Here is a 71,606-nt window from a genome sequence, read left to right as displayed (position 1 = left end):
ACTGTTTTCTTCACATATATTGCCATCCACCAGGACTTGCCTGTTGGACCACAGCAAGTGAGACCCGCTCGGAATTTTTCTTTACATCTTTGAAAGCTCCAGGTTTCTTCCTCCCTGGTGGCCTGTGCCTACGCTGTTCTCACCTGTTTGCATGGTGTCCAGACATTTTACACAATTTTTCTTTTCCTTTAGTGTGGGGGCTCCCCGCTAGAAGCCGCACAAGGGCAGAGCCGTCTGCCCTTGCTGTCCTCACAGCGTCTAGTACATTGTTGACCAGATTTGAGTATTAGCTGACTTAAGTAGCTTAATGCACAGGGACAAGCACACGTGTTTTTCATATTAAATTCCTATAAGTAGAACTGTGGAACACAACTTGCCTATACTCAAGGCTTTAGATTGAAGTTGCCTCAGTTCCCTTGGGAAAGGTTGGGCTGGTATGGGGAGGGGTCTTTCCCAGGGGAGAAAATGCCTGCGTCTCTAGGGAGGCAGAGAATGCAAGCCCAGAGGCAGCGGGTGTTTGCAGTGATGGGCTCCTGGGGACGCTCTTGGGCGGCCTACAATCCAGAATTGTCTTCTTGTCCCTTGACCCGGTTGGGGACCACTGAGCAGCTGTTCTGCCTTGCTCTGGTACCACCACAGGCACCTTTGATCAGGCCCGGCCCTCGCATTCACCAAGTCTTTTTGCCCGGTAATGCCCCTACCTGTGGTGCACGTTGTGCCACACTTAAATTTTGGTGGGGTCACCTCCCCTCCGTTGTGCGCCTCCGGTCCCGCGCGCCTCCCCTCCCCTGTGCGCCTCCCCTCCTACGCTCGCCCCCAAGCAGAGAGCCCCAGGGACTGTTGGCAGGCCCCCTGCTACACCTAGGGCTAGTGGGAGTTCCTCCCTCAGTTTGGCAACCAGGAGAAGGCCTTTGCAGACTCACGGACCCCCTCTGTTCCCCACCCAAGAGGTTTGACTGAAGGATCCTTATAGGGGTTTCAGAAGAGCGAACCATCCGGAGCGAGCACCTCCCTCTGGGAGAGAAGCAACCCAGGCACAGAAAGAGGAGCCCAAACTTGAACCTTTTAAGGGAGAGAAACTGAGCTAAGGGGAAACTACTGAGCTAGACCTATGGTGGAAGCCGAGACATCAGCAGTGGTGATGGTGGTGGCGTAGTGAGGGAGTAGGGGGATTCAACTCGACATTTGGTCAATCCTCATTTTCCAGTTTACCGTAAAGAACACAGATTACTTAATGTAAAATAAAACCAACACCAAATCCTTCCTGCTGTGGGTAGGAAAGGGACAAGCCCCACACCAGCACCAACTGAGGGTCTTTTAAAAACTTCAACTTCCTCCCCTGACCCATCCCAGACAGCTGAATCAGAATCACTGGGTGGTGCGCAGGAACCTGCATTTTTAAAGAACACTAGTATGACTATTTCATATTTCCTCTCCTCAAACATTCTCCCAAACTGATTTATCTGCCTTTTATTTCATGCAATGAATTTATGTAAACCTGAGAGTCTCCTCACCTTCCCACCATCAAAGCCAATATCTTTGCCACAATGGTTCTAGGCTCTCTGCCTGCCTTCTCACCATTTCTAGTGGAGGGGTAGGGGCATCACTACAGGAGACGCCTCCTGCAACTCCAGATCCCAGCCCCTAACCCAAGTTTGTCCCACCTGTGGCCCACAGGCCATACCTGGCCCAGGACGGCTTTGAATGCAGGCCAACACGGATTCATACGCTTGCTTAAAACATTATGAGATTTTTCTTTTCTTTTTTTTTTTTTTTTTTTTTGCGATTTTTTAAAAGCTCATCGGGTATCATTAGTGCTAGTGTATTTTACGTGTGGCGCAAGATAATTCTCCTTCTTCCAATGTGGCCCAGGGAAGCCAAAAGATTGAACACCCCTGCCTAACCTCTCACACCACCAGCTCCCCAGCTCTACCAAAATATTCCCATCAACCTTCAAACTCGCCTTAATATGGTCCCCCTCACAGCAAAAACAAAACGAAGTAAAACACAAACAAAACTCCCCTAACCCATGTCCCTTCCTGACAACATCTATTTCTTTGTCCCCTTTATGGCAAAGCCTGTCTGTCCCTACCTGACTCATGTATTGACTATCTCTTCATTGGCCTCTGCTCCGTGCCAGCAAGTTCTCATCACAGGGGAGTGAGAAAAACAAGAGAGGGATGGAGAAGACAGCTTGGACACACTGGTCCAGTTCTCAGAATAGGTGAGATCCCACAGCATGGTCTTCCTTCTCTACGGTGAAGAGATCCATCCCACCAGTCCACACCTACTCCAGGGGTCAGGTGCCGGGATCCCTTCCCTCATAAGATCACCACATTCCCTTTTCAGGGACATATATTCCTTTACCCTGGTGACTACTGGCTTCTAGACAAGAGGTCTTTGGGAGGGGAGGATGGGTCCTGTTGGTTCTACTTGTAAAATACATCCTGAATTCAATCACTTATCATTGCCACCGCAACCTGGTCCAAATAAATTCTGACTCCATTCCTTTTCACCTGGACTACTTAACAGCCATTTATCTGGGCTCCCTGCTTTCTGTGAGCACCCTTTGGCCCATTCCTCACACAGTAGAGTGGACTGATGATCCATTTTGATCCTCCTTTCCTTCTAATTTTCTTTTATGAAAAAGGCAAGGAAATGCTCAAAGCTCCTGGGGTCATATTGGGATATAGAAGCTAGCTGGCCTAGAGGGATGTGGGGGGATGCTCTGAGTCTATTTAAATCCCTACATCTGAACCTTGTGAGATTGGCTGGAGACACACCCCATCTTAATTCAAAAGAGCCTCAGGCAGGAAACCAGTGGATGATGAAAAACGCATGTATTTGGCAGAAGATGAAATGGAGACAGCACTCTCCTCTTCCTGCTCAAAGGGAACTCTAACTGGCTGCCTTCTGAAGCTGTTGATGTATGGTTCTTAATGCTCCCTTTGTTTCAGACTTGAAACAGCATTACGGCAACACAACTTCTTAGTGCGGAACTCATCCCTCAGCTATAAGAGACTTCTCGGTGGGGTTGTGCCCTGCTGCCTGTTTGGCTCCTCTTGTAGGTGTCCTGGATTTTGAAAGCTTCCATTTCAGGGCCAGGCAGAGCAGCTGAGCTTTAAATGGGACACTCATGTGATCTCCCCAGAGCCCATGGGTGGGAAACTGGAGGACAGGAACCATTTTCCGAGAAAGCAGAAGGAACCACTTCTGACCCCCATCCTGAGGTCCAGCTCTCTTGCTCCTTCCACATTCAACTGTAACTGAGCACGCTGTCTTCAGAGGGCCAGGGCTCCAACTCAGAGAGGCACAGCCATTCTTGGTTCTGCTTTTTAAGGGAGCTTATTTAGATTTCTTGCCCAGGCCAAAGACCCCTGAAAAGGGTACCTGATGACCTTTGGGGGAGGGGATCCTGGCACCTGAACCCTGGAGGGGGTGTGGGCTTGGTGGGATGGATCTCTTCAGAGTAGAGAAGGAAGAGGATGCTGTGGGATCCCACCTATCCTGAGAAGTGGACCAGTGAGTCTAACCTGTCTTCTCCATCCCTCTCTTGTTTTTCTCACTCCCCTGTGATGAGAAACTGCTGGCATGAAGTAGGGGCCAATGAAGAGACAGTGAATAAATGGACAAATTAGAGACAGCTTACCAAATGGCGGTTGTCCCAGGAGGACATTCAGAGTCAATAGCTCTTCTTTTCTCTAGCTCTCCTGGGGATGGTATAGACCTGTATGGAGCAGTGGCACAGGGAGTCACTGTGTGCCAACCTAGCAGACACAAGCTGGCTAATTCTGCACAAGTAGCCATTTGCTTTAGGATCTTTAACAAGTGCCTCAATCCACAGTTTTGCAGGCCCACAGGTAATGGATAAAGCCACCCTACTTCCCACTTTCCTCCCTGCCTCATGGCCCCACAATCAACCTGTGACTGGGTGCATGTGATGATTTCTCTGAGCCCCAACTCCTTGATCTACAAAATCGAGGGGAGGTTAATAATATTGTCTACCTCATAGAAGTGAGATGTGAAAATGATAAAGATATGACTAACACAATAAAGGGTATTATTATTTCTCCCTAGCATAGTGCTTGGCATACAACAGGCATTCAATACATGATTACTGAAAGAATGAATAAATCAATACATGTTCAGAATGATAATCTTACTCCTCCTTTCAAGAAGGTATTAACTTTCTGTATGTCCCCAGGCCATGGAAATCCCACAGCTTTCCAGGTATGGGTATTTAGGCTCCAGAAACTGATGCATTAAATTGAGAGAAAACAAAAAAAACAACCCTGCATTGCATCTCCCTGGCAGCTATTGGTAAGCCAGTAAATAGACATCTGGAGAGAGGACTGAGCCAGATCTCATTAAAATCAAAGTCAAGCGCTTTCCTTCAAGAATGTTGCTTTTTGCATATTTACATAATGATACCAACATGGCTGCCCCTGACCTTGTCGGGAAACTGGAGAATTCATGCTGAGTTCCAGATGTGGCTGATAGGACGCTAATCTTCTTACTACTCAACCTGACTGGGCCCCCTGGGGAAACAGAGTTTTGCCTTTGAGCAAAGAAGAGACCTGTAAGACCCTTACACTCTGCTTGCCCTGAGTGGCTGTCAGCAGATGTGGTCCCTTCCCCTGGTGGTGGTTCCCAAACTGTACCCTGTATCACCTGGGGTGGGGACTTTCTCAAACAGCTGGGCACCACTCCTTGAATTGTTGATCCAGTAGGGCTGAGGGGGGTCTCCCAATTTCCATTTCTAACAAGTTCCCAGGTGATGCTGCCAGTCCCAGGACTACTCTTTTAGAAACTTTAGCCTAGGGAAGCTCTTCCACACCTGTTGAAGTATTTGCCACTCAGAGTGTGGCCCCTAGACCAGTAGCAGTGTGAACTGAAAACTGGTTTGAAATGCAGAGTCTGAAGCTCTATCCCAGATCTCTTGAGTCAGAATCTTCATCTGAACAAGTCTGAGAAACACGGAGCTGGGAGGTATGGTAAAGAAGCTAATTCCTGGGGTCCTCCCTACATAACTGAAACAGGATGACAAGGTACAGCCTAGAAATCTGTACATGTAACAAGGTTCTGAGGGGGTTCTGATGCATGGTAATATTGGAGAGCCTTTGCTCTACATGTTGAAATCACCTGGGGGAGGTTTTAAAACTGCTGAGGACTGGGTTTCCTTAAGGTCAATTAAAATCAGAATCTCTGGTCTAGGGATCAGAATTTTAATGAGCTCCTTGGAGTATTCTAACATGCAGTCAGGATTGAGAACCACTTCTCTGTGTGTTCTTGCTGAATGCACACCCTGTCATTGGCCACCCAAGGTAGTGGTTAAAAGAACCTAGAGTCAGAGTTGAGTTAGAATCCTGACTTCATCACTTATATAACAATGCTTCCTTGGGTAAATTCCTGCCTTAGTTCAGGCCTCTATAACAAAAATATCATAGGCTGGGTGGCTTAAACAACAGAAATGTATTTCTCACAGTTCTGCAGGCTAGGAAGTCCGAGATCAAGGTGCTGGCCAATTCGGTTACTGGTAAGGGCCCTCTTCCTGATGTGGGGATTGCTGCCTTCTTGCTGTAGTCTCACTTGGTGGAGGGAGGAAGCAAGCTCTCTCCACTCTTCTTATAAGGACACTAATCCTATCATGAAGGCTCCACCTTCATCACCTATGTACCTCCCAGATGCCCCATCTCCAAACACCATCGCAGTGAGGATTACATTTTCAACATAAGAATTTTAGAAAGACACAGATATTCAGTCCATAGCAATTACTCAATCTCTCTGAGCCTCAGTTTTCTCCTCTGTAAACTGGAAAAAAAAAATTATAACAAATGAGAACGTGAGTGTAAACTACTGAGAATGAGACTTTGTGCAAACCAGGCCTTCAATAAGAGATGGCTTTGATTGGAGGGTGTGAGGAGCTCCAGGGCCCTTTGTTACACAGTCTCTCTCTCTCTCTCCAGCCAGCCCTAGAGTCACCCTTGACTGCTTTGGAGCAGAAATTTGAAGCCTTCAGTGTGTTAAAATGCAAAAGTGGACACTTATTCCCAGAAGACCCTGTGGAATCTCACAGGCCCAGCTGATGGGGATGACGGTTTGTCAGTCAATGTCATCCTGATGTGTGTGGATGTCCTCAGGCTGTCAGCTAGCTTACCAGGGCAGAAGCCCAGGAACACATGTGGTAGAAGGTGCAGCCAGAGCCCCAGGGGAGTTCTGTACCCTAGCTCTCGGCAGGTCCCTGTGGATCTGAGGGCTGGGGAATCACCCTGATTCCTAAGGGTCTTTTTCTTCACAGTAATGCCTCCCAGGGCCTGGCCCTGATGCCTAGGCCCAGGACTCAGACTTTCCATATACTCAGAGGTCTCTGCAGAGGCAGAGTGAGGAAAATGAAACAAAATTCACAGGTTTTTTCTCAAATATGATTTTTCTTAGGAATATAGTAAGAAACATGACAAAGGGCATTTCTTTCTATCATCCACTGGTTTAAAGGCCTATATTAGTTTTGTGTTGTTGCCTAACAAGTTATCATAAATTTAGTGGCTTAAAACAATACCCATCAATGATTTCCTAATTTTTAAAAGTCAGAATTCTGGGTGGACTCAACCAGATTCTCTACTCAGGGTCTCACAGGCATAGTGACAGCAGGGCTCTTCTCTGGAGGTGCGAGAGGAGACTCCCTCTCCAAACTAATTTAGGTTAGTGGAGAACGCAGTTCCTTGCAGCTGAAGGTCCAAGGTCTTGATTCCCTCACTGGCTGTCGGCCTAAAGCTGCCTGCATTCTTTTTTCTCATGCTCCTCTTTCTTCAAACAAGCAACCTTGCACCAAGTCCTTCTCAGGCTTCAAATCTCTCTGATTTCTACCTCAGCCACCAGCGGGAGAGAAAAGGCTTTGCTTAAAAGGCTGTTTTTTGATTGAGCCCACCTGGATAATCTCCTTTTGGCTATCAAGGGAGTAACATTGTGGGGCAAAAGTCATGGCAGCCATCTTAAAATTCTGCTTACCACAATACCTGTTTTCTTTTTATTCTGAAACTTATAGCACAATAGGGGAAGACTGCAATATATTATATACGCTCATGTTTTCCTCAAACACAGTATCTGAAAGAATCTGCTCTAGTGATTTGATAATGGTTTACTTTTTTCTTTCTGCTTGCCTATACTTTCTAAAACTTCCACAAGGAAAAAGTGTCAATTTTGTAAAAAGAAAAAAGTTATCTTCAAAAGCAAAGAGTTCTGACTGTATGAGATATTAAAAGATACTAAATTAACACCAATTTATGTGGTGTGATCCAGGTGCAAGCACAGTTATGTAGATCAAAGGAACAGATATTGTAGCCCAGAGACACAAGCTGATACGAATAATGAAACATATCTCCAAGAAGGCAGAACAATACAATGAATAAGGAAATAATTGATACATTTCTGATAGTGGAATAAAAATTTCGAGGTGAAATTAATTCATTAAGACCCCGAATTTCCATATTAGAGGAAATGAAATTCAAATTGAATTTAAAAGTTAAAAATAACACAATAGACACATTCGGAAATAAAACTAAATTCACAAATACAATTTTTCTAAAAATCTGGTTAGAAAGATGACAAAAGGGCTTTTATTTTTAATCATTCACCTGTGTAAATTCTATGATCTTCAAACAAAGAGCTAGGTTACTGAAAAATGTGTTTGAAGATTTCCTTCCTGGTTGAGTTCTCTCGAGTATGTAAATACTAAACCATAAAGAAGGTGCTTCCATGTTACTTAAGCTCTCAGGGTTTCCCAGCCCGTGAATTCTCCAATATTGAAACAGTTTTGCCTGTGGAGTAAAGGTCGTCTACATTCCTGACATCACAGGGTTTCTCCTCTGCAGCATGATTTACTAAGCAGAGCAGTGCCGTGAGCTCTGAGGGCCTCTCCACAGCCCACCTGGCTATGGCTCTTCTCTTTTCTATCTTGCTTTTAGGCTGCCACTGCGCCACTGGGGGATAGCCTCTATGCCCTGCTGCAGGCAAAGAAACTGGGCTGCAGTTGGATAGCCTACTTCTTCTATGCTTATGCATGACCTACTGTGTGCAATGTCTAACGTTGATGCTTTGCGGGTAGAGGACTTGTTGACTGCAAGCAAGAAGCGCATGGTGCTGTGGAATTCAGGTCTGTATGAAATGTATTTTGAGTAGGGGCTTGATATGGTTTGGCTGTGTCCCCACCCAAATCTCATCTTTAATTGTTGTTCCCATTATCCCCACGTGTCACGGGAGGGAGCCAGTGGGAGGTAATTGAATCATGTGGGTGGGTTTTTCCTGTTATGTTCTCCTGATAGTTAACAGGTGTCACTTGATCTGTTGGTTTTATAAAGGGCAGTTCCACTGCACACGCTATCTTTGTCTGCTGCCATGTAAGACTTACCTTTGTTCCTCCTTTACCTTCTGCCATGATTATGAGGCCTCCTCAGCCATGTGGAACTGTGAGTCCGTTAAACCTCTTTTTCTTCATAAATTACCCAGTCTTGGATATTTCTTCACAGCAATATGAAAATGCAGTAATACAGGGTTCAAGGGGGAGTGGTCATCAAAATTGTGTTTATTGTACCTGTGCATTTTCCTGAGGGGAGGATCCACGGCTTTTATCAGGAGTCCCTGGCCTAAGGAAGACTAGGAATCCTGTTCTAGTCTAGAAGTGAATAGGATCTGAATGTAGGTGATTCCTCTCAAAGCAGGGCTGGGATTTGAGGCTACATCTTGGCTGTTCAAAGACCATGTTCTTCCTTAGTTCTCAGGCATCACTGAACAACTGAGGACCCAGGAGTGCTTATTCCTATACCCCTTCTTTTCTCCTCCCTCCACTATAGGGGGGACCAAGCCTTCTTCACTCCAAAGCTGGCTGAAAACAGCCCCTCTAGCAGGGCTTTTCCCCTCACTCTCTGATTCTGGGAGCCCAACAGAGAGCTGTCAGCAGGAAAAGGTCCCTGCATGCAGATGGCTTTCTTGAACTTGAATTATTCATAAGCTGTTGCCAAGAAGCCGCAGGGACTAACCCGCCCCACTGACAGGAGAAGAGAGTAGTTTTCCATCTGTTCATTCAAAAACTCATTTCCGCTCAAATGAGGATATTTAATCATAAGTCTTTCCCCTCTGTCTCTGCTACTACCAAATGTCAGAATTTCTTCTAACACAATTAGGATACTCGGAATGGGGAGAAACCCTCCAAGCATGAAACTTCCTCCCCAGAAGGGTTAGAGGGTCGAGTCACTTGCTAAAGATGAAGCAGCCCTTCTGCAGTATGACTCAGCAGTCATTTACCTGTTCTCTGGGCCCAGATGTTCTCTCTGAGCCAGGGCCTGCTGACCCAGGGGTGCCCTTTCTCAGTTAGGGCGTCTTAGCCAGAGAGGACTGGGGCACACATAGCTGGGCAGGAGGCTTCCCTGGGGATGGTGATGCCCACAAGCCACCCCGCTTTCCTGAGGAGACCCGAGGAGAGCTCCAGTTGCAGGCTTCCTCCAGCCCACATGCATGAGAGACCCCAGAAGAATACCTCAAGGGTCTGGAGAAGCCTCTTCTTCCTTTTTTTAGAGAGCAACAGGGGCCTGAATCCACCTTGTTGACTGAAGGAGCCATTTGTTCTCTGGAAACCAGGCTCTGAGATAGCACTTTTTGAATATGTACTGTGTGCCAGGCCCTGTGCTAGGCACTGGGTGGAGTCCCTACGTACCTCTGAGCAGCTCACCTCCTAGCAGGGAAGACCAAACAAGAAGTGGGGAATTAACCCAAATAAGTCCTTAGGGCTATGGCAGCACATGCATGGGGGTTTAGAAGGAGCTGCTGATTCTGATATGAAGGGTAAGACTGAACGAGTAGATTTCCACGTTTTCATATGCCTGTGGGGTTCTCAATCCCTGAAAAATGGCATCCATTCAAGCACTCACAGCAGCAAATGTATCCATCTCTCCTGCCCCCTTTCCTCCCAGCCCAGAGGCAGTCCTCTCATCTCCCCCGAGAATGCTCTTGCCATGGTTCCTGATGACATGCATATGGCTAAACCCATCAGACACATCAATAATTCACCTGAGTTGATGCTTGTCCTTAAAAGGCTGTCCTTCCTCAGCTTCTAGGATTCCATATACATATTCTCAGACCCCTTTTGCAGGTTTTTCTTCCTCTTCCAGATCTCCAAATGCTGGAACTGCCCAAGACTCTGTCTCAGGCTCTCTTCTTTCTCTACACTCTCTCCCTGGGAGATCACATCCAGTCACTCTTTTTAAATAGCACCTATATCTACTAACTCCCCAACACTCCACCTCAGCCTAGACCTCTTCCTTGACTCTAGGCTTGAATATCTAACAGCTTTTTTTAACATCCCACTTGGATTTTTAATTGGCTTTCCAAACTCAAACTGTCCAAAGTAGATTCTTAGTTTTCTTTTACCAGTAGCTTCTTCCTTGCTCTGCATTTTAGAAAAAAATTGGCATAACCCTTTAGCTGGCTGTTTAAGGCAAAAACCTTGGTACCATTCTTGAATTCTCCCTTTCTCTCATGTTCCTCCTCCCACCCATATTCAAGTCCTATCTGTTCTACCTCCAAAATGTGTCCCAAGTTCCCCTGTGTCATTCCATCTCTAGTGCCACTGCCCTGGTACTCCATCATGTCTTGCCTGGATAACTGTAACAGCCTCCTAATTGGCTTCCCAGCTGCTACTCCTACCCTCCACTTCAACCCACTTTCCACACAAAACCAAAACAATCATTTAAAAACATATTTAAAAATTAAGAAGACAGTTCTATGTATAATAGCATCAAAAAGTATAAAATACTTAAGAATCAATCTAGCAAAGGATATGAAAGATTTGTACACTGAACACTGCAAAAAAAAAAATTGTTGAAACAAATTAGGGAAGGCCCAAATAAATGGAAAGACATCCCATGTTCATGAATTGGAAGACTTACTATCATTAAAATGTCAATAGTACTCAAAGTGATCTGCAGATTCAATATAATCCATATCAAAATCCTAATGATATATTTTATAGATAGAAAAAACCTACCCTAAAATTTATACAAAATCTCAAGGAATTCCCAATAGCCAAAACAATTTTGAAAAAGAAGAACAAAGTTGAAGGACTCATACTTACTAATTTTAAAACTTACTCCAAGCCTACAATAATCAAAACGGTACTGGCATAAAGACTGACATACAGACCAATGGCATAGAGTAGAGACCCCAGAAATAAACCCTTGCCTGTATGGTCAAATAATTTTCAACAAGGGTGCTGAGATCATTCAATGGAGAAAGGACAATCTTTTCAACAAACGGTGCTGGGAAAACTGGGTAGCCACATGGAAAATAATGAAGTTGGGCCCTTTCCTTACTTCATACACAAAAATGAACTAAAAATGAATAAAAGGCCTACATGTAAGAACTAAAATTCTTAGAAGAAAACAGGAGAAAAGCTTCATGACATTAAATTTGGCAATGATTTCTTGGACATGACACCAAAAGCACAGGCAATAAAAGAATAAATAAATATAGTGAACCTCATCTAAATTAAAGATGTTTATGCATCAAAGGACACTGTCAACAGAGTAAACAGGTAACCCACAGAATGGGAGAAAATATTTGAAAATCATATATCTGATGAGGAATCAATATCAGAATACATAAAGAACTCCTAAGGTGCAATAACTAAAAAAGAAAAAACCCATTTAAAAAATGGGCAAATGAATAAAATAGACATTTCTCCAAAGAAGAAATATAAATGACCAATAAGCACATGAAAAGAGGCTCAATATCACTAATTATTAAAAAACAAAGCAAAAATCAAAACCACAATGAAATATCACTTCACACTCAATAGAATGGTTACTACCAAAAACCAAAAAATAACAAGTATTGGAGAGGATGTGGAGCAACTGGAATCCTTGTGCACTGTCAGGGGGAATGCAAAATAATGCAGCCACTATGGAAAACACTATAGCAATTCCCCTCCAAATTAAAAATAGAATTACCATATGATTTATCAAGTCCACTTCTGGGTATAACCAAACTAATTTAAAGCAGGGACTCTGACAGATATCTGTATACCCACATTCATTGCACCATTATTCACAAGACCCAGAAGGTAGAAGCAAGCCTAATGTACATTAAAAGATGAGTGGATAAACAAAGTTAGTGGTATATATATACAATGGAATATTATTCAGCCTCAAAAAGGGAGGAAATTCTGACACACACTACAGTATGGATAAGCCTTGAAGATATTATGCTAAGTAAAATAAGCCAGTCACAAAGAACAAATACTGATTCCACTTACATGAAATACCTAGAGAACTCCAATTCATAGAGACAGAAAATTGAACAGAGGTTATCAAGGGCAAAAAGGAAGAGAGAATGGGGAGTTAGTGTTTAATGGAACAGATCAGTTTTGCAAGATGAAAAGAGATTGGTTGCACAACAATGGGAAATGTACTGAATACCACTGAATTGTATGCTTAAAATAGTTGAAATGGTAAATTCTATGCCATGTTTATTTTACTACAATAAAAAAAATCTGATCATTGCACATCCCTCTCTATCTCCCTCCCCCATCTAAAACCCTCCAGTGGCTTCTCATGGTCTTAAGGATAATGTCTAAAATTCTTAACACTAACTATGATAGTACTTAGCCTACGAGGCCCAGTACAGTCTGGCTCCCAAACCTCTCACCAGAGGAATTGTCTCTCTCCTCTCTAGCCACACAAAACTCTCTCACATTGTCTCAGAGGCTTTATGACACTATTCTTCAGACTGAATTCCCCAGCCTCTTCATTCTTCAGGTCTCCGTGACCTCCATTGCCTCCACAAATGATGGCGAGCTCCAGCACTGCAGGGACTGTTAGGGCCTGCAGGAGTGATAGGGTGCAGCAGCTCTGGGGAGCCTCCCCTAACAGGCCTGAGGCCAAAGCCCCGGCTGCTGCCTTCCGCCCCAGGTCCCGTAGTCCTCTCCCCAGCCACATGTTTTCTCTGCCTAAGGCTGTGTATGCTGTGCATGTTTTCTCTGTATGCTCTGTATGCTGTGCATGTTTTCTCTGCCTAAGGCTGTGTCTTGGGTTTCCCATGCAGGGGTGTGTGTGTGTGCGTGCGTGTGTGTGTGTATGTGAATGCATGTGCGTGTGTGTAGAGGTTGTCCCAGACTTCTCTCCTCTCCACCCACCACTTATTCTCTGGACAGGCTCTCTGGCTTTCTGGAATGGATGAGTTTCTTTCCCTGCCAGATAGGGATGGCCCAAGGTGGCCTCATTTGACTTCTCTGGACAGGCCTTCAGGCCCATCCCTCATTCCATGGCTTTCTCTCCTGGCTTTGAAAAGAGTTGTGAGCATAATATTCCAGGCAGCCCTTCTAAGAGCATAACATTGAATTATGCTTTCAAGCACAGAGGTATTTTCCTCTTTTTTTCCTGACATGAGTTCTGGGGCACTCATGGCTATTGCTAGTTCTTCTTAATGCCCTGGCACCATAGAAACAAGTTATGGTCTAGGCTGTGCAAGCAGAGACCTGGCCTGCAGGGGCTTCTCAGGAGGGTAGGGAATTTTGAGCCCCTCTGACCACCCTGGCATTCATGTCTGCTTGTCCATGGCTGCCTTGGCTACCCCTCCTGGCCTCTGGTATAGTAGGGCAGAAGGGAGAAGCGTGGTTAACAATGTGGGCTTGGGAGCCAAATGGGCTGGATTTGTGTTTCAGCCTCTTCCTATTTCGTGACCTGGCAAACTACTTTAGCTCTCTACGCTTCTATTTCTGCAGCAGTAAAATGAGAATTTTAATAGTAATTACCTGTGTCAGAGTATCAATGTAAGTAATAGAAAAAACAATGCACTTAGGTGCAGAGCCCAATACAGCAGGCCTCTCTGGCCCCATGACTGAGCTGGCCTCTTAGTTGGCCAATGTGGCCACGTTTAGGCCACTCCTGTCCCTTGTGTGGGAAAGGCATACCCCATCCTGGGAGCCCTCAGGGCCCAGTGCTGAGGGTCTTTGCAGTCCTCTCTACATCCCAGAAGGCTTTGTATTCCCAGAGTGACAGCAAAGACAGAAGAGCCCATTCCCCTTCTTCCTCTCCTTCCTTTTCCTTGGTTGGGGCTCAGTGGTCAGGGCTCAGGCAAGGCCTGGGTGACCTCCTTCTAGCTTGGGCTACCCTCTGGCCTTCTGATGGGGTGAGGCACACCTCCCTCCCAAAAATCACCCACCCCTGGAAACACACAGTGCTGGCCCCTCAGCTCTAAGGGTCCATCCTCCAGATGGCAGCCATAATTAATGCTTAGCCTGAGTCTTCATGAGAAAAGAAGGGGTGTGGATGGCTAGGAACCAAAAAAGGGAATGTGACCTTTTTTTGGTGGGAGAGGAAGGCTGCGCCTGGTCCTCAACCACAAGGAGTATTGCTCTCCAGGGAGAGTTTGGAGAATAGAGTAGAGCCCACATTACTAGGGGGTGGGGCAAAGTCAGGGCAGGGAGTGGAAGGGACAAATGAAGGGGAGAAGTGGAAACACATATCTTAGTGTTTGGCATTTATAATGGATCCTGTAGTGATTTTTACTTTAAATTTAAGGGTCTTTAAAACTTATGCTGATCACTTCTTTGGTTTAGGAGGTCGTCTTGGTAAAGTGCAGTGTGTGTATTTTGGGTGCTCAAAGTGAAGCATAGCATAGGATACCCAGCATGAGCAAGGCCCTCATTAGCCGTCCAAGCCCGCATGGCTGCCGGGGAGGTGGGAACAGCAGGACAGAGCCATAGGAGAGTGACAGGGACCGAGTGCACACCCAAAGTCAAGCTTTACCTCTCAGGACACCTTCTCCCTGAGCCCCCTAGCCTGATGCCTTCCTCTCCAGGTAAGTTCCTTCCATTCCTCTCATCTCCTCTCACTTCTGGGAGCTCCTGGGCATTCCTGCTTCCAAATTCTTCATTGTCTGTCACAGAACCACAGTGCTGTCCTCAGAGTCACTAAGAACACTCAGGCTGTAGTGCCATTATCTGGTTGACAACTATCTTCCCCCCCATCAGTAGAGAAGCCTCATGAGAATGACATGTCTATTCCCTAGGGTCTAACATGGGGGTGCACATAGGTGGCCCTCAACCAATATTTGTGGAACCAATGGATGAATGATTTTAATGGATTGATGTCATATCTGTCTTTCCTCAGACTGGAAGCTACTTAAGAGAGGGCCTCTGTCTGCCACTACCATTGCTGTATTCCCAGCAGCAGTGGACTGTCCAGCAGTAGTGCTGGGGATCTATCTTTGGGTCATTGGTTCCATGAAGTGAAACGAGCTCCGCCTGCTGGAGTGAATCAGCCTTGGCAGCAGGGGATGTGGGTGGGAAGGAGGTCTGTCTCCTTCTCCAGGAAAGTGGGCCAGCCCACCTGTGGGAAAGACACAAATAAAAGCTCTCAGGTGCATTGATCCTGAGCAGTCCCAGACAGCAGGATAAAAATAAGGCCACCTAATGCCGTACCAAGCATTTTATATAGATCATCTCATTTCATCCTCACGACAGACCCATGGAGTAGATGTGACAGACATCTCCCTATTACAGAACAGGAGACTCTGGAAGGTCACATGACTGGCCCTAGGCCACACAGGTAGGCGGCAACCGCACCACAGCCACATGACACCACCTCTCAGAGTGCTGAGGATATTCTAGATGCCAGCAATTACAGGAGCCAGGGAAGGAATCCGAACGTGGGTTGGCACAGAGGGGATGGGCCTGGAAAACCTGGACTTGTTCTGTTGTCAGTGGTGGCCCCTGAGAGTCAGGAGGCGTGGCCTGCAGTCCCAGCTCAGCTAGTTTACGTATTGCCGGTGGTTCTCCCTTCCCTGGGCCTTTTCATCCGCATAATGGGATTGTGCTGGCAACCACTTCACAGGTTGGTGCTGAGGATTCAAAAGTCCAGCACACAGGCAGGGGATCACCATGCTGGAGGGAAGGTACTTCCAGGTAATAAGAGGAATAAAGTGCAGGGTGAAGAGAACACGGAAAACTTGAAACCCCAGGGCTGGAGGAGGGTGAAATAAAAACCTGTTGGGCAAAGACAGGCTCAAACCCCCATGAGTTGTCTGGGTGTCTGAGGGCTGGCTGCTGGAATCTCCCCAGAACCATCCCTCGGGGCTCTTTGCTGAGCTTCTCCAGAGCAGAATTGAGGTATGAAGGAGCATGACCTCAGGCCAGCACACTGTACCATGCACATGAGACGTACGTTTCTTTGGTTTTATTATTACAAACACACCATGGCTCTGTCACAATAGGGAAATCTGAGCTCTACGTGCTCTACGTACCATTTCTTTTCTACCTGGACAGGGCCCCATAAAAGCGTCCAAGCCATGTGTAGATGCGAGACACATTTGACAGAACAGTTCAACTCATAGCTTATAATGATGCCATTTCTCCAGCTGTGCAAGGGCTTTACAAAAACTGTGCCAGGACTTCCCATAAGGCTGGATTGCTTGATTCATGTTTTACGAGCCCCATAATACTGAAGCTCCTTTTCCAGGGACTTGGCATAGGCAATAAATTCCACATTTGGGATAGGTCCTTTCTGGAAGCGAATGTCAGGCAGTGACATCCAAGTTTCTGCATGCAGTGGGTTAACAGCCATGTTTAGAGGAACACAATTTAAAAAGTACATCTCTCTCCCTCCTCCCCCACCTGCACAAGGCTCACATCTCACTATGGTGCGGCCCATGTACATTGAAGTGTGATACTTGGTTTTGAAAACATTCAAACAGTCTCTGTGGAAATCTGAGAGAAATTGGCGGGGAGCTGCCGTGGTGCATTCCTCCTGTAGTCCTTCATGCTAATGCTTCATCCTCTCTAATAACCTCTGATAGACAGGGGCTGAAAAAGAGACGTTTGTAACATCAAATAGGTGCAGATCTCCCCATGTCTGTCTAGGACATTGTCAGAATCTCAAGGACCGGGGCCAAGCGGCCTCCTTCTGCCATGCTCTCCTGCACATAGCAGGTGCTTTGTGGTTTGTGAACCTTCACTCTTACTCAAGGCCTGATGTTCTGGTTTTCTGTACCTATCAATTTGGAACTAGATCCTCATGATGGGCTCCTGCCAAGCCCTTTGCAATATTCCCAGACTCCCTAAACTGAAAACTCACATTAATCCTAAAAGGTTGTTACTCTTATTATCCCCATCTTACGGAGAAGGAAATGGGGTGTTCTGGGTCTGACCCCAAGTCACCCTGCTGTTCTGACTCCAAAGGCCAGGCTTGCTTTACTGCACCATGATGTTCTTATCTACATACAGCAGATGGCAGGCTTGGGCTTGCTTGGGGGTAAGGCCTAAACAGGTCTGCAATGACTTCAAACCCAGACCAGACTTACCTAGTCGCACAGACCTCTGGGAAGCCTGAAAGAAAACACAAGGTGTCAGGTTTTCTAGTGAAAGTTATACCCGCACCTGCTTATGATGATGGCTTTGCCTATTGCCACCCCTACTCAGAAAAAATGCTGGGGTGAGGAAAAGAAAGGGGAAGGTGGAACTTATAGGCCCTGGGGAGTTCCTCAGGTGGCCTTGGCAGACATAAGTTGTGCAAGCCCCTATCAAGTGTGACTTCAGGTGGACATTCCTAGGAGACCCCCAAGCCAGGCTCTCCCACTGAGACTACAGCCTAGAGTTGAGGGAGCTGGGGCTGCACAGGGGTGGCCTCAGGAGTAGGAGTTCAGGGCTAAGAATCCTTGTCGAGGGCACTAAGGAGACCCCTGTGTACAAAAGTGAAGTGACACGGTAAGCTCCAGGCCTCTGGGTTCAGGACCGCTCCCTGCAGCCTCTCCTCTTGAAGTGCAATCCTTCTGTAAGGCACCTCACATTCCCACGAAGCTCCACCTGACCCAAAGCAGCAAAAGAGCCAAGCAGGGCACTGAGCACTGGGCAAGCTGGGGAGCAGGAAAGGAAGCTCAGAAAGAGCCAGAGAGGGTTTGAGAGGGAGGTGAGGCTGGGGCAAGGAAGGGATGGCTCCACACACATAGCAAGCCCAGTATCCCTGTATCCAGAATCCACACAGTGCCCAGGAGAGCCCCAGCCTCAACCACGATGGGCAATGCCATGGACAGCAGAAAAGTGACCCAGAGGCCCGGGCTCAGGGCAGACCTGGCCACTGTAAGATGAGCTTGGGATGGGCTGCCCTCTTGGGCAGATGGCTTCCAGAGTGTGTCTGTTCTCACCAGCAGTGACCTCCCCATGATCTGAGGCTCAGAGGCCTCTGTGTGAAAGCCTGTGCTTTGGCCCATGAAAGTCCAGGAGTTGCCTGGGTTCTTTACTCTGAATTTGACACAGGTTGGGGCTGAGGATGCCCCAGTGGGAGTGGGGAGAAGTTTTAAGAGAGCCCTGGGGAGCAGCCAAGGAAGACAGGGGCTGGAGAGGCTCCTCTATGGCCCAAACAGAGGACCTAAGGCTGCTCGGGCGAGGTGCAAATCTAGCAGGCATCTTACCCTGGAAAACGCTGATGCTTGTTTGAAGATCTCAAGCGCAGAATCTGCAAGTTCATCCCCTCTTTCCTGAGGCCTGTTGGCTGAAGAGGAAAGAAAAGGCAGGTTTGACCAGAGAGAAACCAATAGCATGTTATTCATAACAACCATGACTGAGGGACACTGGTGGGCTTTCTGGCTCACATTTCCAAAGACATGTTTTCTCTATAATGTTTCATAACTCATGGTAGAACTTGGCCCATGGGGAGAGAGCACCAAGAAAGGTGAATGCACACATGAGGAGAGGCAGGATGGAGGTTCAACTGCACTGGAGGCAAGAAGCACACACTGATGTGAGATGCTGTAAGAGGAGTGCTGGGAATCGTGATGACAGCATCCACATGAATACAGAAAACTGGGCTGTGTCCGAGGGGAGCTAACACAGCTGGGCAACTCCACAAAGAGCAATGCATCCTCACATTCCTTAGTGTGGTGCATTCAAAACCAACAGCTCCCAGTTCACTCTGCAATCAGTCACATAGGCACAGTTTAACTATCACAATTACGTGTTATTCTGATCATTGTTTGGAACAGTTTTTCTTCTCTCCACCAACTGCCACGTGGAGAGAAGGACTGATTGTAGAGCCAGTGGGGATGCGACACTTACCTGGAGGCTGCAGAACATTGGTGATGACATGGACCACGCCATTTGTGGCCATGATGTCAGGCTCAGCAACAGGCTCTTTGTTGACACTCACCACATTGTTTTTCTAAAGGAAAAACAGAGAGTAGTGGTTGAAAGTAGAGCACATTTATTTTATTCACTCAGCAAGTGTTTACTGAACACTTTTCATATGCCAGGTCCTGTGTAAGACTGGGGATACTCTGGTGAATGAAACAGTCCCTGCCCTTGACAGACCTTCAGTGTGGTGGATTAATTCAAATCTCCTGTGTGGATTTAGCACATTGCAATTTACATAATGCTCTTTTGTGTGATCCACTTAGTCCTCACAGCAGTGTATGATAAGGAGAGTAGATATTATTGTCCCATTCAACAGAAGAAGAGACTGAGACTGAAGACAGGAGAAGTGCCTCTTTTAAGCTAAGTAGGCGGAACAGCTGGAAATGGAAGCCAGGCTTCCTGCTCTGGGCAAAAGTCTCCTTCCATTTTGCCTGGGTGCCTGACTTAAGATTTTCTCATAGGAGGCCCACCCAGGGCAAATCTATCTCAGGCCTTCCTGAAGGGTCCATGCGACAGACTCAAGGGGGTAGGAGGCACAGAAGCCTGTGACAGACAGGACCCCAGCATCTGAAACCAGGTATGAGGAGATTGTTGAGCGACCTGCTAAAGTCAAACAAGTCATGCCCATGTCTACCTTCCTACATGCACATCTTCCTACACTCCTGGTGAGAAACTGGTGAGCAAAGGATGGCTGAAGACCAGGAGAAAGGAGCAAAGAGCAGAAACCAGCCACACACTGAAGAGTGGTCCCTCCACAGAGGGGTCAGTGGCCTCTTCAGGTGCAGCCAGGGAGATTTCTGGAGCTCGGCTGGGTATCTGCTCTAGGGACAATCTTAGCGCAGTTCCAAAGTGGAATGTATGTCATCAATGTGCAGAGCAAGTGGCTCACAGAGCAAGTGTCAGAACTCAAAAAGCCTCTTGGGATGGTCTGGTTCATGGTACAACTCAGTGAACCCCTGGGTTTAGGGGGGTGGGATGGGGTGAGTGTAGAGACTGATCTCTTCAGTCACGTTAGTTGCCTACCATCTCCTTAACAGAAGGAAGATCTAATAGCCTCTTTCAGATGCCAAATCAGATGCTCTATTCCCATGTAAATCTGGAAGTTCTTACTCATGTTAACTACGATCTCACTTGATTTCCCTGAAGACCCTCTTCACATTTCTCTTTTTCTTTGGATGAATTACACTCAGAAATTCGGGCTGCATCTTGAAGGTGTGTAATGCCATCCCGGGGGTGAGATATGTCCTGGAGCCCTGGTGGCAGGACACAGCCAGCCTTTGATTTGCAGGACACTCACCAAGCTGACTTCCAGCTTGTCGCCTTGGAGAGACTTTAGCCGCACCAGGGCCCCGATGCCTCCACTAACCAGGATTTCATCACCAACGTGGTATTTCAGGATGTTGGCAAGTTCCTTGGCATCTCCTGCAGGTTGCGGGAAAAGGAGATAGAGTTAATCCCAAGAATGGTAATTAGCCTGGTCAAGGAGGGCCCAGAGGAGAAGATGTAAGTGGTCAGCCCTGAGAAGAAGAACTCCCTGCCCAGGGAATAAGCACTTATTAAGCTCCCAGTGTTACTCAACGTTGTGACCCACAGTCTGTCTAATGGTCAGAGGATACAAAACACATGTTCATGACCACAAATCTGCCCCTGCAGTCAGTGGGCTTCTGGGTTAAATATGCTCTCTGGGATGCTGGGCTCCCTGGCTGCTGAGAAGGAGTTAATCCATACTCCTCTGTGAGTATGACTCATGTTTCCATGAGATAAATATTTGCTTGGAAAGCTAGGGACCTTTCCAGCACCGGCATCTGGGACGTTTCATCATCAGCATGGCTCCCGACGGTTATAACACAGTAGTGCAATATTTACCCATTCTGCCCTCAAATGCTCATTCTGTTTGAGACGGCTGTTTCCTGAAGGGAGAACTTAAAAGAGTAGACAGCTGTACTGTGGAGGAGCCACGGAGCCGATGAGGTCAGGGCTGAGGGGGATATTCCCTCCGCAGCATCTCTCCTCATCACGTCTCAGCATTCCTTTCAGCCCACATCAGTGTCTCCAGCAACTGGGGCAGGCACTGATTGCCCATAAAGGTGCACAGGCATTTCCCAAATTAAGTGTGGGAGGTCATTCCGAAAGTTTCCAGCTGCCCTCTCATCTCGGATACTCCCATTACCAGCCAAATGGCTAAATTTCCCCAGGGCTTATGAATAGCTATTTCCAGCATCTTGAAACTGAGAAGGGAGGAAGTTTTAATGTATTTTGGAGAGTTCACTTGGTTATTGACAAATGCACATGAGTGCCAGAGGACGGAGCCACTGGGTACCAACCAATTTTCAAACATCCACAACCCGGAGCTGACAAGGTTCCCCTTCCACAAAATACTGCCTGGAAGTGCAGAGCCACACTAACCCCTGGGGTGCATGGGATGTCCTTTCAATATCTCTAACACCTGGACCAACCTTTAACACCCTCTGTCCCCCAGGGGTGCCTCAGGCCAGGGGGAGGGTGTGTTAGGGAAGCTTTCTCCATCCCCCTCCTCAACTCCCACATAATTGAAAATGGAAAGAAAGCCAAGCCAGCTCGGGCCACCTGGGGAATATTCCATTCTTGCCGGACAGAGAGAGGTTGAGAAGTTTATGTTCAGAATGAACTTCTCCCCTCTCCTTAGGAATATACGTCAGCATCACAGACACAGGCATTCATTTAGCAATAAAGAAAATTAAACATGACACAAATTCACCTTGGAGCTGCCTGCAACCTGAACTTTCTATTCTGCTCGAGAGCAGGAAGGGAGGTGTAGACAATGTGGGCCCCAAGGTTTGTCAAGGTCCTTCCTCTTCCTCCTCCTTTTCCTCAGTCTCACCTTTCTGTGAGAGCGGAAGCATCTCTCACAGGCATGCAGCTGAGCTAACCACTGCAACTCCCAATCCCGCTCCACTCGCCCCCATCGTCATGGCTATTATTGACCAGGGCTGTGTGCCTGGCGCTGTGTGTGGCATCCTATTTAATCCTCACAACACAGGCTACAAGATACTCTTACCTTCCTCATTTTTCTTAGCCACTTGTAACCACTAGATCCCCTCCCAAACATCCTCAGCTAGATCTCTCAGAGCCATGACTAACTTCTTGGGAAAGCTTTTGTCTGGAGGGATTGTCAGTGCAGGTAAATGGCTTCATTATCACTGTGCTCATAGGTCTCCAGCGGGAAACATGCCTCAGTGACTGGACTGGTCGCAGCCACCCTCACTTCTTTTCTACTCCTCTCTGCCTGGCTTCTGCCCAGGAGACTGAGCTCTATAAACTGCATCAGTGGGCTCCCTCCTGCTCTTGCATCAGCCAACGAGAGATCCAGATGGCAACTGGAGAGAGGGAGGCTGGGGCGCTGAGTGACCCTCCTTGTATGGTTCTGACAGTGGCTGCACATGGCTTTGGCTGCTGTTCTGTGCCCTTGTCCAAGGCCCATGACCTCCCTGGTTCCTGCTCTAATCCTCCCATTCTCCCAGGCCTAGGGGTAGTAAAGGCTTCCCAGGGTTGCTAGTCCCTGGTTGGCCTCATTCTTTGCTAGTTCCTTTAATCTCGCCCACTCTTCCACAAATAGTCCTATCATTAAACCCCTTCAAGCCAATCCCTAATGTGCCAACTGTTTGCTGCTGGGGCCCTGAGGGATCATTACTTTAGAAAAGTGGAGATGTGTACTTAAGTTGGTCTTTACCCAAGAGTCTGCTCCGTTCTCTTGGTGGCAGGGCTCGGAAGGCTTCATTTGTGGGAGCGAAGACTGTGTAGACTCCTTCCCGGTTGAGGGTCTCCGTCAGTCCTGCAGACTGGATGGCAGCTACCAGCATGCTGTAGATACACACACAGAAAATGTCATCTGTCCTGGGGGCCGAGAGGTATTTTCCTTAAATACTTCACCACTGGGGATAGTAGAGCCCAGACCGCTGGAATGCTCGCACCTTGGTTTTCACACTCTCCCTATGTACAAAGAGGGAGCGATTCTAGGCTCCATCTCCTCTCCACCCAGCAAAAATGCTAAGCTCTGTTAAATGGCCAGAGGTCAGAGGCCACGGGAGAAAGGTGGTAAAGAAAGGACAGAGGTATGGCTGACCCAGAGACTAACTGAGCCTCCAGGGATATGATTCTGGGAGGGCAGAGGGGTGTGGTCTCCAGGCCCTTGTTCAGGTGGCTGAAGTCAGTGACAGGGAAACATTCAATGTGACAGCACTGCGAGGTGAATGAGCAAGTCAGAAATGGAGATAGCAGGGCAAGAAAACAAACTCACAAGGGTGCTTCAGTTGCAATAAACAGATACTGCACAGAGAGTGAGAGACTCATCATGCCCTGTAAACTATGTGCTCTCGGCTCACTTGGAGCTTTACAATGAGCGAGTGATGTTTTCCTTGCACTTCAGTCATAAAAATGTAGTCCCCCCTCCCTGCTTCCCACGCATGTGAGGATTACACTCTCAGAAGTAACCCTTCTTCCTAATGTAAGCTTTCAAGGCGACCCTTCCCTTTTCCCCATCCCAAGTCTGGAAGGTCACAGCAGTGCACCACTAGTGTTCATTGAATCCCTAAGGTAGAAGAAAGCTTGATAAGTAGCTGGGGCCCCACATCCCACTCCAGCATGACCACTGGGCAGAAGCCCCACCCGGGGATGGAACTAATTACCTAAAGCGATTGTCTCCCTTCAGGACATCCATGACAGTCCCCATTGGGGGGGTCAGCACCCGGTCCATTGTGAACAGGGTCCCGTACCTCCCTCTCTTGTCGTGGGCCGCGATGCAGCTGTTCTCAATGCACAGGCTCTGCACAGAAGAGGGACAGAGAAAGAAAGGACTGGTTATCCTCCCACAAGGGGCCTCCTGATTTGTTCAGAGCATGTAGCAGGGTCATCATCCATGAAGATGAAGGAGTATATATTGGGGTGGGTTATTAAGGCTGGGATAAAATGATGTATTTTCTCAATAAATGGTCTTCCTTAAGGAAAGAATGGCTAGAGAGGCCCCAACAAAGTTACAGAGGCCCCATAATGAGAATATCAGTTACACATGAGGTCCATTGACAATGTTCAAATAAATAGATTGAACCCATTTATTTATTTGTTTAACAGATGATAGCCATCTTTAGTCAAATGGTGCTGGTGGATCCCAGGCAAGAGCTGTGTTGAGTTGTACTTCCTATTTGATTTCCAGGGTAACTGTTGGGTTTGAAAACAAAGAAGATACAGCAGAAGAAAGAAGGCATCTTTTGGACCAAGGAGGGCTGTATTTTAGTTTAGGGGGCTTCTCTTCTCATAAGCTCAGAAGGAGTCCGAACTCCATCCCTCCTCCTAGATGTTCATTCCTAAATTCAAGAAGGACTTGTTCCTTCACAATAAAGGTTGGGTAATTGTGTGGTTTATTCTCAAAGGCCTCCAGAAAAAGAGATTCCAGTCCTTCTGCAGGATCTCATTTTGGTATCAATACTTTTCCAGAAATTATTTCCTTCCTTTTCAGCAACCAGTCCTCATGCAAACTCCTGCTTATTGAGGACATTTTTTTTACACTAATAGAAGTCCCACAATATGGAGCTTCCGAGGAGCATGACTTAGGACCCAGAACTTACATTACGATAAACAAAAACTCTCAGTTTTTTGCCGCCCAGAGTTTCTAGGGTCTGTCCATGGTACAGATACTTAGAGGCCAGCTGGTCTTTAATTATGTGGTTCCGAAGCAAATTCCTTGTATGGGCATCAATTGGAGGGGTTCCATCTGCAAGAAAGGGTGTGGTTAAGTCCAGAGAGATGTGCTCCTGCAATGAAGAGAGTGATGAGAGATAAATACAGTGAAAAAGCCTGTCTGTCCTTGAGTTTGGAAACAGGGATTGAGAAACCAAGTGGAACTGCCAATATTCCTTAACATCTGGTATCTTCTATGGAGAAATAAAGAAGATCCAGATAATCAAGGGTGTTTGGGGTTTTGCCCTAAAAGGGAAGGGCAGGCACACATACAACTTGGCCCCCTTCTCTGCCTTCCTGTGGCTGCAGCTCAGCTGTACCCTCACTCTGACCTCTTGGCTATACATTGGCAAGCGACTCTGCAAATAGAAAGGCAAGGGAATGCTCTGCTCTCCCAGATGTCAAGTCTTGAGTTCTGAGGAATGGCTCCCCAAAGGCATTCTCTGCGCTGCCTAATGAAACAACAGAGCCTCTGAAGTTTCTGCTGAAGTCACATCTGCTTTTAGTTGAGCTGAGTGGAAGTTCTAATGTCCCATGGGGTGCTGTAAATCGGAGAGTGTTGTAGAGGTGACAGGAGTGGGGAAGCTGCCTCCAGGGACAAACCAACGGGGATGTCTTCCCCATGTTACCTTTGAATACAGAATTCAGGGGAGCCAGGAGGGTCAACCGCTCACTTCCAGAGAGATGAGTGCCGAGGCCGGCTTGTCTGAAAAGGTCAATGGCTGTGGACACATCAGACTCTGCAGCCAATTCAAATAGTGTCTTGGCTACAAGGAAGGAGAAAGTGGGTTCAAAAGTTAAAAATGCTGTTTTCATTTATCATTCATCCACCCCAGGGCATGACATACATCAGCAGGAATGTCATCTCGTGAGTCAACAACCCCTCTAAACACTGCTGGGGCCCAGCGGGCTCATGTCATCAGGGGAACAGTCGCCTAGAAAATCTAACCAGTCAGGAGGAGAGGGAGGAGAGGTGAGCTCAGTTAGGCAGAGATCAGCCGCTGTCCCAGGCCCTGTGGGCTGCTTGGTCAGGGCACATTCTAACACTGGGGAGAAAGACAGTCTGCGTGATGGCTTCTGCGGTGTAGATAAGGCCAGCAACCACACCCATAGAAACATTTTATTTTTTCCTATGAGATTTCTTCACTCATGGACAGATCTCACTGGAAGACTAGAGTGGGGTTAGGATTCTGAATGAAACACAAGCCAAAGTCCATTCAGTCATTCTAACTGGGTCAGTGACCATGGGACAGCTTGGGCACTAGTGAAAAAGCACATGCTCTGAGGTCAGCAAATGGCCCTCTTTGCCCATCCACAGCAGGCAGATCTTCTGAAAGGCCTCTGCGATTGTGTCTGTCTCCAGACCCCTTCAATGCTCCCCACGGCCTCTCCACTGCACTTGCATGCCTGAAGCTCAAGATGCATCAGTCTGGTCACAACCCACACATTTGCAGTGGCCGAGAGGCTGTGAGCTGAGTCCAGGCAGGGAAGTCGCCCAAAGATCCCTGAATTTCCCCACCCCCGCCACAAGAGATGGCAGAAGGGATGGTGGGCCAGGCAGGGCCAAGACCCTGGAGGCCTGGCCTACCTGAGTCTGGAATGAGTAGCTCATCAATGTAGTGGATCACCCCGTTGGTGGCCAGGATGTCTTTATTGGAGATGATCGCCTTCCCATTGATGGTGAGCATGTCCCCACTGCAGCCCACCTCCAGTGTCGTGCCCTCTAGGGTCTCCAAGGACAGCCCCGCAACGATGGCTTCGGCACACATAGCTGACTTCAGGATGTGGTTATTCAGCAGGTCTGGGGGCCAAACAGACTCAGGTCAAGTCAGAATCCACTCCAGCATGACCTCAGGGGCTGCTTGCAGCCTGCCCACGCTGTGAGGATCCTGTTCTCTCAGATGAGGACCCTCAGATGAGGCTGGGGCACCACAGGGCCCAGATCCTCCTCGCCTCCTGCCTGCTGTCCTAGAAAACCAGCTGGGGCTCTGTGGTCAGACTGCCTGCTTTGAATCCCATGGCCACTTTCCAGCTGTGGGACCCTGGGTAAATCATTTAGCCTCTTTGAACCTCAACTTCCTCATCAGTCAAGTAGACATAAGAATTGCGTTCATCTCCTAGGGCTGCTGTAGGGTTGACATGAAATTCTGAACGTAAAGCACTCAGCACAGTGCCTGACAACAGAGTAAATGCTCAACAAATGTTAGTGATTAGCTTATTTGTAGCTGAACTTCAGGGATACAAGAAAAACTCAAGAGAGCCTACCATGGGATTTTAGAAATCCACTGACCTTTATAACAATGTAAACTGTAGTAGGAAAAAATGACAAGTGTACACATGACATGCTCTGAGGTCAGCAAATGGCCCTCTTTGCCCAAGGGTAAAAAAAAAAAAAACTTTATTTATTCAGGTTTCTGTTCATTTAGCCCAAGGGTCCACTAGCTGCCAGGATATATCTTAAGGTTTGGTGATCAGTAAGACACGGCCTTTGCCATCCCATTCACCATACCCATAAATAATAAGTATGATCATTTATTTGCTTGTCCAAGTGCTACGTTAGGGGGCAGGGCAGGGCTGAGGCCCGAGGGGGACTCCCGACCCATCATGACTTCTGCTGGCCTCCATTGCCTCGGAGAGCCCAGACAGGCTGGACAGAGGTGAATGTAAGGACCAGTCAAGGAGGAAGAGCCCCTCCCCACCCCAGGCTGAGCAGGTGGCCTGGACTGCTGCTCACCAAGGCCACCGAGGCTCTTTGTCCCACATTCTCACCACGGAGGCAAGTTTCAATCTGATCCCGAGTGTGGGAACCAAAACCACACTGTCATGGGCAGGAGGAAGCTCTGAGGCCCTGCAAGGCATCGGGCTGCTGCAGACGAGTTGATGGCCTTGAAAGCCGGTGCTGGCCACATTCAGCCAGAGGGAAAGAAAAACGGTGAGAGGGCCTATGGGAATGAGGCCTTGGGGACTGAGCTTCTCAGAGAAGGAAGGTGAAATCCGGGGTGTGGTAGAGGAACCTGCCAGGGCCACTTGGAGGGTGAGCAGGGCCAGGGCTGGAAACCAGTCTTCAAACGGGACATACCACTAGCCCTGGCTGCTTCTCGCCTGCCTGCCTGCCTGCCAACCTGCTGGTAACAGCCCGAGACTGTTGGGTGTGGGGCAAGAACCTCTTCCTTCCAGTCTGCAGCCACGGCACCAAACAGAGTGTCCTCACTCTGAACCAGCCAGTTATTGATTAGGAAAAGGCAGATTTGCAAAAGGGAGGAAGTAGGGGCTTTTTTTTCTTATAATTTATAATAAGGAGTTCTTTTTTTTTTTCTTTTGAGAGAGTCTAGCTTTGCTGCCCAGGCTGGAGTAGTGGCACGATCTGGGCTTATTGCAACTTCTGCCTCCCAGGTTCAAGTGATTCTCCTACCTCAGCCTCCTGAGTAGCTGGGATTACAAGCGCCTGCCACCACACCCAGCTAATTTTTGTATTTTTAGTAGAGACGGGATTTCACCATGTTGGTCAGGCTGGTCTTGAACTCTCGGCCTCAAGTGATTTGCCCATCTTGGCTTCCCAAAGTGCTGGGATTATAAGCATGCCCGGCCTATAGTAAGGAGTTCTGAGGTCTCCAAAGCAAAAAGTCTGCTCTGTAAAAACCATGTTTTAATAGGGAATACAGTTCTAAAAGCCTTTGGGCCCCTTGAGGCTGTGTGTGTCCCAATGCCTGCCCTCATTCCCCATTTTGTGCTGTGAGTATCTCTGTCATTGCAGTCACCAAATCAGATGCCAGCAACCTCTTTTAAAGCCTGCCGTTTCTACTGGGTCTTAAGTTCCTTGGAGGCAAAGGCTGTGTTGTATTCATTTTCATGGCCTCTGTCCCCAGTGCTGGCCAGGCACATAGAGGTACCATAATCATCTGGACACAGAACAAATCCTGTCTTCCCATCTGTGCTTTCAGAAATATACCCTTTCCCATCCCTGCACAGATAGAAGGAGAGCACTTTAAATGTATAGCGTGTCTGAAATGCATTAGACATTTTATACAGCACATTGACAAGGTGGGTTTAAATAGATTCAAAAGAAATGAAGTGATCCTGGAATATGTTTGAGAGGAAAAGTGTGATGGGGTGCACCAGAGACGTGGGGCATACCCTGCGTTTCAGGGGACTCAGGCAGCAGCTTTGTGCTCATGGCCTTTCAGAGGTCCTGGAGTAGAAAGGGGCAGGGTGGGGGAAGGCAGAGTCCTCCTTTCTCATCTCCAAAAGGAAAACATGTGAAAACACGTTAGCTCCTTCCCTCTCCTGCAGCAATAATCAAGGCATTGCCTCACTTAGCGGCTCATTGAGGAGGGCATGATGAAATCTGAACTGGAGAGTCAAAAGTTGACTATGACTGTTTTTTGTTTTGTTTTTCTTGTTGTTGTTGTTGTTTTGAGATGGAATGTTGCTCTGTCACCCAGGCTGGAGAGCAATGGTGTGAACACGGCTCACTGCAAGCTCCACCTCCTGGGTTCAAGTGATTCTTCTGCCTCAGCCTCCTGAGTAGCTGGGATTACAGGCACCCACCACCACGCCTAGCTAAGTTTTGTATTTTTAGTATAGATAGGGTTTCGCCATGTTGGCCAGGCTGGTCTCAAATTCAAGACCTCAGATGATCCGCCCGCCTCGTCCTCCCAAAGTGCTGGGATTAAAGGCGTGAGTCACTGTGCCTGGCCTATAACGGGTTTTTAACTGTAATTTTGGTTTATCCATAAGGCCCTTAGCCACAGAGAGGAATGGTGAAGAGTCAGCGTGAGGAATTCATTTCAAGGGTGCCAGTATCTGTCACCTCCACACCTGTAAGCTGTTGCTCTACCTGTTAGCCTTGCTCTGGCCTTGGCCATTCGATCCTTTCACTCTCCCTGTTTCTGGCCAGGGCCAGCTATGGGTCTCTAGCTATGTCTCTCTTCAGTCCAGCTGTCCCCAGACAAAAGCTGCTGGATTCTGTACTCAGCCCTCAGAGCAGCGTGGCTGCTGCAGAGACACAGTTAGCTGAAGCAACAGGATAGGATGACCCCAGCCCATGGCTGCAGTGGACATCCTGAGGGTCACCTCATGGCAGGTGGCATGTCCATCTTGGACTAGAGCAGGTGCTGGGCTCAGTCTAGCTGCATAAATGAGGCAGCAGCAGGAGCCAAAGGATGCTCACCTCTCAGGGCTTCTGGGTCACCCAGGATACGGTTCAAAGTCTCACTAGGGATCTTCTCGAAGGCCTCATTGGTTGGGGCCAAGAGCGTGTACTGGCCATTACCTTCAAGCATCGTGTTGAGCCCTGATGCAGCCACAGCAGCCTACGGGGAGGACAGAAGATGGAGTACTCCGTGAAGACTCTGGCATTCCCCACAGAAGATGCACACACAGCTTCGTTGGTTCCTCGCAAGAGCTCAAGGCTTTTGCAGAAGCCCAAGATGAAAACAGAAGCCAAACCCAAGCTCACCAATGACCCCCGGGGGCCTTGCTGGGCCTGAGCTCCAGCCAGCCTGGTCATCTTTCATGTCCTTAACCTGTCTTTCCTCTTCCTGCCCCCAAGTCTTTGTCCCTGCTGTCCCCTCTGCTCTTCCCTCTTTCTTTGCTTCTCTGATTGTATTCCTTCTTCCACTAAAATATCATTTCTTTGGGAGGTCAACTTGGCACACTTCCCACCTCATCCCACAGCCAGACAAAGGTGTGTCTGTCTGCTGTGCCTACACTCATGGCTTGCAGCCCTCCTCACACTGTCACTCAACAGTTATTGGTAATCACATACATGAGCCCATGCATGGAAGGATCACACCACCCATTCTCTACACAGCTGCCAGAAGGATCTTCTAAAGGCCTGAGTGCTTTCCTGCTGCTCCCAGGATGGAGACGGACTCTTTCCCAGGTCTGCAAGTCCTGGAGGATCAGGCCTGGCCACGCTGGCCTTGCCTTTGCCCGTTGTATGCCCTTCACATGTGACCTGACCCACTGGCCTCCCCCTTGCCCTTCCTGCCCTGAGCCTTCACTGGGTGTGCTCTTGCCCCAGCATTTTGTATAATGGACCCATTCTCATCCTTTAGACTGCAGATCAAAAGTCATCTCTTCCAGAGAGACCTCCCTGACTTTCCAATCCTCCCTGCACTACTGTCACTCCCTATTTACCTGCCCACTTGACAAAAATTATCACAGCCCATGGCTACCTTGTTGATTTGTTTGTTGTCTCTCTCCAGATAGAATACTAGCTCCACTGAGAATAGAACTTTGCCTGCCTTGTTCACCTCTATACTCCTGGAACATAGACCCACCTGGGAAGTAGCAGGTACCTAATAAGTATGTGTTATAAGAAGGGAAGATGGGCACAATGGAGGGTCAGAAGAGGGAAGGAAGAAATATTTACCAAATCTAAATAGTAAGAGGAGGGGACGCAAAGGGATCAATTGCTGTTCATGTGCTGCCAACTATGTGGGAACATCATTTTCTTGCAGATCCCTGCCCTTCAAGCAACCCAGAAGAAAAGCATGGGAGAGGAGCTTAGAGACCCAGGCTCCCAGCTAACAGCCACCCGCGCCTGCGAGGCCCATTAGTGCCAGCCGGCCCCAGTGTGTTTGTCTCTCTGTGTTGGAGATCTCTAGGGAGGGACCACCCCACTCCCACTTGTATCCTTTGTGGTTAGGAAGTTCTCCTTGAATCAAGGCAAAAACCCTGACAGGGCAGCCTGCCTCCACTTCCTCCTGAGCAGCCCTTGCCAAGAGGAACATGCCTTCCCCTCCAGTTGTAAGACAAATGCCTGCTGGGCATGGGGGAAGGAACCGTATTCTCGTGGCCCCAGAGCAGTCAGAAGCCAGGCTGGAAATCAGACCCTTGACTTCTGTGTCCACATTGGTGGCCTCTCTGCTGTTCCGGGCTCCAAGAGAACATGGGTATGATTGGAACCAGAGTCCTAGGGTGGGGACATGTGATCCCACAGCACACACAGCCTGATAGGCCATTTATTCTAGTCCCCCATGTGGGAACTGCCACCTCTGGAAGCTACAGTGCAGGTCCAGGGCTCAGAGGACCCTGTGCTGCTGCAGCCACACACCACTGACATTTCCAGGGGAGGCAAGGAAAGGAACACTTTATAAAGAAGACAGATGGGGAATTTCACAGGTTAGGTCAAGCTGAACGTCTGGTCAATGGATTCTCCATGTTCGAGGGCATTCAGGGGAACCTGCTCTATGTTCCCCTACAGGAGCCATCCTCTACCCCTCCTGCAGAAGAGTTCCTGCTAGGCCCCTCTTGGGAGGCAATGTGTCCCAAGCCTAGGCCTCCATGCAGAGCAGTCCCTTACCCGAAGTGTCTCAAAGGTGTCCTCGATCTCAATGATCTGCTGGATGTTGTTGGTGACGGTGGAGATGACCTTATCGATGAGGTGCACCACCCCGTTGGTTGCATGGTGGTCGGCTTTCAGCAGCCGGGCGCAGTTCACAGTTACAATCTGCCCAGAGAGGCAGCAAGGATGAGCAGTCAACACAACACAGGCATAGTCCCAAAGCCCCAGAAGCAGAAAACAGTGTTTTCAAACACAGTAGCAGAATGTGTGTTTTACAAGCTGTGGAATAGAGGGCCCAAGGAGAAGCAGGCACAAAGGGGAGGGTTGTCTACAGCTTAAACCCCAGAAACCAGCCCACCCATGGAACCGAAGTGGGTTCCTTGTGGACCAAGGGCCATGTAGTATGGCTGGGGATCCCCTACCCCATTAGGATAGTGATGGATCTGGATGTCGGAATTCTGGTACATGGAGGTGAGGGTCATGCCGTGTTTCAGCTCATCAGTCAGGACTCGCCTGCCCACCATATGGTAGCGGAGGGCATTGAGCAGCTCAATGTTGACATTGCTGACCAGGGAGTCCAGCACTTCCTAGGAGGAAGGACAGGGTGTCAGTTAGGGGCTGCAGACTCTATGTTCAAGAGATGGGTCCCTGCAACTCTGGGAAACATGTTCTCAGCCCCCGTGAGCCCAGGCCTCTCTTCTGCCAAGGATCCCTCCTCAGGAAGCACCCAAGTCTTTCTGCCCAGTGGGCACAGGGGGGCATTAGACGCAACCTGGTAAGACATATTTTAGCTCAAGTTCCATAGCCTTTTCTAAGGGGTTAAGGAAATAGCTTCCCGAAACAGTAGGAAATGACTGCAGACTCCCATTCATCATGCCCACCCCTCGGGGAAGTAAGGCAGTTCCCCATAAGAGTCCCCTGGGCAGATGGAGGTCATCTCACAGCTGGCAAGGAGGCCCAGGCCTCGTTGCTAGGGGCGAAGATGGTGAAGCTGCCGGGCCCCTCCATCTCAGGCCTCAGCTTCTCCGTGCGGTCCGTGTACAGCTGAGTGGTGGTGGATCCAACGACTCCCAGGGTCTCGTAAAGGTTTGAGAGTGGTAGGGCTGCAGGAGCAGAAGACAGAATGAGGGATGGCCTCCGGGGGTCCAACCCAACCAGACCCTCCCTTCTCTGCTAGAGAGCACAGTACATCTGCAGGTGGAGAGGACGAGGAGGCCTGTGGGAAAGCCCAGAGACAGGCTGTTTCTGGGGGGCTGAAGGCTTGTTACAGTCTTCTTAAAACAACTCAGTAAGTCAAGTGCCTCGCTACATGAACTCAACTAATTGGTGATTTTTAATATAAACACAGCAGAGCAAAGCTCTTGTTCCCAGACATTTAGATAACAGAGGCAGGAATGTACATTGAAAACAGATATCCTAACTACAAACTAGTCTTACAGATTTACCTGCTTATTGAAACTGGTTCCCTAATGGCTTCTGTTAGAATGAGAGACTATCATAAATCTCCAAATTACTGTGTGTATTTGCAGGTAATGAAATGTTATTTCTTAAAGTAGCTTGAAGGGGTTTCTCAGATCTTATAAGACCAAAATGAGTTTCATGTTCATTTGTTTTTTTGTTTCTTAGACCAAAATCTTAATATTCATTCTGAAGGGTCTGAAATTAGGGTTCAGAGTTGAGCTCCCCTTCTAAGGTCAATCTTCTTTTCCTATCCCATTTCCCCACCTGTCCCTCAACTTGACTCAGTACCTCCATGGCCCCACCCACACCAACCTCTCCCATCACATACTCCAGGGACCTTGGCACCAACCAAATTGCCCTCCTTCCTGTTATGTCTCAGTCCCACGACTGATTGATTGATTGATTGATTGATTTTTGAGATGGAGTTTCACTCTTCTTGCCCAGGCTGGAGTGCAATGATCCTATCTCGGCTCACTGCAACCTCTGCCTCCTGGGTACAAGCGATTCTTCTGCCTCAGCCTCTCAAGTAGCTGGGATTATAGGCACCCACCACCATACCCAGCTAATTTTTTTGTGTTTTTAGTAGAGACGGGGTTTCACTATGTTAGCCAGGCTGGTCTCAAACTCCTGACCTCAGTTGATCTGCCTGCCTTGGCCTCCCAAAGTGCTGGGATTACAGGCATGAGCCATTGCGCCCAGCCCAGTCTCATGATCTTTAGGAGACAAGGTCTCACTATGTTGCCCAGGCTGCTGGTCTCAAATCCTTGGCTCAGGTGATCCTCTTCCCTCGGCCTCCCAAACTGCTGGAATCAAAGGCATTAGCCACTGCGCCAGTCCTCAGTCTCACATTCTTAACTAAAAAAAATAGCCAATATAGTTGGCCCTTCATACCTGTGGGTTCTTCACCCACAGATTCAACTAAACATGGACCAAAAATATTTTATAAAATACAATAAAAATAACACAAGAATTTAAAAGAGGATATAACAACTACTTACGTAGGGTTTACATTATATTTGGTATTATAAGTAATCTTGAGATGATTTAAAGTATATGGAAGAATATGCATAGATTACATGCAAATACTATACCACTTTATATCAGGGACTTGAACATCTGAGGATATGGCATCCTAGAATGGGTCCTATAATCAATCCCCCGCAGATACCAAGAGATGACTCTATTTCAAAATTAAAACAAAATACTAACTCCCGTGTACAATCACTTGTGTGTGGTACTAAAAGAAAGGCTCTAATAAAATTCACAGGTGCCATGCTGTCTTTCGCCCAATGCAACCATTTGTGGGACTCTCTGCTGACTCTGGATGAGCCCACCTGTCCTGTAGCTGTTTTCCCTGCTGAACCCCAAAGGGCCAAGTTTAGACACAGGGAGATGGGGATGGCTTGGAGTTGCCAGCCCGCCAGAGATCCCCTCGTTCCACATCCCATCTGCTATCTAGCAGGGCTGATGAGAAACTGATGGCCTATCAGGCCCACCCTGCTGGATGTGTTTAGAATCACTCCTAGCCAGAAGCAGAGGCCAAGAGCCTGAGCCTGAGCCTGAGCCTGAGCCTGTGCCTACCGGGAAGGGCATGGACAGGCCACAGTTGGAGTCTGCTCCACCAGTGTGGTAAGGAGGCCAGAAGGAGCAGCTCAGGAAATGCACTGTTTCCAGCTTCCATCCTTAGCCCCGTGCATAGAGCCTGGGGCCAATGGGCACGTGGGGAGAATGCCACGTCCTTGTGCCACCGCCCCCATTCACACTCTGCTGCCTTTTATGTGGGGACTCCTCTCTCCCACCATTCCCCTCCACCCACACCAACAGGCGAGGCCCGGCGGATTCATTCACCTGCTGGACAGCCCTTCTCCCCAGGGACCTTTTCATATCCAGGACAGCACTCATAGCTGATGACTCTGTAACAAGACAATCATACATTGTGTTAGGCAGGGCTTCACTGTTCCTCACAGGTCATCGGGCCCCTCTCCACAAAGTCACCTCCACAGCTAAGGAAGAGGAATGGTAGGTGAAACACATTCCTCTTAGGAGTCATTTGCTTAGTCATAGGTCTGCCTTTCCTGAGCAAGGAGAGTCTCACGCCTCCTCTGCTCTGTAGAATGTTCCTGGCGGCTGCCAATACCTACAGCCAACCAACTGGGAGAACACAGGACTCTGGCAGCCTAGTCAATGTTGTGACTAGAAAACATAACGCACCAAGGATTTTATCTCAACATTATTCACAGGAAAAATCCGATGGTGAGTGTTCCTGAAAGGGAACAGAAAGGAGCAGAAAGGGGCCTGCACCAGCTCTGGCTCTGAGACTGTCACCGACCAGCTGGGACATCCCCAGCCAATTTCATCATCTCTCTGGCTCTCAGTTTCCTCATCTGTAAAACACATATGTGTATCAGGCAGTGGTCATTAAATCTCTCATGATTTTCTAGTTCTCTGATCGAATAACCAAAGAGGGGAGCATATATACAATCATCAAGTTTTTCTCTGTCTTCACAATCAAATTTTAAACTTTAAAATTAAAGCAAAGCTCCTCTTATGAAGATACTTACTTTTTATTTTTAAATAAACAAATTAATCAATAAGAACTTTTTTCCTGGTTTGAAATTGAAAATATACAAACATTGACTACTGTCTGGAGATCTGAAATACACAGCTTTAACGAGCCAATATTCTGGGGATGCCTAAAACACTGAGAATTTCAAATAATATTGCAAGGAAGGAAGCATTCTGAAAGCCCACACCTAAGAAAGACTTGCTTAAAACCAAATCCCCAGGTTCTGCTGAAGGCTACCCTGTACGACCTCTACTCAACAGGCTTGGAACCAAAAGCAAACAGCCAGTCCTTCCCTTTCCTTTCTCCTACATGGATATGCCCTTTGAGACAGGAAAGGACTCAGACTTTAATTGCAGCGGGTTTTACCACAGAAATGCTCACTGTGGGACTCTCACAGGACGTTTAATGACATCACCAGAAAAGAAACAGGCCGACTGGGAAGAAATACAGGCTTTAGGGCTCTGGAGGGGCCTCTGGAAGGTGCCCTCAGTGTGCCCAGGACAGCCTGCTCTTATTCATTTTTAAATGGAGTCGTCTCAGGGAAGACTTAGTTAAGCGAAGATGAAGGCTGATTCGTCTGTTATCCAGGGGGTGTTTCAGAGACAGATCAGCTAAGATGCTCAGGTGGCCAGGGAGTTGCAGCTGTCACTTTGCTAGAAATGGGCCCCCAGGAAATGACTGAGGAGTGACAAGCTACGCACATTCTTTTTTTTTTTTTTTTTTTTTTTTTTCCTGTTTGCTTCCTCCTCCTTCCTTCCTCTTTTGCTTTTTTCTCCAGTCCTCCTTCCATCCTGTTTCTTTCTAAGATTTCATCCCTGAACTTATAAGGGCTAAACAGGCTATTGTCTTGGGACTGATCTTGACTGACTCACAATTTTCTCTTCAGAAACTAAAGTCATCCTCTGCAACTAAAGTAAGATTTGATTGACACACTTTCAAAGGCGGTGTGGCGTAACAGAAACAGTGCCAGAATCAGGAGATTTGGCTTGTGATCCATCAGTAACTAGCAGGGTGAACTTGAAAGTCCATTTCTCTCTCTGGTCTCAGTTTCTTGGTCTATGAAATGGGGTGAAGTTAAACTAGATGATTTCAAAAGTTACTTGCAATCTCACACTCACAATTCTAGTCAATATTTCTGGAAGACAGAGAAGAACTCTTCCAAAGGACACTGTCTGCCAACTTTTCCCAGCTAAATCCAGGGAGAGCTCCAAGCCTTGAACCCATAGGACTAGGGATGCATATGCATGGGATTCTAGGCTTTCTGTGATAAATTCCAGGGCTGTATTACTGGGGCTGGGATGTGGGATTAGGTCAAGTTCCCCAAAACTTAGTTTCTTTCCAAAAGTGTCTGTGTGAAAATCCATGGAGTTGCTGAAGCAGAGTTGAGGAATAGTGTTATCCTCAAAGTCCTCATGTCAGGGCGCCCTGAGCACATGGGTGCAGTACTCTGTATGGCATGGAGCCCCTGGGCAAGCTGGCCAAAGACTCTTTTTCCATACTGTTGGCTTCTGAGTTCCATCCCCAAAAAAACACAAGGGAGCTGAACAGCTCAAGTGGCCTCACCAGGATTTCATTGAGGACAAAAGAAAACCAGCTCCTCAAATATTAACTCTTTGGTTCCTGTGGCTAGGTGTGTGTGTATGTTCAAGGGTGTGTAAAGAATGACACCAGGAGAAATGGAAGTTGGGGGTTTAGGAGGAAGGGATAGATCTAAGCAGAAAAGTCTCAGCTTGGAGTAGAATAACTCAGGATAGAATCAGAAAGAAAGCTGTAAGGGCTCTGAGGGGTGAAGGAGTTTCTTCAGGTCATAGGTAGTTAGTAATAGACCTAGGACTCTTGTTGCATTCCATCAAGTCCAATCCTTTTTCCACTGCTCTTGAAAATGCACGTGTTTGGGGGACAGCAGACAGATTTGGAAAGTCTGACATCTAGAAGACACAGGGGATGTCTCCAAAGTGATCAAGGCTAGCCCTTGTCAGCACTCACTGTTCCTCTCCATGTGGGCTTTCAGCACCCGTGTCCCACAGTGGCTGGACTACACTCTACTGTCACACATGGATGACTTATGCAGCACACGCCCCACAACCAAGGCTCAGTCTCTCAGGCCACTGTCTTCCTGCGCCAAGGGCTTTTTCCTGGTTAACCGAGTGTGGCTTTCTGCCAGGAAGCTCTCTCTCAATCCTCTTGCCTTCCTGCTGGCCAGTCTGGCATCTCTGCCACTCTCTAGTTGTACAGGGGTTAGCAACGCCTTCAGCCCCGGTGCAGCAGCCTGTGGGTTGAGAAGGTGTCAAAGCTGGCAGTCCACCTGCCTCCAACTGCCCCAACAAACGAGCTCTTTTCTGAACTGCTCTGCATGGCCCCAGGGCAGCAGAAAGCAGCTGTGAATCGAAGGCTGAGAAGATTTCAGAAAACTTTGACCAAAATCTTCTGGGCTGACAGTGGCCTCTTCCACTCTCCCTATACTGAGGTCAGTGTGCCATACCACCTGGCCCTGGTCCCAGGGAGAACACAGATGCTGTGGTTGGATGGGCTGGGGGCAATCACAGGGGCATGGGTCCGATGCCATCCCTCCAGGATGAACATAGGAAAGGATGGAAACAATAGGGGGCTTCCCAGTTGGAGCCCCCCAGTTCCTAGGCTTCCCTGCATAGAAAAGACCAATCTGTTGGTTTCTGAATCTCATCTCATCAACCAAAGCTGTTCTGATTAAAGGCTTCAGGCTTCCCCTCAGCCAGACATAGTCTAATAAAGAAAAAACTCAGGTCAGAAAAAGCAGATCCCCTAGGACAGTGGTCCCCAACCTTTCTGGCACCAGGGATCAGTTTCGTGGAAGACAATATTTCCCCAGATGGTGGCAGGTGGAAGGAGTGGTTTTGGTATGAGACTCTTCCATCTCAGACCATCGGGCGTTAGATTCTCATAAGGAACGCACAAGCTAGATCCCTCACATGCACAGTTCACAATAGTGTTCAGACTCCTATGAGAGTCTAATGCCACTGCTGATCTGACAGGAGGCAGAGCACAGGCAGTAAAGCTCGCTTCCACCACTCGCCTCCTGCTGTGTGACCTGGTTCCTAACAGGTCACAGACCAGTACTGGGAAGGTGCCTAAATTAGGGAAGGTGCCTAATTTAGAAGAAAGTTTAAAGGAGGGTGCAAAGAGAATGTCAACCCAAAGTCTATGTGTAGGGATGTCTGGGAGGCTCTCCACCAGTCCCTCTAACATTTTGATTCATGAGAGAAGTACTGAGATTTCTCTCCCTAAAATAGGTTTCCAATAAGTTAATATAATTTAAAACAACCACTGCACTTCACGGATTTGGCCGGCTGCTCTGGCTGTAAATGCCTGGGGATTAACTAGACTCGAGAAGTCGTTGGAGCAAGGAATGGCCCTGTAGGCCAGTCACCTGTGACTGAAGGTAAACCATGCAGGGCATCATAGTTTCCAAGAGGAATGACAGAGCAAACACAGACCCATGACGTCTAGACATCTGACATGGCCCATAGACTGCTTGCCTGGGATGGTTTGCTTTCTGCCCTCCTGGTCTTGGAAGCATGGCTGAGCTGATTCTGAAGCCTCCCAATAGAAAATCAGGGCTTGCTTTAACCTACTGTCTACCACCAAAGGCCTCAACCACTACAGCTTTTGCCGGGGCCAGCCTGGTTAGTGATGAGGACAGAGTCTTCAGAACGTGGATGCACTTGATTTGTGGTAATCTATGTGCAGCATGTGAGGGCATTTTCAGGGCTCCTGGAGGCTGACTGTGTCTCCTCAGTTCCCAAGTTCCTTGTCTGATAAGCAGTCTTGGGGATCCCCTTTACAGCAGGGGGTGAGCAACCTGGAGGTTGATGACTCTGAGCCAAAGGCATCCTTCTCTGACCCTGAGGAGGCCTTGTCTCTGGGACCCACAGCCATAGGTTTGAGGCTGTAGAGAGACCTGGGGCAGTTTAGCCAGGTCCTACAGGCCTGCTCTCTTGTTCACCTCCCAAGTCACTGACACTAACTGCCAGGCTTGATACCCCCTGGGGGCAGCAAAGGGGAAGTAGACAGACCTCCTCAGCTTACCAGTGAATGACTTTGACCAGGTTGCATAAGCCTTTTGAGCTGTCTCCTCATCTGTAAATAGGCTAATAATCGTATTTATCTTACAGTGTGATTGTGAGAATTGAATGAACTAACATATGAGAAGCACTTAACAGATGCTTACTGTTTACTAAGTGGTCAGTTGTGAAGCTTCTAAAGAAACTCCAGGTATAAACTTTAAAGTTGAAGCTATGTTAATAACTTCATTGAAAGCAATGTCCTACATGAGACCATGAATAAAAATACATTGAAATAAAGAAAAATGCAGCTATAACTCAACAAATAAGGCCTGTGTTGGCTTACCACTGCTTTCTGTGACAAATTACCACAAACTTAGTGGCTTAAGATCATACAAATTGTCTTACAATTCTAGAGGCTAGAGTCAGAAATAGGCCTCATGGGGTTAAAATCAAAGGCTGCATTCCTTACAGAGGCTGTAGGGAAGAATCCATTGCTTATCTTTTCCAGCTTCTAGAAGCTGCCTGCATTCCTTGGCTAGTGGTTGCATCACTCAAACGTCAGCTTTCATCATCACATTGTCTTCTCTGACTCTGATCCCACAGTCTCCCTCTTTTTTTTTTTTGAGGCAGAGTCTTGCTCTGTTGCCCAGGCTGGAGTGCAGTGGTGCGATCTCAGCTCACTAGAACCTCCGTCTCCTAGGTTCAAGCAATTCTCCTGCCTCAGCCTCCTGAGTAGCTGGGATTACAGGTGTGCACCACCACATCTGGCTAATTTTTGTATTTTTTTTTATTAGAGGGGGGGTTTCACCATGTTGGTCAGGCTGGTCTCAAACCCCTGACCTCGTGACCCACTCCCCTGAGTCTCCCAAAGTGCTGGGATTACAGGCGTGAGCCATCACGCCCAGCCTGCCTCCCTCTTTTAAGTACCCTGATGATTATATTAGACTCACCAAATAATCCTGGATTATCTCCCCCTCTTATGATCCTTAACTTAATCACACCTGCAAAGTCTCTTTTTCCAGTAGGGAAATATATTTACAGGATTGGAGATTAGGATGTAGACACTTTTGGGAGGTCATGTTTCTACCTACCATAGGGCCTTACCCCAGGTGGCACATAGGTTCATGTAAAAACCCAACATAATAAAATTCCTTGTCAGCTAGTCAGCCTCCTAGTTTGCAGAATGGGACAGAACCTTTAGGAAACAAGCCCAACAGAGGCGTTTGGTCGATCTCTGCTGTGTGGTGTATGTCCAATCTCAGTGCCCCCAGAGCAGACTATTCAAGAGATCCCAGTTGGCTGCCCAGAAATATGAAACAGGAAAGGAGGCGCTAGTATGGCTCTGAGGTCTGCTTGGATGGCTTCCCACCATCTTTTTCTTTTTTCCTCTTGGGACCAAGGTTGTGGGATATAAGGGAGGAAAAGGACAGCTCTTCTTTGGCTTCACATCAGCTGTCCCTGGTGCCCTGCCCAGAAAGACACCTACTGAAAAAGCCCTGCCAGCTGATGGAAAAGCTTGACCATGCACCAGCTGATCTCTTTAAAAGTTAAATCTCTGAGCACTAATGGAGTGCTGAAGAAGTACTAATATTTTTGCCCGTGGGCAAAGCAACACTTGCTACTAGAGAAACAGGAGTGCTCTGCCAGCTCGTCTTGGCTCCAGAGAAAGGCTTTGCACTTGTGAAATGTGTTGCTCGTGAAACAATTTCAAGACTTTTGGAATGAATAGCTGCCACCCATACCCACTAGCTCCTCCACCAGCCCTCCCTATGCCACGTTTATGATGTCTGAGCTCCTGCTATGACTATTCCAGCCCCATGATGTCAACTTGGACTTGGCTGTTAAATAGGCCTCCTCTCCCTGGGGCTAGCACAAAGGAGGCCTGTCGAGAGGCAGCCAGGCTTCCTGACCACAATTTCCTGCACCTTTGCTCAAAGTGCCACATGTAAAAAATTTTATGGCTACTAATCAAACCAGGGCCTGCAATCACAGAGGGGGATGCTGACTGTCTGCCCTCCACAGTCCTCTTTGTTTGATTAGCCATTGTATCACTCCAGTGCTCTTTAGGATCTGAAATAAATGCTAAAGTGAATTTCCAAACAATAAAATTCACAATAAAAGCCACTAAATAGGGACCCATTGGTAACCACTTCCTGTAATAAAGTCCATATGTCAGCTTGACGCATTGCACCAGAGACTCAGGCCCTTCTCTCTCTGTAAATGCAGAAAAGCTTTTGTGTGCAGGCAACAGAGCTTCACCTGATGATAGCAGTGGAGTTCAGGGCCTCACAAAAGCAGGCAGGTGGCTCCAGGCTCCTGTCTCACCAGATCGGCTCCTGTGTCTCTGTGTGACCTCTTACCACAAAGTCTTCCCCTGTATGCCTGGTACCCCTTGTCTGCTTCCAAGGTGAAATTCTCCTTCTGGTTTTGGGACGCTTGATGACCTGAGCTGCCTCCTCCCCCATGATACTTCTGCCCTTTTCGTCCCAACCTACACTTCTGCTCCAGTCTCCTTCTCTGGAGTCTTGCTGAGAAAATTCCAACTGCCTATGGACCCCATGCTGAGACAGTCCTTTTTGCTCCAACCACTACTGTGCTCCCATTTTCCAGTCTGATCCTCACCCAACTAAGGGCATCTAGGGACCTGCTTTCCCCAGGATGCCATCAACTCCAGTCAGCACAGCCCTCTCCCCTTCCCACCTGACTACCCATAGCACTGAATTCTGACCAAATGGTGGTCAGACAGTAGCCTTCTCACTGGTCTTGGTCTCAGGTACACAGGAGCCCTGCCAAGCCACTCTCCTTACTCAGCTCTCTACAAGAACAGAGACGGGTTCCACCTCTTCCTCTCTCTGAGTTCTCTGGATCTTTTCCAGGTCAGCTCCACCTTCCTAATACTGCAGGTGATGTTCCAGGAAGGGTCTCTCTTGTCCTAGAAGTTTTATATCAAATAATATTCTTCTATCTTCATTTTCTCTTTTTGAAGTTGCTCAAAGCAATGGCCACGTTCAAGAGTTGAATGTGAATGTCATATCCTTCCGGCTTTGTGAGACTAGGCCAATAGCTGGGATTGAGTCCACTCTGAACCCCATCTCCCCACCTCATCCAGACATGTCTTCCTTTTCCCAGAGGACTCCCCTTGTGCTCACTGGGTGAGGGAGCTGTACCACCACATCATCACATTATCATATCCAAACCTGCCCCCGAGGGGATGACCCGCTCATCAGGAACATTGTGGCAACACACAGCTCTGCTCCTTGTGCATTGTCCTGGCACACAAAGATACAGGTACAAGAGCCAAGGCGACTCATCACTGACAGTGTTGTCAGACTGGACACTGCCGGAGAATGTTATCAAGCTATTGTTAACTAGATGGGCAAATGCCAGCCCAGGGGCACCCCCGAAACAGTGTGGCAGATGCTACCCCGTAGCCAACTTGTCATCATAAATGGGTCTCCATTTTCAGAGAAACTTGAACTAACAAAAAAGATGGTCCTGTGAAGCCCAGGGCTCTTGAGATATAGAAGAGTTGTTTGCTTGGCACTAGTGCTCTGGTCACCTTCCAAGAAGCAATTAGGTGAGGCCTGGCTTTGCATTTAATTAAGTAATTAATTGTTAATCTGAGTAGATAATATACACATATGGGAGAAAATCAATCAGCACTAAAGGTTTTCTTCTTTCTTATTTTTTAAGTCAGGCATCATGGAAGAAGGGGTGGTATATAATTTGCATAGTCTCCTTTTGTTCTTAGCAGCAAGAATATTGCTGGGTGTCTGTTCACTGAATCTTGGCAGTGTGTCCTCCTAGCTCACTCAACTGTTAGCTTGCAGGCTGGGCTCTTGATCAGGCATGGAGCAAGTTGCCACGGACCTGCCCTGGACAGTCCCGGGGTCTGCTGGTATCTCCCCAGCTCTGCCATGAATCCCAACTTCCCTCAATTCATATTAGGATTGCTAGCTGCCTAATATGATCAGGGTCACACAATGGGATATTTATTTCCACGTACAGTTTAAGGAAAGAGCATTATCTCTTCTTTCAGTTGGCTATTAAATTGGAGGAGATGTCTGCTCAAAAGCAATGTCACAACAATAAACTTAGAACTCCCTAACATTGGAAAGTGCTCAAGATAGTGGCTTAGAGTTTCTTAATTGTCCCATTATGTATGGAGATAGGAGGAAGGTCAGGCCCTCACAAGTGGCTCAGGAGATTTGTCACACACATCTTCCTAACTGTAGGAGAGAGCCAGCTTTGAGATCTGTTGACAGTTAGTGCCAAAACAGATTAAGTTTCCCCAGAATTGTTAGAAAATGTACCTGATTCCACCAGGGAGCTGGGCAGTGGGGTAAAAGCTGCCTCCCTCCTTGCTGATACAGACGTCAACAAGCCCTGTTGTAACCACGCTGGTCCACACCCCGTTGGCACTCTTACTTCTGTTTGTGTGGTCTAGATCTGCAAATTCTAGGGTAATAATAATAATAGTAGCTAGCATTTATTGAGCACTGACATGTGCTAGGCACCATATTCAGTCTCTTATGTACATTATTTCATTCAATCCTTGTAACAACTTCATAAGGCGGGTCCTTTGTTATACCAACTTTTCAGGTAGAGCAATGGAGAGTTCTAAAGATGAATCAACTGGCCCAGGTAGAGCCAGGGTTTGAATCAGGAAGTCTGTGCAAATACTATATGCTATGCTGTCTCATAATGTGCGTATGTAGCGCCCTAAGTTTTTTTGGGGTGGTTACCTTAGGACTGTAAGATAGAGGTAGTGTTCTTTAGTACAAATTCACCAACGGGCTTTCTTTTCCAGAGTCACATGCTGGTGGCTTGTCCACTGCATATCTGTATTATTTTGTGAGGATTGAAAAACACACAGACGCACAGACACACACACACACACACACACACACACACACACACACACACACACAGTGTTTCATGTTTCTTGCAAACCCAAACCAGCCCTGAAAAATGTCTCCAAGTCTTGTCAGCAGCCTTAAAAATGCAAAACAAAATTGGCCAGCTTCCTAAATATGCCACTCCCCAGCACGCAGGTCCCAGACACGTTCGCACATGCATCTTCATGGCTTTTTAGGCAGCCTGACCTTTTAGAAGGCTGGCCCAGGCCCCGGGGAACCACAGCCAGCATATATACAACTTGGTCTCCTGGATGGTTACCAATACTCACGTTGATTTGCCACAGATTTTCCTTTGGTACCACTGCTTGCAGTTGGTGAAGTACTTCTTATTGGTGCCAATAACCTTCTGCACAGCGCACACATTGGGGCTGAAAACAGAAGCAGCAGAGTTAGGAAGATGATCAGCACGTCCACCCCACTTCAATGACTCCCACAATGTTGGCCTCCTTGGGTCACTGGAACTTTCTAGAGATAGAGGAGAGACAGTCATTTCAGTCTTGGTACTGCAGATACCTTGGGTGTAGACTTTGGTTCTGTTTACCTAGATTCCCATCAGCACCCCCATGAAAGCTTCCCCTGCAAAAATTGTTAAAATCTGTCTTATACATTGATGTAACTTCATGTAAGTATCCTTCTTTGACATGGGCAATTGATAAATGTAAACGAAAGCATCTCTCAGGCAGCTCTCCACACAGACACGCTCTGCATCCCTGAACCAGCTGCTTGGCTCCCAAAGACGAGCCGTTGTTACTGTCCATCCAATAAACCAGAGGCTTTATAGCTGGCTTAAAGCATGGCTGGTTGCTGTCAGGACCCTGATAGGATAGGGGATGCTCTCCCATTTAACTATCAGTTGCTCATTACTTAGATACCAGCTCAGGTCTCACTCCACCCAGACAGCCTTTCTCCAATGTCCCAGATGACATGCTGCTTTCCATCCTCTGGCAGTGGATGCAGTCCTTATTTGATGTTGGGTTCCAAACAGAATTCCTATAAGTGATGCAGGGAGGTGGGGGTGTCTCTTCTCTGCATCTAACACTCAACAGAACCTTGAGGGCAAGTGTTCTACCTTGTTCTGTTGTTCACATTCTAGATGGGGCCTAGCATCCAAGCAGGGTGTAGAAGGAGCGTGAAATGAACTTGTTGATAATACTGCTCCCCAAACTACCCAGATCCAAAGAATCCTCAGGGACCCTGTGAAAAAGCAGAGTGTAAATGCCTGGGGGTTCTGCTAAGAAGCCTTTCCAGAACCATAGGATTTTGATTTTGTGTATCTTATTCACATATACCAAGTCCTGACCCAAACCATGCTCAGGCCAGGTGACTGTGAAAGCTTCATTAGGAGCCCCTAGGACTACGCAGGTGGTCACAGTTAGGAGAGGGTTGATGTTCCTGAGCCTGAGGCAGGCATGCATCTGACTGAATCACAAGTCAGCGAAAGCAAAGAAAACAAACAATACTGAGGGCTTTTACAAGACCTCCTAGCTCAGAGAACTTCAGATATCACCCAAAGGGTCAAGTATTTCTTTAACATCAATTTCCCTGTTACTTTAAAAATGCCATCCACAGACATCACTTGATGTGCAGCGTATTTTTTAAGAAGACACCAATATTGCAGTAAGAACTATACCTACTGTCCCCATCATGATTCCTCTGCAGGAACTTAAACAATTCTCAAATATTCAGAGTCAGGCTTCTGGGTGGGAGTCCATTCAGCCCCTTCATTTCTCTGCCCTGTCTCTTCTACGGTGATATAACTGTCACCTCTTGGCCAGTTTTTTGTTCAACATGTGAAAGTGAGTGGGCCCAGGAGGGACAATGAGCATTAGTGAATGCATGTAAGGATCTGGGGGCAAGAGAAGTGAAGGCTGGAGAAGGGACCACAGCCAGAAGAGGCCTGTGCCTCCCTAGTCCTAGCTGGGACTGACCAAATCCTCCCGATTTCTGAATACCTGGTTTCTGTTTGCTGCCTAGGATTCACAGGTTAGACAGTCCTGGAACAACCCCTGAAGAGTCCTTGCTGGCCATAATCCAGCCTCCGGTCCTATTTATTGTTATAGAATCCCAGAAGCTCTTCAATCTGACCAAGCAGGAAACAATTACTGTCGATGAATTCCCTGCAACTTTCCGTAGGCGTTTGGCGAATCTTCAGTAAGTCTCTTGTGGATGTGGCTCCAACATTCCTTTGCTGAGTGTTTCCACTGCTGCTGTCCTTGTGGCAGCAGCAAAGGCTGGGGGCGGCTGTGACCCTCTCCTTCTCACATCGAGGAGTGTGGGTGGGCTGTGTACATCGGAAATTTATGCTGAAGCTTAATTGAAATGAGCAAGTCACTTCTGGGCCTTCTGCCTCAAGAATAACAGCACTGATGTTCAGCTTAGATTTGAAAACCAAGTGCTTCAGGAAATTCAGTTCAGTTTTTGGTTGTTGATGTTTGGAAGTGTGATCGTATTTTTACTTCTCTTTCAGTATTATTTTTCCCCTTCCCTATAGCAACACAGATACAGCTGGGAGTCAAGAGACCACATCATAGTTATTACTCTCCCAACAGCATTCTGTTTCTGAACTAAGTCACACCCTATCTCACTAAGCTGCAGTTTCACCATCTGTAAAATGGGAACATGAACAGTAGATCTCACTGTGTTGTGGTGAGGACGAAAGCAAAAGTGGCCATCAAGTGCTGCGCACAAGCAAGGCACAGCTGTTACTTCTTCCTTCGTATCAGGCAGCACGCTACAATTCCTTAAAATAGCAAAGTTTTCCTTCCCTTTATACCAGTTTCCACTTTGAATGAAAGGCTGGAGCTTGACCAACGTTATCCATTTGCACGAGGTGCCACACCCATGTGTGCCAGGCCAGGCAGCCCTGTGGCATTAACAGGGACAGTTAGATCATAGTAAATACAACTGTGCCTGCAACCATTGTGCTATGGTTCATGTGCATGCGCATCCAGATTCTACTGGGAGAGAGGTGCTCCTGTGACTTCTTAGATTACTCTGCCCATCACAGATTACAATAGGCCTTTCCAGCTATGCTGCAGGAAGCTAATCAAGAGGATTTGCCTGCAGGGGTATGGTGGGGAAGTTGATCTAATATCTGGAACTCATAATCAGGAGCATCTGCATTTAAGAAAAAAACTTTATTTTCCAGCTGGTCACCACTCTTCTGGGCTCTGAAGGGAAAGATGTTTGCTATAAAGATGGCTCTTGATGGAAAGCCCTCCACACCTTTGAGGATCCTTCACTGTGGCTGTGCAGAGAGATGCCCTTACAAGTGACATTGTTGCAAGGCATGCTATAAGGATCTTCTCCTGACTTAGGGTGAAGATACAGAAGAAACAGAAACCTCCAAAGCAGATTGAGGCACCCTAACATAACACAATTCATTGGCAGGAAAGGCAGAGAGACCAACGGAGAGGTGGGCAGAGACAATAAAAATGCCAGTTGCTCGCATTTTGATGTTGAGCCTCATATTCCTCTCATCTTTCTGACATCCCCCCTCACTCTATTCTGCACACTGCCCAAGTCAAAGGTGATTCTCCCACTTCCAGAAAGACCCCAGGATATCCCCAGTGTTCTCCTGTTTCCAGGAGGGTGTTGACGCTGCAGCCAGGCCTGGTTTGATTTCACTCTGCAGGGTGGCCAGATGTGTTCCCAGCAGGTCCTCTCCCCCAAAGTCCCAAACTCCTGAAAGGCCTAGACTATAAAGCCACAAGCAGAGGAAACAAGGGCAACTATGCCCTACAAGGGGCAGCCTGTACCGGTACCAAGAGCACTCCTAGTGCAAGGAGCCAAGACAGTCAGGGCCTATGAAGTCAACTCTATCACTCCCACCAATAAATTTTGATTTGAGTACAGATCTGCCCAGTCTCTTGGAGGTCTGGGCATTGCTTGTGGGTGTGAATGCCAGACCCTGATGGTATTTGGGGACTCCTCTGAGGAGTCACTGTGAGATTCTACTCATATATAGTTGTACCTAGTTGTGAAAAAGAAGTTGGTGCAACCAGGTAGGCTGCAAGCTGCAGCAAAACCTGGGTATGTGCGACGCAGGTATGGCCTGGTTTTTGATGTAGAAATGTTGCCTGCCTCTGCCTGGGTCTGTGTTAGGGCCACTATCAGATCAGACCTGCTTGAGTTTGTCTCCTAAAGTCAACACATCTTCAGTGTCTCAAAGGAATTCCTGCAACGATAGTGTCCTACATCTACAAACCCAGCTAATACTTTAAGACAGACTCCAATCCTGGTTCCAGCGCACACTTCAGGACTGTGGGAAAGTGGAACCACTCGGGACTCAGCTTCCCCATTTGAACAGTGTGTGTGAGGGCCCAGTGCATTCTCCTGCTCTTCATCAGGCAGGGCAAGAAGTGCCACACTGCCCTTGCTCTGCCCAGAGAGTAGTGTCAGGTGCCAGCAGAATCTGAGTGCAGGGCCTGGCCAGGTGCACAGGAGCCAGGAGCACCTTGGATGCTGCCACCGTGTGTGGCCTACGTTCTTGTCTGCAGTCGCTGGCCGGGGGCCTGGCTGGGTTGGAATAGGTGCACTGCTGGGTGAGCTTTGCCCTCGGCACCTTCCCACGGTGATTATGGCCAAAGAGTTGCCATTTCCCCCATTCTCCAGTGGCTGGGAGCAGAAGCTGAAAGCGCTATCCGTCTCAGGCTCTTGGCCTGAGTTGAGGATCTCTGGTCCGCTTCCCTACTCACTTCCTCTACAAAGCGGCGGCCGACCGCTTTCCCTCCATGGTCCCGCACCTCCCTCCCTCTCTCCTTCCACCGCGTGCGGGGCTGGTGTCCAAGCGCTCCACGCTGCCGGCTTTTAGTTCGGGCTTTGTTCCCTGCGCCCCCAGCCCACTTCAATGCCCCCAGCGGCGTGCGCTCCGAGCCCCGACGACCTGACCCTCCGCGGCCCCTGGCCGGGCGGCTCGGCTTACCCGTGCTGGCGGCCCCGGAGCCGGCTGTGCTGCAGCACCAGCTGGTAGGGCGACTTGGCTGGACCCGCCAGGGTCGCGGCGGGGTCCAGGGCCAGAGCCAGCGCGAGGGCCAGCAGCTGCACGAAGAGCGCCATGGAGCAGGACGACGCGCACCGAGCGAGCTAACGACAGACGGGCGAGCAGGCAGCTCCAGGGAAGTGAGAGCGCCTCCGCAGCCCGGGCCAGGTTAAGTAAGCGGCGAGCGAGAGGGAGCGGACGCCAGGGGCGGGGAAGCTGGGCCGGCCCGTGCATGAAGGGCGGGCCGCCTGGCGCCTCCCAACCCGCGCGCCCCCGGCTGCGCTGGGCACCCACCCTGTTCTGCACTGTGCCCGTGCTCACAGTTTTCCCAGCCCTCGCCCACACTGCCAGCCCTCACTCCCTCCCTCCCTCTCTCGCCACAGGCTCCCTCGAACCAAGGGTATGGGCCCCTTAGGCCTCCTGTGGTTGCTTCCAAATGGGGACCTTGGGACTGAGGGACAGCTGTCTCTGGGGCTTGAGTCCTGCATAGTGGGGGCCCTCACTGATCTTGAGGCTACAGAACACTGCAGGGAGGGGTGAGGGGAGGCAGTGCTGATTCCCAAAACACTGTGGCCCATCAGACTCGTTTCTGCAACCCAGGAGCCGGCCCCCCTCCCCAGCTCCTCAATCTCTAATCCCTCCACCCCCACCCCACCTGTCAAGCTCATTGAAAGACTGATGAGTAAATCGTGTGATCCACAGAAACGCCAAAAATGTGGGGCAGGTTTTGTTGTGCTCTAAGCTGCTTTTGGAGCCCGTGGGGAAGGGTGGGGTCCTCACCTTGGTACTAACTCATTCCCTCCTTCAGTAAACATCTCTGCAACAGTACCTGCCAGATACATGCTGCAAAGGCAAGAGTCCTGCCCTGGAGGAGCTCAGGGCAGGTAAACAAATTGTCACATGGTAAAGAGGTAATACTCACCCAAGCACCTGTTAATGACCCATCAATTACTTGACACTGCTAGCCCTGGGGAGACACAGATGGATGAATAGAATGAGTGAGACCTAAGCCCTTTGTGAAAAAGCTCCAAGTTGGGGAAATCCACAACCCAAGCCAATGATGTTCCAGGAAGAGTAGCTGAGGCTTTGGGAGCTGAGAGAGGCACCTGGCCCTGACAGGGTGATGCTGGCTCTGAGGCCTCAAAGTTGAAAAGGAGTTAACCAGGTAAACTGAGGCATGCATTCAGGAAACTCAAGTTATCTGGTTGACTGAAGCACAGGGAGGTGGAGTCAAGGGTGGGGAAGAAGGGAAGGAAGGTAGCAGGGCCCAGACTCCAGCTAAGAGCCTAGCAGGTGATGGGTGGAGGCAAGTGACATGGCCAGTGTCATGAGCATGCTTAAGGAGGCAGGAAGAACAGGTAAGCAGGAAGAGACCATGCGAGAGCTTGAACTATGGTGATAGAGGCAGAGATGGGGAAGGCTGGGCAAATGTGAGGCGGGTAGGAGGGAATATTCTCAGTAGAACTTGGAGTCTGTATACAGACTGTACGCAGGGGGAGAAAGGAGAGTCAAGGATATTGAAGGGTGTTTTTGGTCTGGATATTGTGGCAGGTGATGGTGCCACGTTCAGGATGAGGCCCATGCAGGGTGCAGGCTTGCCAGGTAGGTGAGTGGTTTGGGACACCCTGAGTCTGAGGTGCTTGCGATTCATCCTGGTGAAGCATCCCGTGAGGATAAAGCTGGATATGAGGATCGGGGGCTTGAGCAAGGGATGTGGGATGAAGATTCACACCTGGGAGTCATCCTCCAGTGACAGAAGAGTCCAGGAAGTGGGGAATGTGGGGTTGTAGTCAAGGAGGGGTGTCCTAGTAGGAGAGCGCTGCTCAAAGTGAGGATTGCTGCCAGCAAGACAGATCTGAATGGCGTCCACTGTGTCAGAAGCAGAGAGATCACTGGGGACTTGGCTGTGGAGAGCAGATATCCGAAGCTTCAATATGGTGGCTTGATGGAGAGATGAGTAGCATGTAGAAGCTTGCCGGAGAAGGGAAGGGGTGATTTAGGATGGAAGCCAGGGAAAGACAAGAGGGGCTTGGAGAGGTTAGAACTCTAATAGAAGAAGGTGGGAAGGGGGAAGGAGAGGGATAATGAGAGTGAGGGGACAGGAGCAAGGGGAAGCAGGAAGCAGAGTGGTGTGGGCACTGGATGAGGAATTGCCTACTAAGAGTATGAAGCAACTGAGGGCCTGCATGGGGAGTGACCAAGCTAGTGGAGAGGAGGGAACAGGTGTATAGGATATTTCAGTGGCAGCATTGATTAGACTTGGAAACCCCTTGGGCATGCAGGGTTAGGGAAGGGGAGTAGAGCTAACCTCGAGGCTCAGGTTAGGAAGTAGCTGGCAGGAAGGGATGCCTGTGTTGGGCACCCCGGTGAAGGTGCACATTTGGGTGTGTGAGGAGAGTGCTCCATTTGTGTTCACATTATGCATGACAAGCCAGCCACCTTCATTTCCAGGAAGGATGGACAGGAGGGAGCTATATTCAAAGGTCTAGAGCTCAGGAGAGGTGTCAGGATTGGAGATGCAGATTTGAGTCACCATCACGAGCAGGCGGTAGCTAACATCATGCACTGGATGAGCTTCCTCGGGAGCAGGTATTGGAAGAGAGGATTAGGAGGAGGAGGAAGGGGAAGAAAAGGAGAAGATGGGTTCAAATACCAGTCCTACTACTTCCTAGCTGTGTGGCCTTGGACAACTTATTCAACCTCAGAGACAGGATAATAAAACCCACCTCACAGGACTCTAAGCTAGATTACATGATACAATTCGACTAAAATGGCCAATAAATATGCATTGCTATTATTATTATTATCTCTCCCAGTAATTGTTCTATATAGTAGGGTTCAATTAAATGATATGATAGTTTTGAGAAACTACAGAAATAATTATCTGAAAATGCTCATTTCACTTGTTGAAAGCAAAACATTTCTCGGTTTCAGCATGACAGCTTGGCATAGGATAATGGGAAGAACCCAAAGGGATTCAAGCTCAGGCTGACTCCCAGAACAAGTTTCCCCTGAGACCAGTAGAATTTGGCTGCATTGCAGTTTCTAGGAAAAATGCTCCTTGTATGTAAGAGGCCAGGAGCCCTGCCATCTGGTTCCAGCTCTCTCTAGCAAGATTTAGGGCAAGTCAAGCAAGTTCACTGGACCTCACTTCTCTAGTCCACAAAACTAACATTCGATGACTTGAGTTTTTCCATGAGCTCAGTAAAGAGATTGCAGTAATACTTTATTTACGGTTTAGATATTTTTTTTAAAATCCCACCTCCATGACCCACCACCCATTCCCTCTTTCAAACATGAAAAGCAGAATCCTGTGAGTATAAACATTCTCCCACCTGAGGTTGTTGCTTCTTTGGAGACAAGAGTGATGCTGCTGGAGGTGGGAGCAGGGACCCTCCATCCCCAGATGACCCAGAGCCAACCAGGCAAACACAGAGCACCAGAAGCCCTGTCATTTGAGAACGAATTTTTTCCTTCCAGATTAAACAATCTAAACAGGAGAAAGTGAGGCTTGCTTGGAAGAATCTTTACTCAACTTTTTCAAGCACTTTAAAAAATGACTGCTTTTACATTCTGTGGCACATGAAAGGTCACCAAAAACAGTTCAGTTTTTGAAAATAACCCTGTAGGGCATGACAACAAGCTTTACGCATCATGATAAATTAGTAGTTCCAACAAGTTCTTCACAAAGAAACCTAGGAAAGAAACTGGTCTGGGCCTGTTGGTGGGAGAGCTGGCATCTGCAGCCCAGCTCACCCCAGGCCTGCCTTTTCCATACTCCCTAAAGTTCCTGGTGATGCTTGGGCATCCGTGGAGACAGAAGACACAGTCAAAATCATTTTCAGAGGCCACATGTAGCTAAATAAAGAGCTCTTAAAATTCAGCTCCCCAAGACTTGCTAGGGAGGAAAAAAAAAAGGTAAGTTTTGGCAAGAGATATCCAAATGAAAAGACATGAATCAAATTTGGGAGAAAATTGCCATCCCTTGTATAACACACAGAACTTAGAATGGTACTTCATATACAGTAATTATTTTTTCCATGTTACAAATAAAAGTAAGAAACATCCCAGTTTGCTAACATTAAGGCATGATTGTAGTACCATTTAGGGGATTTTGGACTGATTTCTCAAGGATTTTCCACAATCTTGCCACTCAAAATGTGATCTGCAAAACAGCATCATCGGCACAACCCCAGAGTTTGTTAGAAATGTGGAAATTTTAAAAACATTTTTATTTATTTATTTATTTTATTTTCTAGCTCCGGTGAAGAAATGCGAAATCTTACAACCTCCCAAGACCCACTGAATCCACATTTTTACCAGATCCCTAGGTGATTTGTATGCACAGGCCTACAGCTATTTAACTACAGTTAAATAGCTTACGAGCTCAGAGGCAGTTAAAACAGGATTCGACTTATGTAGGCATGGAAGAAAACGGAATGCACCTGAAAATGCATACCAGTGAAATGACCACAGAGGAACTCTCATTTTCTGCTGAGACCCAGCTCACTTTGTGGATGACCTTCAAGATGCCCAGGTGCAAGGTCAGTTGTTGCATATTCAGTGTCTTCTACACACTGGATGGGGAGGGGAAATTGGGCTCAGTCAACTTCCATTCTTCTCTCTTTTCAAAGCCTGCAAGGGAGGCTGGGATGGTCAACAGGTTTGTAACGGCAGGAACTTAAAACAAACTTGAGGCTTCGGGCTCTGCAATTGATGGGAACAGAACAGCCGTTGCAGCCCTAGAATGGCATTAGGCCCCAGTGTTTAGTTTCTTAAATGACTTGGCTGTTTTTAGAACTTCTCCAAACACTGGCTTTCTTAATCAGGGCCTGCCAAATGCTACTTGTTGGTTAGAACCCAATTTCATTTTCCAGGGAAATTGATTTTTCATGAGAGTTTCATTGATTTGGCTCTGCTAAAATATCTAAGAAGAATCCAGAGGCATTTTTGAGGTTGCTTTAATTGCCTGACCTCAAATACTTTAGTGGAGGGATGCCCACAGATGATTGTTGGCTTACACATGTCTTTCCTCTGCTTCCCTTGAGTTTTCTTGCACGTAGAACAAAGGCCTTCAGGGAAATGGACACCACCCAGCAGCGATTCATTCCAAAGTGCAGAAATCCCTTGGCTCCTTGGTCCAGCTCCCCTTCTTCATTTCTTCATTCTTGCCCATGGTGCAGCTCAAGGTTGGAAATCTTGCATTCAGTTTTGCTGGTCCCTGTTCTCTGGTCACCCACATGCAATCAGTCACCAAGATCCTGCAGGTGTTCTTTATAAGGTTCTCCTAGATGTTTCTGTTCCCCCTTCTACTACTCAAATACTCCAGGTCCCCACTGCCTTGCCTCTCACCACCCACAGCCTCCAGCCAGTCTGACATCAGCTCCCACCTCAGTCATCCATCTCCCAACGTAGCTGGTCTTATCTTCTTAAAACACCACTTCTACCAAAACACTGCTCTTCTAGGACACTCCCAATGGCTTCTATTGTTTGTAAAAGAAAATCCAGACTTCTCTGTTTATTTATCTATTTTTTTGATGAACATCTCATCCTCTCCAGCACCCTACCATGTTAAAAGAAATACAGGCACATCACAAAACAAAACAAAACAAAACAAAAAAAAAAACCTTTAAAAATACAAAAAGGCTAGATGAGAGGAACACATACATCCATAATCCCTATACTGAAAGAACACATACATCCATAATCCCCATGTATTGCCCTCTTTCTACTGTACCTGGCTTCTAAAGTCCTCTGCAAAATTCCCCCTTTGCTTCATGTAACTTGCTTTCCCTGTGTCCCAGTTTCAGCCTGGGCTCTTGCAGGGCTGGCCTGTGCCTCTTCCACCCACTCAGGCCCCCAGCCCCAGCCCTGCTCTGCTCCCCGTGTAGTGAGCACTATGCTCCTTTTTTGCCTCTACACACGTATGTGATTCTCTTCCTCCAAAACCAGCTTTGCTAAGAAGCATTGCTTAGGCAAATTCCTCCACCTCTCTGAGCTGCTGTTTTTTCAGCTGGTCTCCCTTCTGTGGCTCTTCTACTGGATGGAGCCTCTCCTTTTTGAAGTCTAACATCCATCATCACAGTGAGCCCATGTGTTTGTTCCCTGATTCTTTTACAGCCTCCTAATAAGTCAGCATGGAGCCCAGTTAGCATTTGCAGATCCATCAGTTGACTGGCTTCCCAAATTCTTTCTAACATAATTCACACCTATTCTAATAGAGTGGTCGGAATAGACAAAGACATTTGTTGGCTCTGCTGTAGGTGACTGCTCCACTATATGCTGTGGACTAGACTCATTTGCATGGCCCTCTGGGTCAGGCAGGGATTCTGAAGGGCTTTAAAGAACACTGGATCTGGGTCCCTCCCCATCTTCCCTAGCACAGGCCTTAAGTCCCAGCATGAAGGAGAAGGAGTGAACTTCTCTGGGACTGGTGCTCCCAACATCACATCCTGATCCTTTGGATGCTCCCTCATGCTAGGTGAAAGAAAGTCTCTGCTTCCCCAGCTGCAATGTTGTGCCAGCATCAGAAGGTAGAAAGGGGAAGCAGGGTTGATGCAGCCATGACTGATGGCTCCACAGCAGCCATTCTGAGAGCCATTTTCAAAATTGCTAAGAATTTGCTGCTATCCTGACCCCATCCACCCTACTCCAAAACACCCTGGACATTCAAATCCATGGTATAGAAATTAATCTGTGCAGGCTGGAGAGCTGGTGAGATGAGAGCCACCATATTTTGCCTGCTGGTTTTAACATTTTAGAACTTGCTCATTGTCCAGATCAGCACGTTTGCCCTGGCAGGAAAGAACAAAAATTAAACCCCACGTAGAGTGCCCCATGATACCCACCCCAGACTTCTCTGTCCCTCATCGAGTGGTTGGGTACTGAGCCCAGTGGCAGGCCAGCCATAACGCCCCCTTCCCCAGTCTTTCCCAGCATTTGCTTCCTCAGTCTTCCATCCATGGGACTCCTCATATTTCACTGGGACAGGAATGGGGTGAATACTGTGCTCTACACAAACCACATAGTGCTCTGCAGTTAAGCTACAAACGTTTAGAATGATTTCTGCTTCTAAAGATAACAAAAGCAAGAATTAGCCTCTAAGCTTCCTCCAGATGAGGCTATGTTTAGGAAAGGCTATATGTTTGAGAATGAGGCAGGGAAGCAAGCTGAAGGAAAAAAAACAGATATGTGCATGCATGTGCCCACGTAGAATACTGGCTTATTAAAGAAAAATAAGAGCTTACCAGTGTCAGGTCCTATTCTCAATACCTTTATGTATTAGGTGATTCCATCCTTAAAATAATCTTATGGGTTGGGTACTGTCCTCTTTTCTGTTTCCAGATGAAGAAGGCAAGGCTGGAGAGGTGAAGAAGTTTGTTGGAGTGGTGACAAAGCTAGTGGGTAGGAGAGCCAGCATTTGAACAGAGGCAGCCCAGCCCCCAGTAGTTGTCCTACCTAAACCACTATGCGTCCGCTCCCCAGGTAATGTAGTTGCATATTTTTGGAAAATCCTTGATATGGTTTGGCTGTGTCCCCACCCAAATCCCATTTTGAACTGTAGCTCCCATAATTCCCATGTGTTGTGGAAGGGACTGGGTGAGAGATAATTGAATCATGGCGGTAGTTTCCCCCATACTGTTCTCATGGTAGTGAATAACTCTCACGAGATCTGATGATTTTATGAGGAGAAACCTCTTTTGTTTGGCTCACCTTCTCTCTTGTCTGCCACCATGTAAGACATGCATTTCGCTTTCCACCATGATTGTGAGGCCTCTCCAGCCACGTGGAACTGAGTCCATTAAATCTCTTTTTCTGTATAAATTACCCAGTCTCAGGTCTATCTTTAACAGCAGCATGAAAATGGACTAATACAATCCTCAAACCTTCTCCTTCGCACACATGTTCACTGAGCAAGACTCTAGCAGCTGCTCTGGTAGTGAGGCAGGCTTGGGGAAGAAAGCAGCCAGCATACAGCCACTCATCTCCTTCTCCAGACAGGTAGGGGACATGAGCTGCTGGAGCCACTCTCTAGATGACCATGAATCAGTACTCCTTTCAGTGTATCAACTAGAATTGCTTAGTAGTCCTCAACAACCTTTAATCCCTCATTAATCACTGATGAAATATCAATTAAATATCAAGATTTGAGAAATCTTCAAACTCGTGGCATGGTCATATACACCAAAATTGCAGGACAACAAAAAAATTAAAATGACCTCCAGGGTGCCTAGAAAAGATTTGCCATGTTAGTTAGCACATTCCTGAAGTAACAGTCTAACTAGAAGTTCAGTTAGTCCTGTTATTCTACATTATTTTTTAAAAATACTACTGACAACGTGTGAACAACCAGCTTGCTCCAGAAAGCGGTTCTTGATAGATTCTACCAGTATTTACTAAGCTTATGTTAGGAGCCCAGCAGTCGGCTGCTTATTACGGTTCTAGACGCAAGTGAGTCATTCTCTGGTGGGAAGCCAGGCACATATACAATGAAATAAGTGCCAAATGCATGGCTATACGCAAAAGGACTCCAAAGGGAAGTACCCAACCACACACCACACAACGGGGGTGGGAGGGTAGCAAGGATTGGCGGGGGGAGTTTGGGGTAGCCAGAGGGGAACCAGATTCTTCCCAGAAGAGGTGATTCATCATCTGGTGGACAGTGAAGCCAAGTCAGCAAGGTAGACTGCAACTCATCAAAACAGAAACCAGAGATGGGGTTAGTACTAGAGACAGGATTGCCGGTCTGAATTTCTGGTTCTTGTTAGCGCTTTACAATTCCTGAGACATATATAAGCCTGAAGGAAATGCTTTCCTCTGTATTCACTCTTAATGGCCACTTTTATTCCTCCCTCTGTTGTAGAGAGATCTACTAAATATCTTATGACTTGATTTGGTCCTTCTCAAAAATAGGTTCAAGCCTTCTCTGTGGGCACTTTTCAAACTTCAAAACCAATAAGCCCTTGTGGATTCTACTTACACCTTCGGGGCCTGATCAGCAAGTACCATCACATAGCACTGGTGCTACACAAACACAGTTCAGGTTCCTTCTTAACTTTCTAGTTACTTATAGTGAAGGAGGCAAGGAAGGGCAACAAGTGTGTATCTGTGTGTGTTGGTCTGTGTGATGTGAAAATAACAGACTCCTCTATCTGTGTGTCCAGATCCAGTAAGTACAAATTCTATCAAGCCCTTGAGACAGACAGGACAGAGTTCTGCCAAGCTGGGGAGGGGCACAGAGCTTAAAACAAAGCTTAAAAAGGCTTGGCTCAGTGATTAAAGTACAACACAATAAGCAACTTTAAAATGTGTTTATTTAGATACAAACTCCATCCAAGACCCCATAAGTTAGACCTTGGCCTGTTTTTGTAGATTGGTATGACGGCAGTGGTCTTTTTAAAATTTAGTTTCCATAACTTACTCTGGGGACGTAGGTCGATCACTCTAAACCAGTACGTTAATAAATAGAGCAGCAGAAAGGAAGGCTGCAGGGTCATGAGACCCAGCCTTGCATGCCTCTTCTTTCTTGATAACTGTTTCCAGATGTGGGCGTTGGCACAGTATCAGCTCGGTGACAAAAACGAATGAAAGTCTTTTCTCCCCAGCTAACAGCAGGCGGCTACTGGTCCCAGCAGAAGGCCTGCTTGTGTTTTCATTTCAGATGACTCACGTGGCTGGAAGCATTTGCTTCTTGCTGAATGTTTACCTGGCATATGCTATGGATAGCAAACGACACAAGAACCTCAGGACAAGATGTCTCTTGAAAAAGAAGGTGGTAGAAAAGTGCATACATCTAATAATCCTAAATAACAGGGAAAGACAGGGGCTGGATTTGGGGTAAAAACATCTCATAACCAAGGAAATGGTATGCAGGAAGGCGTCAGCTCAGGATCCTGTTCTTATCATGGATGAGATGGTTGCTTCCTCTAGAGTTCTGGAGGGGAGAGGGGAGAGAAGATTGTTCCTGACTTCAGAGTGCATATGAGGGGTCAATGCGCGTGACACAAAACAGACATAGTAAAGGACTCACTAAAGACAGTTGGGTCTGCTTTCAGTAGAGAAAAGAGGTGCACTTAGGAAGTGGTAGTTTCTGGCATGGCTCAACTGGCCTGTCTCCATCTGTGTGGAATCTCACCTTTGACCTCAGACCTTGGTCATGTACCAGCCAGACGGCATGTGGCCCAAGGCTTGGAGACCAGGCTAGCTGAGCCCAGGCTTCTCACATTCTGCTTCCATCTTCCTTTGATTTTTGGGAAAGTCTCCTCCTGCTGATTTTCATTTGCTGGCCAACCCGCTTGCCACAAACCAGGGAAAATCAGATCTGAACTTTGAAAACTGGAAACATAAATGCATTTGCCATGAACACGGCTTTCTCCAGCAGACACACAGGAAGTAAGCTTACCTATGTATGTGGTGGTATCATGGACCACCTTAGAGCTTATCTCATAACTAGCATTCAGTTGGTGTGGATGGTGTAAGAATAAATTTCGTTGCTCTCTAGGACACAAGGAGCACTTATGGATTTCCGGGAAAAGTGTTCAGCTAGGAATGCTCTAAAAGATTACCAAAAATCTTTGTTTTCATGCCTCAAAAGAAATATCCCATCTCAGTTGGTTTTGACTTGTTGGTGACCACAGCTTATTTCCCAATGTCATTTGCAGGAGTCAGTTTTGTGGACTTGATCAGAAAGTCTTGAAGGGTGTGAGAAGAGGAGAACAGATGGCTAGCAAGGACCACTTTGGAACAGCAAGAAAGGCCGAGTCCATCTGCTGGTGACTGGATCTGACCTGTCCATGATACAGCCAGAGGCTGACTGGACAATCGTGCTCTCTCCTCCCTCCTGCCAACCCTGTGCTCTTCCTTGGTCTTGGACAGGAAATGCAGAATGAGACAAGCCATTCGTTGCCATTCATCCATCCTACAGAATCAGAGCCCCAGCCCCAGAGCCACTGGCTACGAATACCCCTTGCAGGTGAAATGCTCCTATTAATACATAACCCTGAGTTTGCGATAATGCATGAAAAGATATTTAAGAGCATGGTTTCCTGGAGATACATGTCTTAAGGGACAATAGGTGGATTCTGTTAGCCCCTTTCTGGCTAGAAGGGATTCTATACAGTGCTGCCCAGGCCCAGGGAATGTAGAAATGAGCTCCAAGGAAGCTTCAGAGAGGTCTCCTTTTCTAGTAAGTTCCACACCCACTAAGCATTTATTAAAGTGTCAGCTGTGGATATTGCATAGTCAAGCAAATACAGGGTAAACACAAAAGATGTAGAAGGTCCTTCATGTCTTCCAGAAGCACACCATTGTCTGGGAGGGCCAAGGAAAGGCAATAAATCAAGTTCAAGACTGGAAAACATACACTTTTATAGCCAAGTTTACTAAAATATTTTCAGTTCTCTGAACCTAGCATGCTTTTTTTCCACCTACAAACCTGTGAACACAGACCTATGTTCTTGCTGCCTGGCTTCCAAGTGTCCATGAGATTTTAGTTTAGACTACACTTTCTCTGGGAGGCCCTCCTTGATGCCTTTAGCCTGGGTAGGTGCCCTTTCTGTGGGCTTTTACTGGCTCCTTTTCTTCTTCCACCATAGCATCTATCAGTGACATGTCTGTTTTCTCTACCAGACGGCAAGTTTGATGAGGGCAGGGAAAATGCCTGCCTTCTTCACTACCCCATTCCCGGTATTCATTCATTCATTGGTTAATTAACTGTGGAGTGCCTGGCATGAGCCAGTCAAATGATGAAAGAGAAACGTCATTGTGAAGCTGTATTAGTCAGGAAAGACAACTTGGGGGAGGTGCACTTTGAGATTTTCTTTGAGGAAGTTGAAAAGGGAAAACAATGGGAGGCACGAAAATTGGGGGCCTCATGCTACCCCCTCCCTCTCCGCAAGATGTCTGGGCTTCCATGGGAATCAAATCTGGGAACCATTACTAAGGGGAAGGGCACTCACATTCATGGACCTCTTACCACATGCCAAGATTTGCCAGACGCAAACCACGTTAATACTTGCCATTCACCCTGAGTTGGCTGCAGGCCAGGCCACTTCTTGGGCTGTCTCATTTGATCTTTTCAACAACCCTGCTGAGATGGTTGTCCCTATTTTTACAGATGAGAGACTAAGCCTCAGAAAGAGTGGGATTTGGCCAAGATGGCATAGTGACTAAGCCAAGAGTCATAGCCAGGGCTATTTGGCTCAAAATCAATGATCTTCAAATATTTTGCTCACAACCCAACTCTAAGAATTGACCTTTTTTGCACATTTTAAAGTTGACTTATAAAGATTTTTTATCATGTGTTTAAATAACAGTAAAAGATGTCAGAGCATTGTATTTTGAATATGAGCATTACGTTACGTTTTTGTCAAAAAATTGGAACTTTATATTTAGTTTATGCAATTGATAGAAAATCTCTGCCATATCTCAACTCTGTCCCTCTTATCAGCCTTGGGCAAGTTACTTAACTGTTTCTATGTCAATGTTTTCTACAAATTGAGAATAAGAATAATACCTACTTACAGGACTATTAGGAGGATTAGATGAGATAATTTTATGTAAAGGACTTAGAAAAAGGACTGCTCCACACTTCTGTGTAAGTGTTTGCTATTATTATAAACTCTAATTGCACAATGAGAGGCTGCCTTTTCTAATTCCCCTTTGTTAGAAGTCCTGGCACTATGCCCCATGGTAAACCAGGTGAGAGGGAAATCTTGCCTTCATGGAGAAGGGAGGTTGAGGAAGGGGAAGTAGGAACATCGGCAGAGGGGAGGCACAGGCTCAGGCTGATCTGTTTTAGGAGAGGGCACATGTGGAAACTGGGGACTTGGAAGTTGATTCTGGTAAAAATTATGCATGCTCCCTGAAAGGTCTTCCTAGAGCCCCAAGGATGTGTGTGTTCCCGTTTGAAGTCCCCGTTTGTCCTTGAAGGGCAGCAACCGCCAGTGAATGAGGCAGCCCTCTCTTAGCAGGGCCCAACATCCCAGGGAATAGCTGATGAAAAAAGGTCAAAGTTTTTGTAATTTCTCCTCCCCAGAGAAGTGAAAATGCAGGCAGGTGCTGTGCTGATGTGGCATGGTCAAGTGCTACTCAAAAAATGGTCTATGGGCCAGCATCACTAACCTTGCCTCAAGTTTTCTAGAACAGGCCTCAGCCCATTGAATCAGAATCTGCTACAACCAGTGGTTCTCAACCATGGCTGCAACTTAGAATAAGTAATCATGGGGAGCTTTTAAAAAATCCTGATGCCCAGGGCCACACCCCAGACCACTTAAACCAGAATCTCTGGTCATGTGGTCCAGGCATCACTAGTTTTTAAGCTTCCCAGGTGACTCTGATGTGCAGCCACAATGGAGAACAGCTTTCATTTGTAGCAATGTTAATACAGAACTTCAAATGTGGGCTCCCTCCCTTCTAAATAGTAGCCTCATCTGCGGTAGCTCTTCTGTGCATTCTGCCCACCCGTTCGCCGCTGCATGCTCGTTCTCTCACCTGGGCTACCGTGGCAGCCTCCAGCTCTTCCCACCCAAAGGAAGACCTTTCACAACATGGCCTTGACTTTCTTTCCAGACTTTTCTCCAGACACTCTCCTCCATTCCAATCCAACCTGATGATTCTCTCTTCCCTAACGTGCCTCAAAGTTTCCCACATACCCACCACAGTCTGCTGTCTTCTGCTCCATTTCTTGCCCAAATTTCTGCTCCTTTCTGGGAGAATGTTAAGATACCTCCTCTATTGGATCCCCTCTGCCTGGTTGTGACCTCCTTGTAGTGTTTTCTCCGCTTATACTTTCTACTTCGGATCCACATTGTATGCCTTCTTTCCCTACTTCACCCCATCCTATCAGCCTGTGGGCTACAGGGACAGAGTAGGAACCCACTTCTCTTTATTTACCCTGAAAGACCTGCCACTTGCCTAGGCACACAGAGCTGCACCCCCGCCCTGCTCCCTTCCCAGGCAGAGACCGGCTCAGGGAGCCTTGAAAACCATCCCCACCACCACCGCTGGCGATTACTTCACATACTAATTGTTCCATTAAATTAAAGCTCTTTAAAAATTACTACCCTAAGGGGAATGGGCAAAACCCACATCAGGCAAGTTGCTTTAAACATTGCCTAGAAATAAAAAGTTTTCTATCATTTGTAGCAATGTTAATACAGAACTTCAAATGTGGACTCCCTCCCTTCTAAATAATAGCCTTACTCTTCCTAGAACAAGATGGGTTCATCAGCACAGCCGGCAGCAGCTGACCACCAAACTTCAAAGGAAATATTCTCCAATCGCTCCTTCCAGATCCATCTGGCAGCCTGAGCCTGGCCTCAGCTCAAGTCCATGATAAATGTTCCTTTAATGCAGAGACTTGCATTTGGGCTTGGACTCCTCCTCTGTTTTCCCTTCATGCTATGGAAATCATTTAGTAATTTGCCGTCATAAAAATCAGGCAGAGAACCAGATATTTAATGTCTACAGACAGCACACAGGGTGGAGACATCACCTCACCATCATTTCCATTCATGTGCCTTAGCAGGGCTGACAAAATGCCTTCCTCTCCAGGGTTCTACAACCCAAGCTGCTGTTCTTTCTAGTTGCTGGTGACCTTCACTTTCATTTCTTGCCCTTGCCAGACACCTATTTCTAATAAGGATCGGCCTTCCCATTTTGTAGACAGGATTCTGATAAGTATCAGTGTAAGTTGCATTCAAGACTCATTTCTTCTCTGAGATAAGAATTTGTACCGATGGGGTTGCACGCATATGGCAGGATTTATTAAAGAGCCAGATAATTTCTTTCATTATTATCTTCTTAGGCCCAAATCGTAGGTCTCAAGAGAAATGTTAGAAAGTGTTGCTTCCCTAGTACACATAAGAGAATGGATATTTAGCAGAGACAGAAATGAGTCAGCCTCTCTCCCTGTGTCTCACCTAGGCATGTGGTGTTAAGGCCAGTACCCCGCAGGGCCCCAGGTTAGAGTGGGGCAAATTTATATTACACATTTAAAAGGGCCTCTTGAGTGTTAGGCTTGGAACAGGCTGCAGAGGCTGCTGGGCAGCTTCCCAAGGAGATCTTTAAGAACATACAGCCATCTATTGCACTTGTCTGAGGACAAGCCCTGCAAAGAGGAAGGATGGGGAAAAAGATTTCTGAAGGCTACTGCTACCTTGGGGTTTTTGGGGGTCATTTTTGTTTTATTTTTATTTGTTATGGATACAGAATAGTTGTATGTATTTATGGGGTACATCTGATGTTTGGATACAGGGCGTACAATGTGTAATGATCAAATTAGGATAATTGTGGTATCCATTACCTCAAGTGTTCATCATTTCTTTGTGTTAGGAACAGTTCAATTCCACTCATTTAGTTATTTAAACATACACAATAAATCATTGTTAACTATAGTCACCCTATCATGCTACTAAACACTAGATATTATTCATGCTATCTAACTGCGTTTTTGTACCCAATAACCATTCCTACTTTACACCCCCATTCCTGCTACTCTTCCTTACCTCTGGTAATCATCTGTATCTCCACGAGATCAATTTTTTAAAATTTTTAGTTTCTACATATGAGTGAGAACATGGGAAAAATGTGTCCTTCTGTGCCTGGTTTATTCCACTTAACAAAACTAGACCCTTATCTCAAGACTTAAGTCTAAACCTGAAACTATGAAACTACTAAAAGAAAACATCGGGGAAACTTTTCAGGACATTGGTATGGGCAAAGATTTCTTAAATAAGACCTCAAAAGCACAAGAAACCTAATCAAAAATGGACAAATGGGATCACATCAAGCTAAAAAGCCTCTGCAGAGCAAAAGAAACAATCAACAAGTGAAAGGACAACCCACAGAATGGGAGAAAATATTTGCAAACTACCCACCTGACAAGGGATTAATAACTGGAATATATAAGAAGCTCAAACAACTCAATAGGAAAAAATCAAATAATCCAATTAAAACATGAGGAAAAGATCTGAATAGATATTTCTCCAAAGAAAACATATGAATGGCCAACAGGTTTGTGAAAAAAATGCTCAACTTCACTAATCATTAGAGAGATGCAAATCAAAACTACAATGAGATATCATCTCACCCCAGTTAACATGGCTTTCATCCAAAAGACAGGCAATAATAAATGCTGGTCAGGATGTGGAGAAAGGAGAACCCTCATATGCTGTTGGTGGAAATGTAAATGAGTACATCCACTATAGAGAACAATCCTCAGAAAACTAATAATAGAGCTACTATTCAATCCAGCAATCCCACTGCTGGAAATAATCCCAAAAGAAAGGAAATCAGTATGTTGAAGAGATATCTGCAATCTCATGTTTATTGGAGCACTACTCACAATAGCCAGGATATGGAATCAACCCAAATGTCCCTCAGTGGGTAAATGAATAAAGAAAATGTGGTACATATGCAGAGGAATATTATTCAGCCATAAAAAGAATGAGAGCCTGTCTTTTGCAACAACATGGTTGGAGCTAGAGGACATTACCCTGGGGTTTTGTGATGTGTGCAGCCAGCCTCAGGCCAGAGCCAGGAGAAGTTGCAGCTCATCTCTGATTTTTGCTTAAGTGCCTGTATCTCCACAAATGTTTCCAACTTCCACTCTACTATGAGGTCTCACTCTCACACAGGAACTTCAGCTCAGAGGAGAAAAAAATAGAATCTTCTAGGCCAAACACCAAGAAACTTTTGTTTGCTCATGTCTGTACATGCATCTCTTCATAAAATAAAACAGTTATGGAATATCTAAATTCTGATCTGCCTCTTGTCTCAAAAAATGTTTAAGAAATGACACCTTAAAGTTAACTGAGAACTCAGAGATTCATATTTTGAGTATGAAATTTTTGATGAGATCTGCAGCTTTGCCATTTATAGAGAAATGCATGAATTAGACACTTACAGTAAGAGGAAATGGCTTACTAAATATCAGCGTTAATTCTTGAGATTCCATTTAATTGCACAACACTCTACTTCCTCTTCCTCAAGTAACATGAACAAGCAATTGTCTGAAATATTAAACATATAAAACTACAGAAAATACTAACAAATTCTAAAATTGTATATGTGTGTCCTTTATATGCAAAAAAATATGGTATTATAGGAAGAAAATATGTACCTGAGAAAGTCTTCCCCGTCTCCCCTATTCCTTAGAGGTTCTAGGAAAACATTTTTCAAGTTCATTTCTGATTTTCAAAACCGCAGGCTGATAACAATAAGTAGTTAGCTTTTAAATCTTTCACTACAACCACCCAGATTAAATTGTTCCCTTATTAATCTAGGGAGAATAATTTTGCCCATTAGCCAAGATTTATTTCAAATGCATGCTTTCAGTTCACATTCAATTTTTTTCACATATGTGAACACTTAGATATTGAAATTCTTTTCCTGTTAGCTGTCAATGTGCATTGCTTTTTAATCCAAAAAAGACTTAAAAGATTATCAGATAAAAAGTATTTCAAAGCTTAAAACGAATCCTCCTGTTGTATTTCCCAACTACCTTATATCTCTTATCGTAAGGTTATATTAAGTGCTTTTGGCTGTTTTCCCAAACATCCAGACATGTTTTATGTGAAGTGTGAGTCAGGGCAGCTTTGCTTCCATGGTTCAGGACAGTCTCCTTGAAGCGGGGACTAAATGGTGGAGTCTTAAGTTGTTGGTGATGATAGATTGGGAACTGGACATTTATCCAAGTGCAGAAAACGAAACAGGAAAATGTTTCCTGCCAGTTTTAAATCAAAGGAGCTAATTGTCTTACGTGAGTTGCGTCAACTAAGTATTATGGGATTGTGGCAGGGCCTGGGAAGAACAGAATTTAGAGAGAAGCTCCCTCATGAATGAAATAATTTAAACTCCAGACTAAAATGTAAATTTGTTAGAGTTTCAGAAAAAAAAATTTACTCTTCTTCCTCCATTCGATGTTGTTTCTATGTGGTAAAGTATTATGATGGCAATTTCCACAGACTGTGAATTTAGTTATTTCCTAAAATGTCAGTTTGAATCCAAATGCAAGTTAACATCTGTGTGATGGGACAAAGCTGATGAATGCATTTGTTTCTAGAGCCTTTGCTCCTTGGCATCCTGTCTAAGAAGAGTTTCATTTCTGCCAGATCAGTAATAGGAGCTTTTGTGTTTTTAAATCAAGATATCGGGGCAAAGAAGAAAGAACCACAGAGCAAGGAGAAAAAAATGAAGACTTCTAGGTAGTCTTAGTTGATCTGATCCACGGCTGCCCAGTAGAAATACAACCTGAGCTACATACGTAATTTTATACTTTATAAATATAGAATCATATTGTATAAGTAGCCATATTACAAAAGTAAAAAGAAACTGGTACAAAATAATCTTAAAAATATTTCTATAGAAGCCAATATATTTAAAACATTATCATTTTAACATGTAATCAATATGAAAAATATTAGTGAGACATTCTATATTTCTTTTTTTCTCATCCCAAGTCTTCAAACTCCAGTGTGCATTTTACACTTACAGCACATCTCAAACCAAACTAGCCATATTTCAAGTGCTTAATAGCTACATATGGCTAGCGGCTACCATATTAGACAGCACAAATGTAGATAATTCATTCCTTGGAGGGAGGCATAGAAATAAAGAAGAAAAGCCTTAAGAGCTGTGGATTTAGGAAGAGTTTTGGCAAGGGTAAGAACTTTGAAGAGAGCTGCTGGAGCAGCTGTGGACTGTCTGGTGAATGTATGGGATTCCTGTGGAGCAAGTACTTAGATCCCTTATATAACTTTCTTTTCTTTTCTTTTCTTTTTTTTTTTGAGACGGAGTCTCGCTCTGTCTCCCAGTCTGGAGTGCAATGGAGCTATCTTGGCTCACTGCAACCTCCACCTCCCGGGTTCAAGCAATTCTTGTGTCTCAGCCTTCTGAGTAGCTAGGGTTACAAGTGCACACGCCAACGTGCCCAGCTAATTTTTTTTTTTTTTTTTTTTTTTGAGATGGAGTCTCACTCTGTCTCCCAGGCTGAAGTGCAGTGGCACGATCTCAGCTCACTGCAACCTCCACCTCGTGGGTTCAAGTGTTTCTCCTGCCTCAGCCTCCCGAGTAGCTGGGACTACAGGTGTGTGTCACCATGCCAGGCTAATTTTTGTATTTTTAATAGAGACAGGGTTTTGCCATGTTGGCCGGGCTGGTCTCAAACTTCTCGCCTCAAGTAATCCGCCTGCCTCAGCCTCCCAAAGTGCTGGGATTACAGGCATGAGCCACCACACCAAGCCATGTAATTTTCAAGGAGCAAAATACTTGAGTTATTTTGAAATTAATTAGGGTAGATGGACTGTGTTTCTTTGAATAGCACCTCCTTGAAACTGGACCACTTGGTGCTGGCTGTATAAGGGTTATATATCTAATCATGGGTGAAGGAGAGGGAAATAAAAATGTAAGGTAGAAAGATGCTGATGGTCGCGGGCCATTCCCCATGTGGGAGTTGGTGGGCAGAGGCCTGAGCTCTATTATTATCTGGATCTACACAAGGAACCTCTGTCCTTGATTTGGCATGAATGACAACTAGCCCAAGAAGACAGCACATCAATCATATGCAAGAGAGGACATCAATTTGAAGGGCCCATTGGTGCTTTGAAACAATGATCTGGAAACTCTTGGAGGAGACAGGCACAGCCCATGGTACAGATCCTGACCTGTGGAGCAGTGTGGGCGGCTACCTGGCTGCAGCAGCAGGAAGCACACAGGATAAAGGACTCCGGCCACCACCTCCACCACCCTCTGGTGCCCCATAATCAGAACATGAATGAACAGGATTAACTGGCACTTGGGCCTTCACACACAGTGGAAGTCCAAGGGCTAGTATAGCCTAGAGCTCTGAACTCAGATCAGATGGAAGTAAGAGGATTCCAAATCAGCTTGTCAGCACCATTCTTGAGGCCCAATCTCATGGGATCCTCTGAAAGAAATACACTGCCTCGTGAGAGTGATCTATTCACCAAACCATCTTTCTGGAACTGGGGCCTGGCCCCAGGGTCCCTGGATAATTCCATGGATGTGATTCCTAAAATTCCCCAGAATATCTGGTTGACCCTGCATAGGTGAAAGAGAGTCAGATGTCCCACTGGGGAGACATGAGGACCAGGGCCCATATGAGTCCTGGTCTGGGTTTAGGGCACCCTGCCTGACTGTCAATTATGGCTCCAGCGGGTTCCAGGCATCCAAGGGGCTTAGAAAAATTCAAGGAATTTACCCCAAAGCACAGGGTCCCCAGAGGCATGAAGCCCAGGACAGAGATGCCACTTCGTGGGTCTAAGGACATTTGGGAGGAAGCCCTCCTAAGAGAGAGTAACATCTACAGAAACAGAGAAGCAGAGTGGGAAAGACCAAGTGACAGAGAGTCCTGCAAACACTGAGCTCTCCATGCCAGCTGTGCCCTGGGAACGATCAGTTTTGATAGCCAACAAATTCTTTTTCTGACTTTAACTAGTTTGTATTATGCCTCTGTCACTTGCAACTAAAAGAACCCTGGTCAATGAAGAAACATTCAATGCTTTCAAGACCAAATTTGTGTCTTCTATCCTCATGGGAGCCACTCTGTTCCTCCTTGCCCCACAGCCAAAGACATTCCTCTCCCCGTATGTCCAAACCTGTACCAGATGGTGAAGCAGGCAAGGTTCCTCTGCCTCCTGGAAAACGACAAGAGTGGATGTATAAGGTCATCCCTGTACATGAAGGATGGGACCCTGGTTTTACCAAAAGGTCTTTTCAAAATGCCTCCATGAACAGATTTGTCCCACCCTCCTCTGCCCAGCTCAAAGTACCTTAGTAGCTCCCTGATGCAGTCAGAGTAACCTGTGTGGTCTGGCCCTAGCCTACACTTTAGCCCTCCACTCCCCAGTCCCTACTCCTACTCCCACTCCACTCTGTGCTCTTCAGCCACTCTGGATTCCTGTTTCTTTAACAAGAAAGTTTAGTTCTACCTCAGGGCCTTTGCACTAGCTATCTCCTCCATCTGAAATACTCTCTCCCCTTTTCATTATTCAGATCTCACTTTAAAGTAGAGAGAAAAGACTTCTTTGACCCCGATCACTCTTTATTATCTTAAGTCTCTTCATGACTGCTACTATTTGATTTGTTTTGTTGCGTATTTATCATCTGTCTCCCTCTACATTTAAACTCCTTGTGAGTAGGAATCTTATTGGTCTTGTTCACTGCTATATCCCCAGTATCTAGACGAATGCCTGACACAGTAGATGCTCAATAAATATTTATCAATTATGTAAACTGAATGTACATACCCTGTGTTCGTTAACTTGTCTTCTCAGGAATATCATCCTCTCAGCTCTTTAGCAAAGCCTTGGCTGACTTATTTATTTGGTTCAACAAATCATTGCTGAGCATCCACTCTGCTTAGGTTTTGGTCAAGATGATAACGAGACCTGGTTCCTAACCTTTGGAAGTTCAGACCCAGGGAAAGACAGACACTAGGCA

At 46.9% G+C, this 71,606-nt stretch overlaps 1 protein-coding gene across 1 annotated transcript; it reads right to left on the bottom strand.

Annotated features, from left to right (window-relative positions):
- Positions 1 to 16,212: 16,212 nt before the first annotated feature.
- On the bottom strand, positions 16,213 to 50,289 carry TGFBI (transforming growth factor beta induced). The gene is made up of 17 exons (XM_015140963.3): positions 50,088 to 50,289; positions 45,433 to 45,531; positions 35,484 to 35,548; positions 33,117 to 33,277; positions 32,597 to 32,761; positions 32,193 to 32,339; positions 30,054 to 30,195; positions 26,472 to 26,684; positions 25,513 to 25,650; positions 24,772 to 24,917; positions 23,836 to 23,972; positions 22,881 to 23,011; positions 20,469 to 20,593; positions 19,097 to 19,199; positions 18,454 to 18,533; positions 17,347 to 17,371; positions 16,213 to 16,849 (listed from the first exon to the last, which is right to left on the bottom strand). Exons 1-17 carry the CDS (start codon positions 50,219 to 50,221, stop codon positions 16,809 to 16,811), a joined length of 2,052 nt encoding a protein of 683 aa, XP_014996449.2. The 5' UTR covers positions 50,222 to 50,289; the 3' UTR covers positions 16,213 to 16,808.
- Between the last annotated feature and the right edge of the window lie 21,317 nt (positions 50,290 to 71,606).

Source organism: Macaca mulatta, chromosome 6 (genome assembly GCF_049350105.2).
Source record: "Macaca mulatta isolate MMU2019108-1 chromosome 6, T2T-MMU8v2.0, whole genome shotgun sequence".
In the NCBI taxonomy this organism is placed as follows: domain Eukaryota; kingdom Metazoa; phylum Chordata; class Mammalia; order Primates; family Cercopithecidae; genus Macaca; species Macaca mulatta.
This window is presented reverse-complemented; position numbering and strand designations above follow the sequence as displayed.

Bases quoted from the DNA above. Each gene is read 5' to 3' on its own strand.
- TGFBI (XM_015140963.3), bottom strand. From the start codon at position 50,221: ATGGCGCTCTTCGTGCAGCTGCTGGCCCTCGCGCTGGCTCTGGCCCTG. The intron at 32,762-33,116 runs GTGAGATGACCT...CCTTCCTCCTAG, and splicing joins CCTGGGCCTCCTTGCCAGCT to GAAGTGCTGGACTCCCTGGT. The intron at 26,685-30,053 runs GTGAGCATCCTT...TTTGGCCCCCAG, and splicing joins TGACCCAGAAGCCCTGAGAG to ACCTGCTGAATAACCACATC.